Genomic DNA, 69,524 nt, shown 5'->3' with positions numbered 1-69,524 from the left:
AAATGGGAGAAGATGGAGAACAGACCCCGATGAGAGAAACTTCAATCCAAACCAGACTGCATATTCTGGAAAAGAGAAAAAAGTGGAGAAAAAAAACTCCCCTGCTGTCTACGAAATTTGTCTTGAGTACATCAAGAAGAATGCAGGAAGGATTTATGTGTAAAAAACAGATAAATAGTGAGGCTTTTAACAAATATTTCAATTCTGTAAGAAGATCATTGAACATTGATGAAGATAAAAAGGAACCGTAACTCAAAAATGTGTAAAATGTAATGATAATACGCCAAGAAGTTCACTAAATATCGACTTTGTGAAAGTTTTATCGCACAAAGCTCAGTTTTCGCAGTGTTGATGCATGCCTTGATGGCTGTTTCTGCTCTTTCCTCCCTAAGCTGTGCTCAGCTGCTTTTAGACGGGGGTGCAGAGGTCAACATGAGGACCGGGGAGTCCAGGCTGATGCCCCTGCACGTGGCCGCCCGGCGGGGCCTGGAGGAGCACGTGGCGCTCTTCCTCCGCCGCGGGGCGGACGTCCTGGCCACCAACCGGGAGGGCGAGACCCCCCTGAACGCCGCGTGCTCCGGGGCGGAGAGGCCGTCCGAGGCCGGACGATACCTGCGCGTGGTCCAGATGCTGCTGGAGGCCGGGGCCGACCCCCGGACGGCCGGGAGGAAGCAGCACACCCCGCTGCACAACGCCTGCTCCAACTGCTGCCACCGCATCGTGGACATCCTCCTGCAGCACGGAGCCCAGGCCCGGGCTGAGAACTGTGCAGGATACACACCCATGGACTGCCTGCTGCAGGTCGGAGACAGAGTCATTTAACCTTTATTCAATCCCGATGTATTTTATTCTTGGGTACAGACATAGAAATAAATCTTTTTCTGTTTGGAATCAAAAGGTGGTGGAGGAGTACCTGGATCAGCAGCCTGAAGAGATAGCCCGATCGCTTCTGAACCACGGAGCCGCCAACGTTTCACCCGAGGTTTGTGAAGAGAGACTTATTGGAAGGACACTGAGGTTAAACAACAGTCTGGATATGACGCCTAATAAGGAAGAGTAATGGGGAAAAACATCGGAAGCCCACTGAGCTTCAACACGAAGCATTTAGAACCAAAGTTGTAAAGCCGCTATAGCTGTAGCTGGACAATAACAACAATGGTTCCTCCAGAGTGTCATGACTCCCGGTCCATATTCTCCTGGGACTGGGTAGTTTAATTGTTGAGTCTCCCATAATAACAATCAAACTTTGCATACAAATGTGCAATAATCCTGCTGTCCAATCAGCACGTTGATATGCCGCCTGTCATGTGGACGGATTATCTCAAGTGCTCACTAACACACATTTAGGCCAATATGTCAACAATATTTGAGAGAAATAGGCATTTTGCTTACATAGAATTTTGTTGCATTTTGTGGCGAACATCTAAATTCTGAGTTGAGGCAGTTTTGTGAAGAAGTATTTTTTTCTATGTACGTATATCAAAGTTACGTCATTTAATATACAGTATCTTCTTTATTTTAGGAATCAGGTGATTGTGATTGTTTGTATTTCTTCTTCTTTTTGGGTTATTCTTCACAACATTAGTGTTTCTATGCAGGTTTGTGAAATTAAATCAAGCTCCTATTAAATACACATAATGTGCCCAATTCACCAAGAGTACCTGCGGTGATTAAATACAATAACATAATGTTTTGTTTTTAAGGGACGTTGGAACAGTCAGGGAGTCTGATGTTATCTTTTCTAGCCAGAATTCAGATTCATGTGAAGTAAAAACATGTTTTTAAATTCATGTCTTGCCTGAATCCAGCGTGAGGCGGATACATTAGTGTCAGACTGTGTTCTCTGCAGATGCTGAAGCAGTGTGTCCTCTCTCCTGCCACTCTGGAGGTGATGCTGAACTCGTACACTTCCGTCCCTCCCTGTGAGTGGCTGGACTCTCTGCCTGCTGAGCCAAACGAGGTGAGTCCCCCCGTCCCCCCGTCCCCCCCGTGGTGCTGAAAGCCGCCTCTCCTTCGCCTGTGACGTCGGTGTTGTCCCTTCTCCTCCACCTCCCTCTGCTGCAGGAGCACCGGGCCTTTTTCCACTTGGTGCGTCGGCGGAGGGCTCAGCTCCGCTCCCTGCAGCATCTGTGCCGCTGTGCCTTACGTCAGCACCTAGGAGGCCGCTGTCACGCCGCCGTCAGCAAACTGGACATTCCCGGCTCGGTGAGGGACTACCTGCTGCTGTGCAATGACGGATCACTGCACTGACGCCGCATCCAGCACGGAGCCTCCTCACAATCGCCGTCGAGGATTTATCTCAGAATCCTTTAAACCAACACTTGTTTTGTCAACTTGAAATACTTGAACCGTGATCCAGTCGATCTAAGGACGATGAATTAAACATGTCACGCACTTTCACTGACTGATCGTTCATATTTATAGGTGAGTTTAGTTTAGTTCAGACGTGAAGTGGGAGTTTGAAAAAAGGCTGTTGAGTTTATTCTAACCCATAAAAAGTGAGGGGCGGATAGAAAGCTCTGCCTCCAACAGCAGAAAACAAAGTACTAATGATGTGAAAATCCAGTAAAATCAATTAAATTCAACAGGGGAATCTCAACTACATGTTAAGCTATTTTAAAAGGGTTAATTGATTGCTGATGACTGAACAAATGGCATGAGTATTGATCTTATTGGGGCTTCAATTCTCAAAAGTTCAAATCCATGGTCTGATCAGGCTGATTTGTTTCGACTTTGACCTCTCGTCAGCAGGTTCTGGGCTCAGTAGTCTAGTAACAAATCACAAGTTTGTGATTTGAGGAGGTTCAGCTTCTTTTGGCCGGTAAAAGCTGCAAAAAATGTAAATGTGCAGACCCTGTAAGTCTCCTACAACACAGTAGAGTCTGCAGTGATGATTTTCTACTCTCTGAACCACCTCTCACGCTCATGTTCACACAACAGCCACATTGCTCGTTACACACCTTATCTGTAAAACAACTCATGTTGAACTTGTCAAACTCAAAATCCCTGATGAAAGAGAACAATGTAAGGGAAGGACAAATTATTTCTATCACACCATTCAGACACAATGCAAAGCACAGTGCTTTTCAAAGAAATAAAGTGATTAAGTAAGACATGAAAAGAAAAATAAAGTTTTTTTTAAGACAAAAGGAATAAAATAAGTCAAATCTATCTTTAATGGAAACCTTCAGCAAATAATAGTGTTTTGAATTTGACAGAAGTGAATGTGTCAGCAGGAAGTTTGTTCCACAGGTGAGGAGTGCTTCACTTTGTTTTCTTCTGACTCTGGGAACATTTAGTAAACCTCTTCCTGAAGACCTCGGGGATCTGGATGCTTCATATTCTACTAATATATCTGAGATATATTTAGGACCGAGACAATTCAAAGCTTTTTAGGCTAGAAGTCAGATTTTGAAGTCAATCCTTTGACACTCAGGCAGCCAGTGCAGAGACTACAGCTCAGGTGGAAAGTGCTCCAACCTTTCTGTGTTGGTGAGGACTCTGGATGAGCTGCAGCGGTCGAACAGGTTTTTACTGAGAACTTTAAACACACCATTACAATAATCCAGACTAATGAAAATAAATGCAGGTTTCCCTGAATCAGAAATCGTTTAACGCTTGCAATGATATTTCGATGTTGGTCGGATTATTTTGTTATTGTCTTAATGTGGTTGTTGTATTTCAGGTCTGGGTCCTTTTGTCTGTGGGGCGAAATTAAATATTTAATGGTATGTCAACTGTAATTCAGCTGTACATAAGTGTAAAAGAATTAAATTTGATTGTGAAGGTAGAAATGTTGCAAAAGTAAAAGATATATGCAAAATAAATAAAGATCCCAAACTGTGTAAGTTATTCTTGTTGCGATTACATGAATTATCAGTGTGTTCTCATGTCTGACAGTAAAGCCGGCGTGAGCCGTCCCGGGAAACAAGCGCGCCTTACGTGATGACGTCACGCCCCCCTGTGTTTATTATGTCTGAGTGTTGTTTTTTTTTTTTTTTTCTATCTGACTGACTAGCATCGAGCCTCCTCTTCAAAGATGGTCTGACTTCACACCCGGCAGGTACGTTCACTCGTAATAAACACACTTCTGGACATTCACAAGATGTCTGTGTTCAACCCCGAGACGTTTTTGAGGCAAAAACAAGCCGAAGATGATCCGTAAACAGCCCGAAGGTCAGCTAGCTGCGGAGCTAAGTTAGCATCGTCAACATTAACCTTGATTTAAGAAGTGAAACGTACAACAGGTTGTTTTTCCCCCCCTAACTGATAAAGTAAAGAAGAAGACTCTAATATCGAGGTTAAGAAACATGACAGCAGCAAGCAGGGCTGACACGGCTCTGAAAAGCCGGATGTTTGAAGTTAGCTTCACAGCTGTTAGCTGCTGCAGACTTTTATGTTAATTATCCTGAATGACACTAAAAGCGGTCATGTCATGTGTAACTATTATATGTGATATATCTTTTACTAACTATATTTGTCATCTCAACGTTTCACCCCATGTTGCCACTGCTGTCATGGAGATAATCGGGTTAAATCCTGCTGATAATCATGTGTAAAAGGATATATATGATGTGCAAGTACTTTTAACATTCAGTTATTATCGTATAGTTACTGCTTCGTGGGCTGTGACACACTAGACTCTTTGACACGTTGTTAAATAGATTGATAAGTTGTGGCCATCATTTTCAGAATTTTCTTGAAAATGAATTGATATTATATGACACGACTAATAAAAGGACTATCTTGTCTTCCCTGAGACCCGAGACAAGACTTTGAATGGCCGAGGCCGAGTCGAGATTAAAGCCAGAACATCCCAAGACCAAGACCAATGCCCGCTGCACACTGGGAGATGTTTGTTGGCCCAAATGAAAGATAACAACTGTGAGACAATCATTGGTCTTGGCTCTAAATCGGTGGTCCTACGTCGCACTGTGAGACCGGTTCAAGGATTTCTCTCCAAACACATGAATGCCACAAGGGCGAGGGCTCCGTTCATGTTCTGTTAGTGCCTTTGTTGTGAATGTGTGACTGTTCATCTTGCGGATTAATCGTTTAATCTGCCCTCAGCAGACTTCATGTCGTGGCCCAAAGTTAATTAGCTTCATGTCGCACAGTGTAGGCAGCTGTAAACTTATAAGATTGTTGAAAATCAACTGGACGTTGATACGAACATGTGATATGCGTCATCAAGGTGTAAATGGTGTCAGACTCTGCCACAGTGTGGGAGTTTGTACAGTTCTTTCCCGACCCACGACAGTATGAAGAATATGATTTGAAAGATGATTGCAGATTATGATAAAATACCTCCTGTTAGACCACATCTTAGTTTTTAGGAAAGGTTCTGCCAAAGCTGTTGATTATTTGTCATGAATTCATTTTGAAAATACTTTCTAGTTGCTCATATTTAAAGATCTTTTGACAATTTGTGTCTGTTATTCACAGCATGATAACTTATATGATGCCTGGTGTCAGGTGAACATGTGATATGCAACAGCATTATCGTGATGACTGGATTTGTGATCAATACATACAGTAAAGTAGGTGAAGGTAATGTCCGAGTGGGCGTCGGCTCCAGAGTGTGATGAGTATCCAGAGCATGACTTTGTCACCGTTCAATCCGTCTGTCACGACATGCATACTGTGTGTTTTGATAACAATCACTTTGCGACATATCTCCAGGTTTGGAGGACAGAGATGGCGGTGTGTGCACTGACCATGCTGGACGGGATGGAGGACGAGGTGACGGCGGCGGGCGGCGTCCTGCTCCTGGTCCTGGCGCTCGTCCTGGCCTGGCTCTCCACCCACGTGGCCGAGCGCGGCGACCACATCCTGGGCACCATCCTCACTGTGGGCGCTCACGCCTCCCTGATCGGACTGGGGGGCCACGACAGCTACGGCGGCGCGTCCGCCGGCGCTGACGCCCCCGAGCAGCAGGCCACTCCGCCGTCGCAGGAGAACAAGCCGGATGACGGAGGTGGCGGCGGAGGAGAGACCACGGCGGAGAGAGGGGAGAGTGAGGGGACGGGGGAGGGTGCCGAGGGGGTTTGGACAGATCTGCTGCTGGACATTCAGAGCAAACAGCCCCCGACTCGGAGGCCGCAGGCATCTGACGGAGAGGAGGAAGACCTCGACGACGACGAGGAAGACGAGGAGGAGTTGGAGAAAGTAAAAGAGGCTATAAAGCCCAGCGCCGGCCCCCCCACCATCAGCACCGCCACGCCCATCTCTGTACGCCTCAAGTTTTTAAACGACACTGAGGAGGTGGCCGTCGTGGAGCAACAAGACACAGTGGCAGCGCTGAAAAGGTTTGGTAACAGCCAACAAACTACTGACACAATATAAGTTAAATATAGAGCAGCTAACAATAGAGGGGGGAACATCAAAAAGTGTCAGTGTATGTAGATGATGTCCTCTTGTATCTGTTGAGCCCAAAACAATAGAAATACATTGTACACAGCTACACCAGGGGTGTCACGTTTTAGTTCATATACCACAAATGGCTCAATTGAATCTAGAATTATTGCTATGAACCCACTACCTTGACATTGCGAGTCTCATGCTCTACCAACTGAGCTAGCCGGGGGCTATTGCTATCACATTTGACTTTAAACTTGGTTTTGTTGTGGCAAAGAGTATACGAGATGAAAATGTCTATGTTCTCACAAGACCAAACAATTATGAGCAAAAATGACTAAAATCTCGACTTAAAGCCGATTTTAATTCAACCTTCTGTCGCAAAATACAGTGAAATGTTAAAAAAAAACGTCTCCTGGAGCTGTTGCATTATGGGTCTTTTTATAAACTGTCCCTGACAGCCTGGCTTTGAGGCTAATTCTAGTTGGCTATCTTCCTTCATGGCAGCATCGGCGATATCTCGGCTCGGTTGTCAGTGTTGTGTCTGCTAGACTTTTAGATTTGTTAAAAAAAAAAATCCATGTTCTATTTGCTCGGTGGTTTTGGGCCTTATGTCTGAAACCACTAAATCCAGTGCAGTGGTGTCAAGGATGAGTTGAATGTCAGGATACATAACTAGTATTGTGTACCTTCGTTTTACTTATAGATGTCTTCTTCATTCTTCAAGCATCCTTACCTGGGCTTAATTTCCCGTTCTAATCTCTTCTCTCCAGTAAATGTTTCTCGGGCCGGGAGCAGCAGATTAAGTTAATCTTCCAGGGCCAGCTGCTGCAGGACCCCAAGAGGACGCTGCAGTCGCTGCACATCACGGACAACAGCGTGATCCACTGCCACGTGTCCCAGACCCTGCAGGAGGCCGTCCCCGAGGATGGGGCGCAGCCCGCCGCCGCCGCCACGGCGCCCGGGGGGTTCAGGGCGGCCGGCATGGCCATCAGCACCAGCAGCATGGTGGTGCCCGTGTTCGTGGTGATCCTGGCAGTGGTGTGGTACTTCCGCATCAACTACCGGCAGTTCTTCACGGCGCCTGCGACCATCTCCCTGGTGGGAGTCACTGTGTTCTTCAGCTTCCTGATATTCGGGATGCACAGCCGCTGAAAAAAAGGCGCCGACCGGGCTGCGCCGTAGAGTTAAATAGGCGCTTTCTCTCAATCCGACTCGATGTTGTAATCCGCCGGCTTGATCTCATTGTGGTCTGCCATGCTTTCCTCCGCGTTTCTTCTTTTTCAAAAAGCACAAAAATGAGAATTCCCCCCCCCCCCAAGAAAACCCCCCGTGGAACCACTCGCTGCTGTGCTGCGTCACTTTGACTCATACTTCAACTTCTCTGTAAGCAAAGGCAACTGTTCACCTGCAAGACTGTGGCTGTGTAGGGATAGGCTCATTTAAACAATCAGCCCCGGAAATTTGTTTGTTTTTTTAAAAAGATAAATGTTGTAAATATGTTGTCTATTTTATGTACAGAAATGATAGAAAGAATCAGGTGAACCGTGCTGGACTGCTCCGGGTTCAAAATAAAAGCATTTTAAAGCAAACAGCTTTCAGTGTTGGTCTACTTTCATTTTTTTTGGTGTGAAATTATCACTCCTATTGAAGGCTGGGACAGATGTTGTCTTGAATTTTGCTCAATAAAAATCATGTCTTGATTATTATCTAAAAAGTAGTTTAAACCATTTTTATGAGCCATTGTTGCTCTGTTACCTTTTCTCAGTTTTTCCATTGAGCCACAGAGTAAATAAAAACCAGCCTTTTTTTTTTTTTTTTTTAAAGGTGCTCGATAAAACTGATAATGTCTAATTGGCTAATAATGTGAAATATTTGAACATTTTAAATGTATTAAAGTCAATAAAGAGTAAATATTACTTGATTGTGGATTTCCCTGGGAGCCACTCAAGCAGAGCTAAAGGACCAGAAATGGCCTTATGACGCTGTAAAAGCTCATTTCAGGTGTGAATTTAACAGTTTTCTTAAGCCTGAATCACAAAACAATGTCATTTTAGCAATCAGATACTCCATATTTGTTTTTGGTTTTTTTTGTTAAAACATTTCCACTTTCTCCCCTCCATTAAAACTGATCAACCAATCAACATTTAAAGCAAATGTGAAATAATTGACAAACTCTTGAGTGAAGAAAGGGAGATTTGTGAAGCTCACCAGTGATGTCTTGACAAGCCTTTTTATTCCTTCGTCATGATTGACTGTACAATACCCAACGAATGTGGCGACGCTACGATGAGTTCAAACTCTAAAACACACTAAGAAGTAAATAATGTGACGCTCGAGGTTTAACAGCAGATTTCACTGGATGTGGCTTCACAACTTCTCTGGTAATGTGGGATGATGCCTACAAGCAGAATGGGAGGGAAAATACAGCAGGCGAGCTTTGTACAAAGAAACAACAGTTACTAATGGTACATTATTCTTTTTTTGTTTGTTTTTTAACTCCCGATTTACAAACACACAATATGTGTCCCCCCCCCGCCCCCCAAAAAAAGCCTACTGGCTCATCAAAATATCAAAATCTGCACATTAATGATGTACACATCACCACAAAGGCAGCGACAAATACAAACTTAAATATATTCTGGATGTAAACAAAGTTAAATACGTCAAAATGGCACACACACTTTCACAACAAAAACGACGACAAAAAGTCACATTCTAGGATGCATAGTTCTGTGAAAATGGAAATGAACACGCGTCGATACACACACACACACACACACGCGCGCACGCACACATCCATGAACGAAGCGATATCATCTGCACTGAAAGAAACCCATCACCCATCACACACACACACACACACACACACACACACACACACACACACACACACACACACACACTGTGCAATACGATGCGAGAATTAAAGAGCCACTGATGAGTCTGGTCGACTTCGAGTTTAGAAAGAGAGTCGAGTTACAAAGAGGCCGCGGATGTCGGAGTAGCTGAAGAGCAGCCACGCTTGACTCCAATTTCAGACGTAAACAACAGAAATGCTTCTTTTGTTTTAGACTAGATAGAACATCAACCCTATGGACATTTAGTATAAAGACAAAAAGAAAATGGGGTCATTTTGTAGATTTTGGCTGTAAACGCATTTCATCAGGAGGACAAGTGTTTCCTATTTTTAAGGCGTCTATTAAACATAATGTGCACTCTAACGAGATTCAAACAGCTCCCATATTAATTTCATCTTTACAGAGGGAATAAGCTTACTTTATGAAAATTCAAAAGGTACAGCTCACGTCTTATATATGTTTTTCTTTCGCATCCGGCATCAGGTTGAATATTAAAACAGCAGAAATTGTTTCAAATACAAAAACCGACTAAATTCTACAGACTGCACCTTTAAACACCAAGTCAATAATAAACTGAATGTGAGTTCTGTCTTATTTTCTCCCAGAGCTGCTGTAATGATTTACATCAGACCGTTGAGGGGACATCTGCTCACACAGTGGACGTAATGAATTTTAAAATAGCGCTTCCGTTCCACATCGAGTCCGATGTGTCGCAGCTGCACGCGGGGTGTGAAAAATTGACGTCTTCAAAACGACGGAGACGAGGCGAGATTCTTTGTTGAGCCGTCGACACTTTCGATATTTTATACCCTGTTTGTGAGCTATGAGCTTGGTCATAATACACTACAATACTCGCTTAAACAAACAAACAAACAAACCAAAAAAACAAAAAGCTATCAAAACTTTAATTTCACTCGTTTTCTCGTCTTTGGTCCAGATCAGGAAGGTGGACGTCTTGAAGAACTTGACTGACCATGATTTTTGACGTTTTTTACAATAAGAGCCTTTTTTTTTTGGTCAAAACTAAAACGCACATTTAAAAAAAGAAAAAGGAATGTGAGAGAGGAGAAACTAGTTTAAGTCGTCGTAGATGTTTGAAATGGAAGGTGCTGGGAGTTTGGGCCTCTTCTTTTTGCTCATTAAATTGACATTATTCTGAGAGGTGCTGCTGCCGATCGTCACACTTCCTCCTCCCCCTCCCCCTCCTCCTCCACCTCCTCCTGCTGCTGCCCCTCCTCCTCCTCCTCCTCCAGCAGCTCCAACCGTCAAACCAAGAGAAGGCCTCTTCTTCTTCTTCGGCCTCCTTGAATCTGAGTGATTGGTGCCTGCGAGAGAAACGGATCGGGTCTTGAATCAAACTCTGGTCCTGCGCGGCGCAGGATGTGCGGCGGCCTCTCCTTACTGGCTTTGGACGAGGCCGAGTCGGTGGGCGAGATGTCCGGCGAGTCCTCCCACTGCAGGCGGCTCATCAGGCTCTGCCCGTCCGCCATGTCGAAGCCGTCGTTCTCCACCGCGGTGTCGCCGTCGGGCAGCGCCGGCCTGTTACACCACACCCACAGACACAGGCACACACGCTTTGAGACCGACGGGGACGAGGCAGCTTAAACACACACACACACATGCAAGGTGTCCAGATTCTCCTCTTACAGCACAAAGTCACCACAGCTTTTGACCGGTAGAGGCTTGCTTGGCCTCAGTGAAGTCCGTCATAATAGCATATTATCTTTCCATAATACTCTTTTTTTTTTTTTAATTAATCCAACTCAGAACTATTCTCCAGTTGAACCCGTGGAGGACGCTTTTGTGAGTTCACAATTTTTGGCTCCAGGATTTAAGTATTTTAAAAAGTTCTACAGACACGGGGAGCAGAAATCTAATCTACGTTGTGCATTTTCTCACAACGCCAGAAAGATGTTTAAATGTGTAAATGTGCTGCTACAGTAGCAAGAAAAAAAACATGTGATTTCTGCATTAATCAGTCATATATTGCGATCAGATCGACTCCATCTAAAAGACGATATAAACTGGCTTCACGTCATGCTGTGTTGTAGATTATTATTTTATATATTTTTTTTAAATGGGAAATTAAAGAAATCCAAAGGTTTGTCAAACTTAAAAACACTGTAAATGCTAAAATAATAATAACTACATTTATATGGCACTTTTCAGAACAGTTGTTGCACAAATTGCTTAATCGTCTCTCGCGGTTTAATTCTGAGCCGCTATGTAACGAAATGAAGGATCGAAAATTGGAGTCGGAGCTGGAAAGAAATAGAACATCCCTCCTAAAAGAGTGTGACGAGTTTATCTGCAAAGAAAACTTCAGGTTTTAAAGTGTCACCTCTTGCAGAACACTATAATGAACTCTCTACATTGCAGCAGCTGCTGACTCACTCTGAAGACTGAACAGTAAAAACGTAAGTTATTTTTCTTCTGGCTGCAATCGACTGTTGGTTCTAACTATAAACAGCACCTCCTGGAGGTTGTTGGTTGTTGCAGTCACATTTTTTGCAGACAAAGTAGTTTTCTTCTCCGCGTGGTCGATTTAAGTATATTTTTGCTTCATTTTGGTCTCGATTATTCCTGCTTGAAGTTATTCCTGAGAAATAAATCACTTGTTGATATCTGATGATAAATGTTGATCTGTAAGCTGCAGCAGAAAGAGGAGGTGAACCTTCGTCATTGACGTTGCGGCTCCGGAACCATGGTCACCAAACACACACACACACACACACACACACACACACACTGCACACTGCACCAGCGGGCACCATGAGGGTGACAACACTAACTCCCATATGGCTTGTTAAAACACACTGGAGGGGTGAGGATGGGACGGGGGCACACTCACGCGGACGGCCCCAGGAGGAACACCCTGACGGCCCTCCTCTGTTCGTCCGTGTGCTGGGGACACCGCTGAGACCTGGTGGGACACAAGGTGGCATTACACATCCCCGACTCCCGGCCCGCCCACACCCACCGTGCAGCGTCGTGCACCAGCCCTGCCCTGCCTGCAGGGGGCGGTGGGACGGACTGCCGGGACACGGCCAGTGACCAATCGGATGGGGCGGAGTGCCGGTAGAGGTTATGAAAGGATGGACGTTGGTCATTGACGGTGTCCTCTACGGTCTCATGTATGTTTGCAGGTAGAATTTGGGATCAATCCAATCGCTGGTCCCGAGAGTTTTACTTGAGTTGCCACCTGTGTTCCCCTGAGTTAGTCCCAACACACATGATCGCTTTCATCAACTGAAGAACCGATCATGTTTCCACATTTCACTTGTGAGCGTGACTCTCAGCTCCCATCCAACATTTCTGAGTGTTTCACTATGGACGTCACTATGGGACATTAAAGACACCGAGCTCAGGATAGCATGGGGTTAATTCACACGGCGACGCCGACATCACGACAGAGCGCTACAATACCTGCGTCGCCCCGGCAAACGTGAGCCACACACAAGCAGCTGGACGGTCAGGGGAGGTTTGATCAGAGGAATTACCTGGTGCACATCTTCTTGGTGTGCTCGGAGATCACGCCGCATTGCTGCAGAAACAGGACACCGGTTTAGCGCATCGTTCTGCATCATTGAGAACGGCACCGTCAGGATTCGCATCAGCACGCTCACCGTTGTCAAAAGCGACCGGACTTCGTCCGGTCCCAACGTCTCATAGTTGATGCCAGAGTTGTAGTTGTACTGGAAGGACAAGAGAGAGTTAAAACCATGATCAGAACGTACGTGTGAAGTTCGCGAAAGGCCGTGGAGGATTCGTCACCTTGTAGGGCTCGGAGGGAACGCTGCTCCCGAGCTCACCTGGGGAAGCAGAGGAAAAATAATAAATCCAAAAAAAAAAAAAAAAAAGAAAAAAGAAATTTCTTTTGAAAAGAGTGGGAGGTATATCCAACAAAACAGATTCTGATAAATAAAATCCAGTTTTTGCATCTTTATGTTACCTTATTACTCACTGGACCTGTAAATCTCCAGGTCAGATTTGCAAAAAGATTCCGTATGAATAACTTAAAAGGAAATGAGATCTTTATGAAACTAAAGTTCAGGACAAAATTAAAGGAGCGTTGCATTTCTCTGCAAGGGGTCACATTAAGGGAACAATCTGAGCACGGATTGAAAAGAATGTAAAGCAAAAATATGATTTAAACATCTAATTAAAACAAGTATATTATTAAAATACAGTGAACTTTTCTAAAGTACCATAATGTCTTGGGGTTTTTTTTGTTTGTTTTTCTTTAGTGTTGTTTTCTGGTTTGTTTAATTTTATGCCTTATGAAAGACCAATTTGATATGAATGAGTGGCGGCGCTCGCGTCTCAATCCTCACAGACAGTTTGTTGTTATTGTTGTTTTCTCATGCTGTAATGAACTGATTATTGGTACAAAGTGGCAGATTATATATAAGATTATTCTTCCTTCTGCTCCTTTTCATTCAGAAGTTTGTAAACGTTTGTGTTAATATCAGATTTTTATTATCTTTTTTTAATGAATGGAATAAATAGAATAAAATACAATAAAATACTGACCAACTATATTTACAGAAGCAACCAATTGTAAGCCAAACATATCAAGTTCACCTTCTTCAAAACCGAATCAAAACACTCCAATGGCAGTTTAGTGAAGTGAAAACACATCATTTCTGCAGGTTTTTTCACCTCCTAAATGGTTTTGTATTTCTATGGCACAGCAGAAAATGATGTCGTTTTCATGTTCGGCCACTAGTGGGTACTGTCGGTTGATTTTGTAAGGAAGCCACACACACACACACAGGCGAACATTTGTGTGGACAGAACATGAAGTTTGATTACTATTCGGGGTGATGGTCAACTTTAAAATGACCAAGTCTCTACTTCCTGTCAATCAATAACCGGTATCCAGTCAACTTCATTAATTGGTTTTTTGACTCACCATTTTTGTGTTTCAGGGTTTTGGATCTTCTCGGGGAGTTCTGATTCTGCAGAACAAAGAAGTTTGGGTTCCTTCTATAACCGAAACGAGCTAAAAGATTCAGACGTAGAAATGGAGAAACATACCTTATCCGACTTTCTCTTCTTGGCTGCAAAACGGTTGCAAACACATTAGAATCAAGTCTTCTGCGTTAAATTGACAAAGAATGCAAACACACCCTCACCCTTTTTTTCTGCCCCGTACGACCAGTCATTGTCGTTAAGGTCGTCGTTGTCTTCCTGATCGCTCTCCGACTTGCTCATGTTGTTGTTGCTGGCCAGCCTGTTATAATGCGGAAGCAAAGTCACATCAGACACTGTGGCTGGACGTTTGTGCAACAGTTCCGATAGAGAGCCGAGTCTCTCCTCGGTGAACGACCTGCGGTTGGCGATGCGGCTGCTGTTGCGTCCCATCCCGAGACATTTCTCCAGGTGTGGAGCGAAGCGCGACGCCGCTATTAACCTTTTGCAGTTGGGACACTCGCACTCTTTGTTCTTCCACTGGTTGTACACCTGCCCAAAGATATCCACGCCTGGTTGGTCCACAATTTCTGGAAAAAGTTCAACAAATGGGACATTAACAGCTTAAAAACATGCAGAAAGGTACTTTTTTTTTTTTTTTTTTTTAAATAAACATAAGTATCAGAGGAAGTTGTGGCACCTACCAAACTCCTTCATGCTCTCTTGGTCGGTTTCATCTAAGAAGAAGTAGCCCTGCTTCACGGCGCGATGCACCTCGAAACACAGGCCCAAACAGGCATCTTCCACCAGCTCCGAGTAGATGTCATGGACCAAGGCCTGCAACAGCATACAACAGAAAACTAATCATTGGCGAAGAAGTGCAGATGTTCCTTTCGCTCCTTGATCTGACAAACAAACTTCATCGCCAACATCAGATGAATATCAAAAACTTTAGACGTCATTGGCTCACCTCCAGCTTGGTGTTGTCTGGGCCTGAGAGGAGCATATCCTCCATTTTCATTTGAAAATCTGTGTTGGAAATCTGGACGGCGCTGCTATAAGATGCTGGCCTGAGGATTTACAATATGCAGGACAAAATTAGAACACAGCCAGAGGTTCGCGGGACGGATTTAAGGCTGGGGAAATCATTCAAAGTCGAGAATACTCACTTTTACAGTGAATGTTTGCTGTAGATCTGCCTGTACGCTGGTGCAGAAGAGAAAAGATTCAATAAACCGACATGCTGATTGGAAGCCATCAAATTATAGATTGTGTATTACTGACAGCTATGTTTTAAGTAGTTAATCCTTTTAAGACAAGCAATTGTTGTTGTATTGTAAAAACTGTTGTTGGCTTTCGTTTCAATATATTGTTCAAGATGAGGATATCTACTTAAATGCCCTAGATTCATGGTATAATATCACTGTAGCATAATTAAAAAAAAAAAAAAATTTGATTTTCCATAAATTTCAGCCGAAAGCCATATATGCCTTTCTGCTTGTGGATGATTTTCAGAATTTGTTAAATGAAGCTTCAGGTCATATATTCACATGACCACTGTTTTGGAAATAGTCCCTTAATTCCAAGTTGGTGTGCCATATTAATGTGTTTTATGTGCTAATCTTTGAAAATGAAATGAAGATTATGACCAAATGTTTAATCACATTACTAAAAACGAGTGACAACAGGCGCATTTGGTGGATGTTCAGCAACTCAAAATAACACTTTATATCACAGGACAGTATTTCTTTAGAGAAATCCTGTAAGAAATAATCCAGTTTAGACACATTTAGAAGCTATAAACCATTTAAATGAGTCAGTTTTAAGCTACATAATGGTGCTAACCTGTTGGTAAAAATTTTACCTTTAAATACCTTCAAAATGTATCTCGGGATAATTTTAAGTGAGGGAAGTGTCTGTGTTTTCTTATTTGAGGTGCTATTACCTGAAATATTATGTTATTTTGTGGTTAAATGTGTTAAAATGACTATATTATAACCAAGCTAGCATAGCTTCACTTCCATCATAAACAACATCACCGGGTCGCACCGAAACCTTAGCCGGAGCCCGGCGGCAGTCTCTCCGAGGCGGGCGACATCTCCCAGCGGGACCTGGTGGAGGAAAGGTTCATGGAGAGAGCCGGTGTTCCGCAGCAGGCATGGTTTTTGGACGCGGGTAGAAAAGGAACGGAGCTCGATGAAGGTGTGGGTTAGCGCGAATGACGTTCACGACCCGCCCGGCCCGGAACAGCCGCTGAACAAAACAAATAGACCCACTTCCGCTTCTCACCTGCAGAATAAAATGAATGAAAGTGTTGCTTCATTTTTTTTAAATTGTTTTTCGTCATAATTTTTTGTCTGACTTCACATTGTTTGTTTGTTAATGAAAACAAAGAATTTGAACATTGACTCATTTGGATTAATAGTGGAGTGGAGAAATATTTCCTTTTTTTTCTAAACGGGTTTGCTTTTACTCTGTTGTGTTTCTTTATCTTTCTCTTGTTACGTACCCACATGTCCAAAAAAAAATCTTGTTTTATTCATCAAATATCCACTCATAACTTCTAGTTGCATATATATATATATATATATATATAAATAAATAAAAGAGCTGTATGCAGCAAGCATTAGGATTTTAGCTTGAAAGATCATGTACGTCCGGTTTTGGTGGAAACGTGACTTTTGTTTTTCCCGTTTCAGACGTGATTAATGGGCAGCAGATGGTTGGACGTTTTCTGGCATCTATTAGTTGAGTCTGCGGTGATCATTCCTTGTAGACGAACTGGACTTCAGTATTTCTTTATATGGTGATCACAACTTAAAGACAACCTTCAAATGTCCCACTGAAACTTAGTAATTAGAAGGTGAGTTTTTCACCTCCATCAGAGTTCTGATCCAGCAAATACTCACCGTTCGGACACAAGGCAATTCACAGGCACATATCCATGCTGACGCCAAACCTTAAATATTTGGAAGTCTGGGGTCACTTTTGGAGGCCTTTTCTGTTCTATTTTATTCATTATTTATGTTTCAGCGTCTCCCGGCCTCGAGTACAAAATGTCATGTACGTATACTGGTATGACAATAAAGAATCCTTGAATCCTAAAGCTGAAACTAAACAAAAAGGCAGGATACGCCCTTCTTTTGTATTCTTCTTGAAAATGAACACGCGCACAAAGAACTGTTAAAGATCATTGTTTATTTGCCCAAATACCTTAACTACAAGGACATAGGAACACCCTCAGCTATAGAAAACATCAAATTCTGTCAAATGATCAGCCGTACAAACCTGTAAAGCTTTGCTTGTCTTGGATATCTCCAGAAACCGAGAGAAAGAGATAGAAGAGAGAGAAAGAAAGAAAAAAAGAGAGAGAGCCAACAACAACTGAAACAGGTGAATTGAACCAAAACATCACCGGCTTCAGAAATCACAGATGAGGGTTTTGCCGGAATAAAGAACTAACAAAAACAATAAAGCACTCATACAAAAAAAACTGTATTTACAGGAATATTACAGTTGTCCCCCCCCCACCCCACCCCACCCCACCCCCCCTCAAATCCCTTTAATAACCTCCCATCCTTCACCCTCTCCCAGTTCCTTTAAATAGTCCACGCTGGTTTTGTTTCAGTCTGAGATGAGACTCATCAGATCAGTCCATAACGGAAAGATTAACAGTTGACATGAATGCAAAAAAAAAAAATTTAAAAATAGAGCCAAAATTGAAAGTATCCATCATCAATCCATCTTCATGTGATCAATGACATGACAGTACAGACCCTTTGGAGGAGGAGGAAAAAAAAAAAAAAAAAGAAAAGATTGAACAATATCTACATTCATGGTGTTGGTATGACGTCTCCACAGTCACGTGGTGGTTTGTAACAGAACCAACAGCACACGTTTAAAGCAAAGAAGCACGCACACACGCCCTCGTATATACACAGTCCTGTGCAGGCGCGCACACTTAGATAAATTGTTTGTTTTTTTGGGGGGGGGACGCATTAGACTGAAACTCTTAATTACAGCCGAATACTATTAAAAAAAAATAAAAAATAAAAATGAGGGGAAAACAGATGAAATCCAATCAGACTTCCACTCGGAACACCGCTAATAAAAACAAAACCTTCGAACAGTAAATGAAATGTTTTAAAATAAATGTGCTCGTTCCAAGTCGAGCCGTGCCGAGGAAAGTGTTCCAGCTCCTGCAGGTTTTTCCTTTTTCTTTTTTCAGACTGGAAGCACAGCTGATGTGATCTGGGAACGCTTTTAACATCCATCTCATATCTCGGCTTCAAATGTCACTTTTCAGGTGAACAGAAACTGTGTGCCGAACTTAAAAACCAATCAAAGTATTGATGGGGGGGGTCCTATAAAAGGCACGGAACAGCCAGTATACTGCAGTGACGACGGGATTGGAGGTTTAAAATAAGCACTTAAAGCAAGCAGCACTTCTCCAAGAGTTTAGGCCAATAGGGAAGATTTAACAGTGCACACTTTTAACAGGAGTTTTATGTTCAAGAATCGGAGGCATTTTTTACCCATAATTCCCTGCAACTTGCCCCTCACAGAGCCGCGTTGTGGCCCGATCACATCCCCTCTACTTCTGTCAGTAAAACAATAAAACCTACGGTGTGGGAACACTTCATAGGCACTGGATTTTTTTTTTTCTTTTTCTTTTTTTAAAAATGAGAACATGGAGGAGTAACAGTTTCTGAACTTTTCCAGCAACATAAAGAGACATTCATAATGGCTTCAGTTTTTTGTTTTTTTTCCTGACTCACAAAGAATTAATACCACCTCTTTAAGAACCAAATTATAAAATCTGCATCCAGAGTTTGTATTTGAGAACAATTTGACAACTTTCTGGAAAAAAAAAAAAAAAATTATATATATATATATATATATATAAGGAAACATTCTGAAGAGTGCAATTTTTCCTGCCCCTCCCCTCCCCGTCCTGCATTGAAGTGATCTGCCTGACTCTTTAGCTCGATGAAGCCGCACGCCTTGTTTCACAGGATGGTGAATGGAAACACAAACCTTAACCACATTAAACATGTCGAGACGGAACTGTCCACACCATCACCAAACCAGTGGGACGTGTGTGTGTTTTTTCTTTTTTTGGCATAATGAATACAGCCGATTGCACCCTGGAGGTGATTTGACTGGTTTTTGGATAGAATCAGAAGTGTGTGTGTGTGTGTGTGTGTGTGTGTGTGTGTGTGTGTGTGTGTGTGTGTGTGTGTGTGTGTGTGTGTGTGTGTAGGGGGCAGGGTTCCTCTCTGAGCACAGTTCACCAGGCATCAACATGAAGTGGGGAGGGTGTGAGGTGGGTGAGGCGGTGCAGGGGCTCCCCCTGGTGGTGGGAGGAGAGCAGTGTTGGCACGGCTCCCTGGACTCTTGGCTCAGCTCAGCGCTGCTCAGTTCGTCTCGGGACGGCGTCGCGAGTTCAGTCCGAGTCAGAGTCCGACGACCCCGAGTTCGACTCGCTGCTGCTGTCCTCCGACTTGTTCTCCTTGTCCTCTGCCTCGTCATCGTCTTCTTCTTCTTCGTCTTCCTCCTTCTTAAAACACAAGGACATAGAGATGCACATTGAGCACAATCCTCGTCCGATACGTCACGTTACCTTCCTCGCGCTGCCCAAATACACACGACACTCACGTCGTCCTCATCATCGTCGTCCTCGTCGCTGGAAGAGTCTGCCTCGGACGAAGCCTTCTCCTGATCGTCGTCGTCATCATCATCGTCATCATCGTCGTCGTCCTCCTCCTCCTCTGTGTCCTGTAAAGACAAACTTTTGAGTTGATACATCCCAACTATGAAACATAAACTAACTAAATTAACTCAAAAACACAAATCTATTGGAAATGCAGCTATGACTGAAAGAAAATTGCTTTCGTTTAAATAATAATTGTTGGAATGTATATATAAATACCTTGGAGGTAAAAAAAAAAAAAGTATATAAAGGCAGTAATCCTCATCTAATATTTCTGAAGAAAGATCTTTTTTTTGAAAGTTTTTTTCCTTTTTCGCACTTTATTTGTAGTCGTTCACCAGGTGTGCGGGACGATTTGACTCCACTTCCAAAATGGAAGCAGGTTTATCTCTTTTGGATAAAAAACAACTGCCTTGCTCACAGTACTGCAGTACATCATGATGTGGAACTTTACCTGCTAAACTGTGATACTCATCGGTAGCCGTGTCTTAATCTTTTTCATGATTTGTGCATCCGACAGATGAATGAGTTATGACCAGTAAATGATTAGATCATAACTTACAGATTTCTTGGACTTTGCTTTGGGGCCGCCTGGCTTCGCTGTAGTTCTTCTTTTCTAGAAAAGAAAAGAAAGAAAAATCATGAAGGATCATTATGAGTGTGTTTTCCTTTACGGATACGCGGGGATTACTTACTTGGGAATTATACTCTTTGTAGGTGTTTCTTTCTTGCGAGGACAGGCTCTGTGGACAGACCATAGTGTTTGTTAGATACTGTTGTAAAAACATTTCTCCCATTAAGAGCCCAACAACCCTGTCTTACCGCGAGCCACTGCTCCAGCTGGATTTTGTACTGCCTCTGCTTCTCCTCGGCTATCTTCTTGTAGCGGTCTTTGTCCTTGAGCGGTAGCCGCTGCCAGCGGCTCCCGATTTCAGTCATCCGCTCCTTCATGGGGAGGTGATTGAGCTCGCCGTTGGACAGCATCTCCTGAGAGAACTTCTGATATCCGTTTCTACCGGATCAGAATCACAAAGGGGGGGTTACGCTTCTGGCTAGTTTGGAGTCGAGAGCAAAGGAGAGGCGACAAACTTACGATGGTGGCTTCTTGGGTTCCCCCTCAAACTTCATCTTCTTCCCTGAGGCGATGGCGGCGGCAGGCGAGCGCATCTCAGCCAAGTCCCTCTGTGGAAGAGAGACCGCTCAGGCTTCGTGCTTCCCTCAATCCATACAGACGCTGCGGGCGTCACGGCGATCAACCTCTCACCTCGTATCGTTTCTGGTCCTCCGCCGCCTTTTTGATCCACATGATCTTCTCTTTCTTCTCCATGCTGCTCCACGTCAGCTCCATGGCTTTCTGCGCCTTCGGCCGGTCGCTCTGCGGAGGGATCACGCCACCGACTTTCAGCACTTTACCATTTACAGGTGATTAAAAAAAAAGTATTCTTTTTTTGCACCGGTTAATGCGCACCTTAAATCTGGCCAGGTAGTCTCCGATGACGCTCTGCTGCCAGATGTCCTTTGCGGTCTTGGGCGGGTCGGGCAGGCGACTGCGATCCTCCTTCTCCTTCTTCTCCGACTCGGCTTTCAAGACTGTTTCCAAACGCTTGTACTTCTCCTGAACGGCGACGGGTGGAAAAAAACACGTCAGAAACCGGATTGAGAATAAAATAATATCTATGTGGGCGTGAATGTATAACTCTGAAATTGATCATAAATGACAAGTCAGGGGGGATTTGAATGGATTCAGGATGTTGGACCTGCAGGTTACCTTCTTCTTATCCGGCAGCTCGTTCCACATGCGAGCCAGAAGTCTCGTCAGCTCGCTGTCGGAGAGGTCGGAGCGCTCCTGCTGAAGTTTGGAACGTTTCTCTTCGGAGAATATGAACATAGCGGAGATCGGCCTTTTGGGCTTTTCTGGATTGACCTAGAGAAATTCCACAGGACGACATTGTGATTCGAGGAGACAAACAATAAAAGGAACCAGACTTGAAAATCACACGTTTGCTTCCTTTGGGCCGTACCTTTGCTTTAGAGTTCTTCTTCTTGGCAGCGGGACTGCTGGCCCCGCTGCCCTTCTTAAAACCGACCTTCTCTTCCCCCAAAACCCGCTGCTGCTCCTCCTCCGATAGACTCTGCACAAGTTCACACACCAGACTACGTCAACAGGAGGAACTAGGTATCCAACATCGACGTGTCGAAATCAAAACGGGGGAAACTTACGCTGATAAATCTGCTCATTTCTATTTCGTACTCCTTCTTCCTCTGGAGAAACAAAGAGAACCATCAGTAAACCAGCGCCAACGGCTTTGATTCTGCGAGCGCGTGTCCGGATGGTGTGGCGCTCTCACCTGCTCACAGCGTTTCTGGTAGGCGTCCTTCTCGTTCTGTTTCAGCAGCCTCCACCTCTGGCTGCACATCACCATGCGCTCTGTGCTGGGGACGTCCTTCATGCTCGACATCAGCTCCGCGCAGAACATCGAGTAACCGTTCCTGAAAGGGAACATCAAGTCTAAGGTCATGTTTACACAACGTTAAAAAACAAACAAAAACTAAACCGCTCCGACTTTGTCTCCCGTGGAGATGAGGGAAAACAAAACTATTACTGCGGTCCCCTTTTTCTCCATTATCAAAAGCATTTCCCTTAAAATATGCCGTCGTAGGCAGCGTGTGGATCGCTGTGACTCACGGAGGAGGTTTGTCCGGCCGGCCGTCCGACTTGTCCTTCAGGTGCCTCTCTGCCTTGGTCAGTGTGGACTTGATGATGGCCCCCTGGTTCATGTTCAGCTCGGGGTGCTGCTGGATGTATTCACGCATCGTCTCCTGGAACGTCATCACAGCGGTCAGATTGTGAACCACGAACCTCTCGTGACGCCGTCATCAGCGCGGTCATCGCCTCACCTCGTACTGTTTCTGCTGTTCCAGAGACTTGCTGATCCACTTGAGCCTCTTCTTGTCGGACAGCTGTGTCCACTGCTTGCCCAAACTGTCCTTAATGTCTTTGGTGGTCGCCTGGCGGGACATAGAGACAGTTACCACCACTGTACGAGCACGACTGCACCTTATGAAGCCTCGGTCTGTCATGCTTACATCGGGATGTGTTTTTAGCACGGCCTTCTTTTCGTGGTTGTACCACAGCTGCTGGGGCGTCTTGGGCTTCTCTGGAACGTTGGAGCCTTTTTTGGCCATGCTCTCCACAAGGTCTGGGTGCTCTTCCCTGTTTGGGCAACAGAAACCAACATCAGCAACCTTATCGAATCTCACTGGGATACCAAATGCACTTTTATGAAGTCACTTCACCTGAATTTCATCATGCTGTGTACGAAGGTTTCCTTGTCCCGCAAGAAGTCCTCCACATATTTTTTCTGGAGACACGGAAACAGAAACTTTGTTGGAAATCGCATGAAACAACGACAAGCCAATGTAATACTCGTTTTCTTGACGTACCTTCTTTTTATCTGGAAGCTCTCTGTATTTTTTGGAGAGGATCTTGGTGAGATCCAAGTTGCTCATCTCGGGGTGCAGCTTGGCGTACTTGGCTCGTTTCTCCATGAAGAAGCGGAAGTACGGAGTCAAAGGCTTCTTGGGGAAATCCGGGTGTTTCTGTGTGAGGGCAGAAACTTTTGAGTCACGAGCTCCACCGACACGGTTCACCAAAGACTGAGTCCGGATTTCTGACTCACCTTTATCTTCTTGCCTTTGTAAGGGTTCTTGATGTAGTCTTGGGCGTCGAATATGAGCTCGGTTAAAGTCCTGAATTTACGAATCTGTGGAGCACGGACAAACTCAGCAGTGCTCTTGATTTGAGAAGTGTCCAGAACGAAGCGTCCCTCACCTCTTTGGAGACCTCCTGCCACTTCTGCTTGCACATCTCGGCGGTGTACGAGTTGAAGGCCACCTTCTGCCAGTCCAGGTGGGACTCGGAGGTTTTGTATTTAGTCAGGTCTTTCTGGGGTAGGGCAACTTTCATGGCCTCCAGGAGCTTCAGGAGGTCGTCCTGGGCCCACACTGTGACCAAATGCAACCGGACGAAAATCAAAAACGAGCACACGCTAGTAACGGGCTTGGAAACGAGAAATAAACACAGCAGTGCTCATAAATGAACAAAACCTGGCGGGAATCTGGGAACTATAGGCTCATTTTTAATTTATTTTATTATGGGATAACTTACATTTCTCATCACACAACTGAAATTAACCAAATGAATATACCTGTGTGTATATTTGCATAACTATCACAGTATCATTCAGCAAAATGGGTGTCAAACATGAGACCTGTAGATCAAAACTGGCCCACTAGAGGCGCCAATTCACCAAGCAAATAGTAAAAGCTTCATAGAAAACTTGAAGAAATTGTATTTATTTTTTTTAAGAGTAGCAGACACAACACAGACGTTTTTTTTGTACATTTCACTGTATTTTGCATCCGGTTTCATTATAATTGGCTTTATGCTGAGATTGTAGTTATTGCTTAGTTAGAAAAATATAGAAAGTTTCATCACGTATATTCTGTGTCGCAATATAGGAAAACTTTATATTTAAAGGTTATTATGGTACTATTTTACTACTCTATTTGGCTGAATGAACTAAAATGTCTTCGACACTGTTGTTTAGCAACTGTAGAGAAGATTTCAAATGTTCAACTCAGGAAAAAAGATGAAACTTACAGGCTCTGGAGAGGTTTTGCCAAGAAGAATGGGCAGCTTTACCACCTGAGAGAGTTAAGGAAGTTAATATCAGCTAAAAGTCAGATGTCAAAGGTATGCAAAGTCTTTAACAACGATAATGTCAGTATTTTTTTTATTGCTATAATCTGGACTGAATTGATGAGTTAATAGGAATCCCATTATAAATACAAGAAAGGTTGTCTGTTCATCGCCGCTATATTAAAAAACAAAATAAGGTCAAAATCTTCTAAATCCTGCCAGGAAATGTGAACTTATGAGCAGAACTGTGTGTATCCAAGTGTATTTCATGTGTTAAGACTATTTTCTAGTGAAGCTGCTATAGGTTTAGACTGCTGGAAGACCTAAACTGAGCTTGTTTCCTTTCTCACTCACCATGCTTCACTCTTATTTTTCTCTCTCTCGTAGTCTGTGCCATCTTGCTCGATATCTACCTGAGTGGATTTATGACATGCTCCGTCTGTCCTATCCTTCTGTCTATCCCCTAACCCCAACTGGAAGATCCAGAAAATCTCCCGAGCCTGGTTCTGTAGGTTTCTTCCTCTTAAAAAGGGAGTTCTTCCTTTCCACTCTCTCCTATAATTGCTCACGTGGGATTGTTGGGTTTTCACTGGAAAAGTGCCTTGAAATATTTTGTATTTGGCGCCATACAAATAATGGTGAATCACAATGACACCATGTTCCAGTTGGATAATAAGAAATTATGTAATGTAATGTTAAATACATAATACCTAATGTTTAAATATATATAATGTATAAAAATCCCACCTTGGTCTTGAGTCGTTGCCTCCATTTCTCCATTCATCTGTGAATATACTGTTTAGAATCTACAAAAAAAGGAAAAAGTGCATTAGTGCTTTAATTAAAATCCGGATTAAATGAAAAAAAAACAAAAAAAACAACCACTCACAAACATGTCAAAAAAACAATCATTTTTATTTACTTAATAATGTTGTGTTGGTTTAATACATATGATCTGATAAGACTCGGGGGGGAAGGTGTTCTGCTGCAGTGTTGGAATTTGAATTTGCCTCGACATAATGGTTCATGTTCATTACACCGCCCCTTAAACGTTTACGCTCATGGTGAGACGGAGGCTATTGCTTGTGACGGCTTCAAATCTCAAATAACATCGCAGAGGCTCCGACTCGATCCCGAGAGGAGACTCTCCGTCCAGCAAACAGAGAGGAGAGAAGAGAAGGAGAAAAGAAAAAAAAAAGGAGAGAGGGAAAAAAAATCGACGAGCCCGGAATTTGGCGTGTTCGTGCTGTCCCTTATTCCACTAACAAGTACCAAGGACGCACGGGAGCGACCATTTTCTCCCCAGGTCCGCTCGCTAATGGAGGACTTTCCGTCGGTGGCGGAGGTTGGGGAGGATCCACGGAAGGAGGAAGCGAATGGACGGACAGGCAGCCTGTAGGCGACCAGCTGACCACGGACTGGGGGGATCTGCTTTCGGTCTCCGAGAAGACGAGGAGAGAGAGAAAGGGGGGAATGGCGGCTCGGCGGCGGCGCTGCAGCCAAACGCGCCTCATCACCGCCCGGGACGCGGGTCTCGCTCCGCCGCGCAATCCCATTATCTTTCTCCGGTGTTTACCGAGAGAACCGCGAGAGGTGCAAGGAGGGGGAGGGGGAGGGAAAATCGCATTAATAAGTCTATTTTAGAGAATTTACAGATTTGTTTTGAGATTTGAAGCGAAGAAAGGCAGAGCGTTCTTCACCGAGGCGTAGCCGAGCGGCGCTCCATGATGGCGGCTGCTTGTCCTTGATGGATCCGGCTCGGTGCGGGTCCGCCGTGTGACCCAGCCCCAATCAAACCGAAACTTCGAATTTTACACATAAACCTCTACAATAACCGGGAGAAAGCTTAAAATTTTAACCTTCAAACGCAAAAACATGTCGAGAATTTCACCATATGGATGAAAGAAACAAGCCCGACCAATGTCATCAAATGTGGCCGATATTCGACTGCTTTCTGTTTAAAAACCACTTTTTGGATAAAAATCTTTTTTTTCAGCTTTGTGGACGATATAAGAAGACCCGATCACATAACCGCCTGCTGTTTACAACATTAAAAACTACATTTTGGGGATATTTTAGGGATAAATGTTGCCTATGTAGAAGCTAAAATGCAATAATTCGCAAATTTAGTAAAAAAAAACCGCGACGGTGGAGGTTACCTGGAAAGACTAGGACAAAGACGAAAATTGAAAATATGTTAATAAAAAAAAACGAAATTGAAGTTTCTTTGGTTTTTTTTAAAGTAAACCGGGGAGAAACGCGGTCCCGGGCGCGTGAAAAGCCGCGCGGAGGACTCGGTAAAAGAACGTCCGTGGCTCGCGAGGCTTCTCGAGCGGCTCCGGCCGCCATGCTTCAAGGAAACCTACCGTGACAAGGTCCAATGGCGCACTGCAAACTGGAGGAAAAACCGAGCTGAGACCTTAAAGCCGGGGCGGTGCAGACTGCCGTTTCCCCCTCGATCCAAAAAGGCGCATGAGGCGAGCAGGAGAAGGCGGGTTCTCCCGGAGCTCGGTCGCTCGCTGGTTCTGGGCTCGTCGGTGGTGTGAGAGAGAGAGGGGGAGAGAGAGGGCGAGTCTCTCTTCTCGCACGGTGAGATATTAAACCGAGAATCCCTGATGGCTAACCGGAGAGAGGCGGCGGGCTGTTCCGCCAGCAGCCGCATGGAGGTCTCGGCGCGGAAACACCAACCGTGCTTGCCTTCTTCGTCTCTCTCTCCCCCAACCCCCACCCCCCCTCACCGCACTCGAACGACGTTTAAAGCACCACTTTCCACCCGGGGGGTTCGCTTAAAACGGCTCACCGGGTGTAGTTTTGACAGAATACCGCCGTTTCCTGCGGGTCTCGCCTGCGGTTTCTTCCCCGCTGTTCGCGACGTGAAAATCGGCTATGGCCGCCCTCGTCTGTCCCGCTGCCTGCCTGCCTGTCTGCTTTCCTCCACCGCGGCGCGGAGGCTTCCCCTGACAAAGAGGCGGTTAGAAACCGACACAAACTAACGGGAAAAGTGTATTTTTTTTTTTTCCCCTCCACATTCTGGTGTGTTTTCGTTCCCCCCCCCCCCCCCTCGGTGTGTTTGTGGCGGTGGCGGTGCGGGCTCACCTGTCTCTCCGCGTCGCTGTGGAAGGAAGAAGGGGAGGGTTGAACGATAGCCAGCACTGCGCCGTCGGTCTCGGGCTCCAGTCCCCGCAGAGATGGTCCTTCCCCCCCGCCTCCATCTCTCTCAGTCTCCCTCCAAACTCTTCCTCCCTCCATCCAACCGAGGCGGACGCACATTTCCTTCCCAACGCAACTCCCGGAGGCCGAGCGCAACTTTTGGCAGTTTGATCACAAGTGTCACATCCAACAAGCCGAGTTTCTCCCATTTTATATCAGACATTTTTTTTTTTTTTTTTAAATAAGAAAAGAAAAAAAAGAACATTTCCTTCAACTTGACAGCAAATTTAACTTTAACATTCCCAATTTTAGATCGGATTGGAAATCAGATTATATCTCCACAGCAGCATCCATGGCTGTTTCACATGCCGGAAAGCTCTTTTAGTAAATAGTAAAGCGGCTGTTTGACAGCTTAATTTTGGCCCCAGCATGTTTTTTTCTTTCTTTTTCAACTCCACCTTGTGTGTTTGTGGGCGGAACCCGCGTCCGTCCAATCCGGGCGGTCCGACGCACACAAACTAATCACTCTGCAGCTGCCTTCAGGGGCTGTTGGAAAACTGTACATTCTCACGGACCGAGGTTCACAAAACTCTTTTATTTAGTCTTTTTTTTTAATTATTAATTTGCTCCAGAAAAAAGACAAAAAGCCTGTCTACATCAAAATGAATATCAATATTGGATTTTCCTCAAGTTTAATAAAAATCTGTCTCTGTTTGTCTGTGCCTTCACATTCATACATAATTAAGTCTATAGTTTAGAAATATATATACATACAAAATAAACTTTTTCCTACCCCTTTTCAGACAAGTCGAATTATATATGTGTCGTATGTGTGTGTGTTTGTCTATCTATCGATCCAGATAGAGTCACAATATGAATAGATTTGACTTCTTTTGACATGTCAGATTAGATTACTTATAAAATAATCTCTATTGTCCAGCCCAATTTCATGTTGTGTGGGCCGGCCCGGTGAAACTGTGCCATGACAACCTTTGAATTTAAACTTTAAAGTTTTTCTTTGTTGTGGTGCAGAGTATACATTATGAAAAAGTCAAAAAACAATAACCACAGAGAATTATTACAGTCTCAAGATAAAGCTGACTTTAATTAAAACTTCTAGTGCAAAATACAGTGAAATGCCCCCCCCCCCCCCCCCAAAGAAAATGACTTATGTAGCTGTTGCATTATGCATGTTTTTACAATCTCCGCATGGCTTTGATGTTTAGCTATTTATCATGGCAGCATCACCAGTATCACAGCTCAGGCACAGTATTGTGTTGTGTCCGCTACACTTAAGAAACTTGTTAAGAAATTGTTTTATTTCTTATTTTTGTTCTATATCTTATGATATGAATGGTACTCCTCGTGTTTCAACCGTGGTTTGAAAATTAAAAACATTGTTTTTCAGTGAGTTTCAGTTTGCTTTTGTTTTCACCCAACACAGAATTTTCCCTGCTATACCCCGATTGAAAGAGCATTACAAAAGATATCTGATCATGATTGAATTAATTTGTATTTATAATTAAAACAAACGTCATTTAGAAAAATGCATCCCTGTGCATTGTATTTTTAAAGCAGTTGTTGAACTTTCTGTTGATTTAAGAGCTTCTAAATCTAATTATTATTTACTTTAATTCAACTATGAAGCTATTTTCCACCACATCATTATGTTGACATTGAGAGATGAAATGTACGTGCCGCCCCTGAATGCAGCACGAAGCTGAGTGGCAGATATGGTAGCATTGAACATCACCTCATGTTTCTTCATGAAGGATTAAAAAAAAGAAGGGCTGTGAGTGATACTATTTCCTGATGTATTCATGGACTGGAGCCCTGTAGAGGCTGTTTTGTTTTTTTAATAAAGTAAAAACCAAAGCATGTACAGTGTCTCAAGCACACGATGCATTTACATCGAAGGAACTCAAATATAATTCATAGTTATCGATCTAAATCTGCTCATTTATTTTATTATCATGATCGCGATACACACTTTAAAGTCAAATATTCTGTTCACCACACATCCATCTTTACACGAGCATGAAAATGATTATAAAAAGCCTAAAAATTTAAATATACATCAAATTGAAAGAGGCAACACAATTTAAATTATCTCCTAGAATGATCACAAGGCACATGTGAGAGTACCACATTTTCGTCCTATATAGTGCATGTGTAAATAACTGACAAATTTGCTCAACTCAAAGTTATACGATAACAACATAGGTTTGTCAGAATACCAATGCATGATTGTCACTTTAAAGCCAGGAAAAACAAAATAAATAAAACAAAGTGATAACTGGGATTACCCCATCTCTTAAAAGAAAACAACCTCTCATTTTCAATATTCACCTAATTTTCCTGAATCAGAACACCACTTCATGCACAAGTCAATACTATAGATAAAACAACAGGCATTTCTTTTGAGACTGCAGATTAATTCCACATTAAAGGAAATGAAACTAAAACCTGAGCAACATCAGACATTAGAACAGATTGTAAAAAAAAAATAAAAAATTGCAGGAATAATGTATGAATTTCAAAAATGAAAGGAAATTTTCCTAAAAGAACCAATACTGACTCTGGTTTAAAATAGCAGATAACTGACTTCACTTAAAAGTTCCTGCCTGAGCGTTGATTGTTTCTGGAGTTAGACGTCTTCTTCCTCGTCGAACTTCACTTTGGCGTCATCTGCGTCCAGCTGCAACACAAGGGCGGGTCATTACAAGCACATCAAATACCCCGAGAAGGCATGCGTGTATGTCGATCTACTTACACATTTCATCTCCATGGCAGAGAAGAGCGTGCCAGTCATGAACATGCGCAGGGGGATGGTGAGGATGAGCACGAATGGTAGAGCCAGGGAGAGGGGGCTCATCTTCACTATCCACAGTACGCCGAGGCACACGAGCTGGATGAGGGTGAACAGATGCATCCGCATTGTGCTTACCTGCAGAAAAAGCCGAACAGGGTTAACAGGTGGACTGAAAACAAAAATGAAAACGCACACGACATGATAGATGTGAAGATACTAAGATACACAATGAAAAAAAACAACAACAACACAGAGACAAGAAAAAAAAATTGTCTCTGTGTGGAAATACTTTAACTGGAGCAAACAAAGCTCTTAAAGTTGCATATATAGTTTTGATGCATGCCCAAAAATTGTATCCTATGTTGTGTTCATGAAGTTTCAATTACAATTTTGGATGGCGAACATTTCATTATTTCATGACATCTTAAACTATTTTTCTATCTTATTTTAGAGGTATTTTTTTGAAGACAATTTAGACATATTAGCTGTTTTAACCATTTTGGCTCGCAGTATTTGTCCCCATTTCCTGAGGTTTTAGATATTGTGCTGGGTTACCCAGCTAAAACTTTGTCAGAGAAGACATGTACACTTCACACAGAGATCTCAGTGCAGTAAGCATCGCACATAAATCGCTCACAGAATGACTTAAACACAATATTCCTGTTTTTTAAGTGAGCATTAGGTTCTTGTAGCTGTCTCTATGTAAACATAAAGAGCATAACACCTCTAAAAGTTGACACTGGGATTACATGCTGTGATGTGTGAACATTAATCTCCAACAGACATTTGATTATGTTATTGATAATTGAATGAAAAGTGTATTGGAGGAAGAACAATACCCTGGTTGCATAGGCGTCAGACGGATGGTATTTCTTGGGGGTGATGAGCAGAAGCATCCTGTCCCACATCTGGATTCCACTCAGGGAGGTGATACCCATATAGAGGAAGATGCCAAACAACGCCGTCATTGGAATCATCTTGAGTATAGGCTCCATGTAGATAGAAACTCCTGCGAGTTACAGAAGAGGATGGTTATCAGAGGCCCAGCTGTTGTGACTGCATCACTGCTATAGATGGCAGCACCTACCAACCATGATGGCCACGAGGAACCCACTGATTCTCTGCTCAATAACCTTCTCTATTTCGGGCTTGGGGCCCTTGGACATGACGGTGAGAGCGTTGGCATGTGTGACAGATCGAACGGTAGCGGCACTCAGCCAGGGCACCCCGAAGATGGAGGAGATGCCCCCCATGACCACCAGAATGAGAAGATCAAAGTGGAAACCAGATCCTTTCACCATTTTCCTTTCTGGCTTGCTCACAATCAGCCTGCGATCCAGGAAGAACAATAGAGCAAAGTCATCTAAAGCGTGTTTACATAGCTGGTAGTCATGTGACTGCATGTCGCAGTTTCACTCACGTGGTAATCTGGGACTCGAGGAAGATGAGGATGAAGACGAGTACGGCAGGGACACAGCAGGCGCCCATCATCCAGATGGGGAAAGGCTTCTTTTCCCCCATAGGATTGATGAACCAACCTCTGACCTTGGGGTTGGTCACTTCAACACCTTTTGGCACAACAAGTTTCTAAAAGAAGAGAGATTAAAATTATTCGACAAGAAAATGAGTATGGACAAATTCTGAGGGGTTTTTGTGTTGTTTTTTCAAACTTCCTAATAGTCTATAAAGTAATTTTCCAAGGTTTAGCTCACAAGGGGGGGAATTGAAAAAACAGACATGACTGTAATTTTAGACATATTTTGAACAAAAATAAAGGATTTATATTCTTTTTTTTGTTCACTGGATGAAAAGGACAACCACAAAGTGATGATAAAGGGTTGCGTGTGTGCGCCCGCGGGCGCCCATGTACAGTAAGCTTCCGCTAGGGGGCGCCAGAGATGTCATGCCCTCCACAAGAACAGAAACAATGAGCCAGGTGGTAGTTAGCCATCCATCCTTAACCATGCTTGGAGCAAAACGTATCTATTTCTAACAACCACAGTCAGAGAAGAGAAAGAAATGATTTGTATTGGCATAAAAACCTATGAAAGCATAATCTTTAAAAAAAATACAGCCTTTCATATTTTTTTACCTGTGTGTATGCATCTGCAATGCTGATATCCACAGCAATCATGAAGAAAATTGCAATGGGTACTCCGAAGTCACCAATCAAACGGCGAATCTAATGAGGAAGAACAGCGGAGAATACACCCAGGTGAAAATTGCAATGGTTATTAAAAAAGTTATCTCCAGTTGGAATACCACAGCTACATTAAAAACTCAATCGTACCGGGCCAGGGAAATAATGACCGCCCTTAAACTGCCGGAGGAAGTACGCAATGAAGAAGCAGCCAAACATCAGGCACATGGACAGCAGGGCAGTGTTGGGGTATGGCCTCTCGATCTCCAGCTCATGGACGGTAACGTTGCCATCGGAATGGATCTCCGTGTGCTCCTTGACCACTGGGTGGAAGGGATTGTCCGCTGTGTCATTCAGATGGTCGTAGTTCAGGATCAGTGGGTGAGCTTTGAAGATCTGAGGAAGAGGAGGTGAGTTATTAGAGTGAGTAACATAAGATAATATAAGTCAAGGACAATATTGGCAAGAAGTAAATGATGTCTGGTGATGTGGAATGGATGGATGTAGAACCACAGGGAAACCTTGATGAGCTTATTGAAGGTCTCGTAGATGAAGATGAGAGAGATGAGGATGGAGAAGATCTCTTGGGTGAATCGTGAAATGAATCGAACCAGGAAGCTGCCCTCCACGGCCACAATGATGACCACGATCACAATCAGCCACATGCCCACCCAGATACGGCCCACAATGTACTCAATGCCCTGGGCTTTGCAGAACTACAGCACAAAACAAACCAATGGAAATGTTGATTTCATGAAGAAATACAGACCAAAGACTCATTTCAAGAATTTTAAAATTGCACCCACTGCGTAGAAAGCTTCCTCAAACACCAACAGGGGTCCAGAGAAGCCGATGACGAGGACGGGTTGAGCGGCAATGAGACAGAAGATGACACCTTGGATGGCGGTGGATACCATAAGCTCTGACACACCCATCATTTTTTCTGTTTTGTCAGCTAGGGGAAAAAAGAAATTTGACAAAATGAGCCTCAGAAATCAGACACATCATCTTGGCCTAGAACACTTCTTTACCTAGAAGTCCTCCAAAGGTGATGGCTGGGGACAGGGCTGCAAAGTAGATGAAGATGACGGCAGCGAGGACTTGAGGGTTGAGAGCATCGGTGTAGTCGCTGATGTAGTGGCGGTAACGGCGCTTCATGTCCTTCACCATCCCGCCGAAAGGATAGCCGGTACGGGCCAGAGGATCCTCCCTGGGTTCCTCTGGACCTTTCTCAACTACACAAGGACAAAGTGAAGTCAACAACAATTACACATTCAATTTATCCTTTAGATACTACAGAGAGGCATATTTGCTTGCCTGTTTGTTCATTCATTCATTCATTCATTCATTCATTCATTCATTCATTCATTCATTCATTCATTCATTCATTCATTCATTCATTCATTCATTCACTCAGAGCCAGTACTTGAGACACTGTATCAAGTGTACTGTAAGCTGACCTTTCACCCTGTCTCCAAAGGCAAGGCGAGTGTCTGAAGGACGGAGTCTGTCCTGCAGCATCTTTTTCTGGAAATCAATGATGGGGTCCAGCATGGCTTTGTCTTGGATCTCAGTGGGAGGAATCACAATGCTGCAGTCCATGAAGTCAGCGATGGCATTGGTCAGATCTTTGTCGGTCTGAGCCAAGTAGGCCTCCAGGCAGAAGACCTAACAGAGCAAGTGAACATACCCTTTTACTTCAATAGATCAGCTGATTCACTCATCTAGAGACTGGATGTTGTCATCTAATTGCGCTAACTACTGTATATGTTGCTTCGCCTTCTTTGCTTGTCATCCTCACCCAATCGGCCATCAGAGCGCCCATGGCGCGGCCGCTCTCACTGTAGTCAACGGGTGCCTCGCTGGGTCCCACCATCACAAAGACGAAGCGAACAGGGACGGAAGACTCCAGAGCGGACTCCATGACCACGGAGTCCCTCAGTCGGACAAAAGCCACCACTGGTTTCTGAAGGAAGTCGAGGGCACCTTTGGAAAACAGTATCTCTTAGCCTCATCGTCATCTTGACACATGCCGGGGGGAAAAAAACAAAGCACCACATAACCTAAACATACCTGCAAGGACAATTGAGGCCTCCATGTTGTCAGAGCTCTCTCTCTGCAAAAGTGAGACAGCAGCAGAACAATTAATGTCATTTCTGTTGTGTTAATGCAAGAAGGAAATACTGAGATAAAAAAAGGATAAATGATATACCTTCTTTGTCACAGAAAAGGTCTGCATCTGAATTTCTCCAGTGGCGGAAACCTCCGGAGTCCCAGTCTGACTGAAAGGACAGAAAAATAAACAGAAAGTGTAAATAACTCTTGACTTAATTTTTGTATTGCAGAGAAAACTTAGTATACACATAGTTTATAAATAGTGTTTGTGCTCATTGGATTACCTGCGTCTCATCAGGAGAGCTCTCAGCAGGCCATCTCGGTCACTGGAGCGAATCTCATCCTTGTTCACAAGCTCATCGGCCACTTTTTCGGCAATGGAAGACAGGCTGGTGGCATTTACGTCAAAGATGACTGCGCCTGATGACACAGTCGTACTGGTTGGTATTCAACTGTTTAAATCCAGCACATTACAACAAGATCTCCTCAAATGTTGGCTTCATTTTCAAAATTACCTGTACTCAACGTTTTGCGCAGCTGGATCAGGCTCTTGAAGGTGAGATAGGAGACATGGGATGCTCCCCACATTCCTGTTCCCGGGTTCAAGTTCTCCTCGTAGCCTACCCAGCGGCTCGTCTCCTGCCAGAGGCCGCCCTGGAGCTCGTTCAGCTCCACATAGGCCTGTAGTCACACAATGCAGTCAGTAAAAGCATCCTGAGAGACAGAGTATATCATGTGTGAAAAGTTAAAGAAAGTAGACTAACTTGAGCGTCTCCTCTTGTGGTGGCATTGGTGTTCAGGTTCAGAAAAGCTGAAATACAAAGGTAGTCAATTTGATTTGTTGCACTCATATTTGAAGGTAGGTCGACAGCAGCTGAATGGACCGTCACAAAAAGTTACCATCTGAATCAGTGGGAATGACGATGGCTGCCGAGAGTGGCTCACTCCTCTCTGCTTCCTCCTCCTCCGTTTCCACTTCACCCTCAAACTTAGACATGCCACTCTGGCCTGGTGGAGGCCTTGATGGTGCGGAGGAAAGGAAGATTTCAGTAAGAGCGTGACCAGGTCCAACAGACAACCAGTCACATGTGTCTCTGGCTTTTTAAGTTTGAGTCAATTTGTAACAATATGATACAGTATAAGTAAGAATGTATTTTATTTCTGTTAGAATTACTTACTTCAATGTATTTTGAGCTAACTCTAGAAATATTGGACCTACAGTTGGCAAGTGTTGTGTCTTAGCGTAAGATAACTAAATTCATGCAGTTCTACAAGTGACCACAAGATGGCAGGATTTGCATTACCTACTACAATGATACTTTTTTTTCTCTTCTTTTGAATTAAAGCTGCTTTAAGACTTTGGTACTTTTACGTCCAGGGTGGTGTACTTTCTGTTCAGGAAATGTCTAAAGCAAAGCAGCCCAACCGTGACCCTGATGTAACATTTATAATGCAGGAAGACTTTTATTTTTTGTTTAATTTTTTTTCAATGGCTCCCTCACAGGGTTGGTATGGTATGGTAAGACCTACATGTTAGAATTATCTCAAGGATGCCAAGCTGACTGAAACTTCAGCGGGATTTGTGGGGAGTTGGATTCAATACCCCGAGCTCCAGTCACAAGCTGCTACAGCTCCATGCCACCACTGACCCTGTCATTATTTCTTCTAATACTTGGAGTACAAACATTATTTCACCAGCATCAAGTCCAACATATTGTTTTGCCACAAGTCTAACGTTCATCTCATTTGCATGACTTAGCCATTTGAATAGAGGCATGAAATTCTTGAAGAACTCACGGTCTCACTGGAGAGAGGAAGGCTGAGTCATTGTCTTCATATGACATCTCACTCCCCTAGGTAAGAGAAACATAGAAAAACATAGTCTTCATATACGTTTGTTTTGTGTCAATGTCAATGGAAACTGGTAAAAAAGAAGAAGACCAACCTCCTCAAAACCGAAATTATTTTCCATGGGTGTTGATTTGTCTGTCCTCCAATTTTCAGCTATTTTCCCTAAGACACAAAATGACCCCATCAGTAGTCACACCCCATAAAAACAGAATGTAACCAAACAAAATGTATGTAACATTCCTTTAACAGATTAAAAACGAATGGATGACTCACCAAATACAGCAAGTAGAAGTGAATAAAAGTAAGGTCGTAAATTTGAAGTTTGACATGTTTTTCCAGACATGTTCGACATGCTGCATTTGGGTCGACCAAAAATGTGCACTGTGCTAAGGGAGAGCTCACAATGTTCTCCTATGGACAACTCTGCTTGGTGTTTTTACATGACAGCCTCCTCTGTCATATGCACGTTTACAATAGGACCGGTTTTGCACCTTTTTGAGGATTTTTACATGAACAATCACATGGATCCCCTGACTTCCAGACTGTCTGCGGGGCGGTGCCTCACAGCAGATAATCCATCAGCCGTTGAGAAAGCGAGCCACATTATAATTCCAAATAGAAGACATACACCGCCTTATCTTTGGGGCACACCCTTCAACCACACTCTTTGGCACTCTCCATCAACAGTACTGTGAAATGTCTCTCGACGTTTTAGCAAGTCAAGTTCATACTAACAAAACAAACTACTTAGAAAGAAGTGCTTAAATTCCCAACAATATATTTGATGAAATGTTTCACTGTGGTGTGTTTTTGTGGATTACATCTCAGATTTTCCCTTAAATATCAAACAGCTGAACAAATTTCTGCTTGTTTTGGTCTTAAACTATTGATTCCAGGCAGACTAAACAGATTCATCGACTCAGGGTGAGAAAAAGTCATCTTTAAACAAACAAATATATAACAGTAACAGTAATATTAAAAACTGAAGCTCAAGCACAAAAATATATTTGATTCTTAAAATATGGTTATAATATACAATACAGACATTTTGTTTGCTCTCCAAGTAAATAACTTGTATCTCAATACTGTGAATGACCCCCTAGAAGAAGGAATATGATCCTAGGCCATAGTGATACATCGAGATACCTGCAGTATCTTACTTGACCTTTGCCCTCAACTCCATTCGTATCCCATCCTATATCTAATGCCCGCCAAGAAGAGACCACACCCTTACCTGTACGCAGGTACTCCCACCTGGAATCAGGACTGGAAACAGGACGACCGCTGCACTGTCAGCCTCGACAGACCCCGGTGACAAACTGAGCCGGGACGAGGCAAAAGGACGAGTACGGAGACAGAAGAGCGGGAACACCCACATGAAACTACGTCGGAGCCGGAGAAGCACCCCGCGATTCCTCTGGTTGCCAGGCAACCTGGCCAGGGGGTGGGGTGTGTGACACACAAACACCCCTATCAGCCAGAAACACCTTGACGCAGGGATATCCCAGCCCTAATTTGGCTGCTCCGCCCTCGCAGCATGAACCCAGTCCATCAACCAGACGGCTAAACTCTGTCCTGTCTGAGGGGCACCTACGGGGCGAAGAGGGTAGAAAAGGGGCAACGTATAATATCAAGATGAAAACATCTTTCTACGTCATCTTGTTTATGAATTTGGGATTCCCTCTCGATGGAGATGATGTGAGGTGTACCCAGCCATTTTAAATCAGCTGTCGAGCCACTAAACACAACGGACATATTTATTGATTGTTTGTGCAAGAAGATACTTCTTGGCAGCTCTCTGTGGCTATTTGGAGAATCTGTCTCTTCTTCTTTGAGGTCTGCAGAAGGAACAGGCGAAGCACAGATGGCCTTCTTGGTCAATCCAAATGACTGCGAGGGGAGATCATTGTCTGTTCGTCATGTGCCCTGCCACCCTCACCACCCGCTGCAGGTCCTTCCTGCCACAAGCAGGAGCGGATCCAGGATGACCAGCCCCTACAGCCGATGGATTATTATAAAGTCATTATAAAGTGCTTACAACACCCATCCACACATCAAACCTGAATACAGATGCAGTCTGGCCTGTAACACTTTGGTTCAGTTTTTCTCACACTGGTACTATAGCTGTGGTAGACAGCGTTCTTTTGTCTTTACTTATGCAATATTTCTTCTCGCAATTATTTGTTTCCTTTCTATCATTGAGAAAGAAAAACCTTCCTCGAGTGATCTGCCCACTTTTAGGCCTCATACACTAGATTCTAGGAAAGCTTCCACCTCACTATGATTTGATGGAGAGCGAGAGAGAGAGATTATTCAGATTACCAATCTACTTGCTTCTACTTCCCTTCAGTTTTTAACTGCATGATAGACTTTAAGCTAAAACCACTCACCATTACTTGCAATGCACTGAAATCTAATAGTAGGAGGTCCAACATGTAGTTTGCCAGTCCATCATAGGAAAAAGCAACAGAAATACGCAAACCGACTCTCACCTGTGGTCATACATATGGTTCAAATCTCAATTCTGACAGGTTATTAGGGCCGAGCAAGGCTTTTGACCCTTGAGTGCGCCATTGTGCCCTAAAATGTGTAGTTATGGGAAACTATGAATAAGATGGTTTGATGAACTTAAAACCGATTTGGAGCAATGAAGTATGCTTCTTTCTTTTTAATTAAACAAGCATGTCTTTGGATTGTAGGCGCGCTGATAGGAAACCCACATAGGCGCAGGGTGAACAAGCAAACTACACAGAGGAAGATGCCATCACCAGACAGGTTGGAATCAGAAACCTTCTTTCTCTATCAAATTCAAGTTTTTTATCTAGTTTGAGATTAACTACATTTCTCTATATCAGCCCCACAATGCTAGCATACTACATATTCTCTGTTGTCCAAACATTTCAAGACTATATTTGGGGTTCTGTGTAGGAAACAGGGTCACCAGAAAAATGTAATCCTTGGATTTAGTCACTATATGAAGATAAACAATGAATAGAAGACCACGAATTATACTTAATTTCATATTCACATTTATTATCCTGCCAGTATTAATGTCTAAAGCGCACATCAAGAACTTGCCTTACACTTTTGAACATTGCAAACCTATTGAGGCGCTGATCTTTGACACTGTAGTTATAAATACCAGTTTTAATTCATGGCAAACATGTGGATTTGGTTTTTATTGGATCTCATTGAGAACTGAATTTATGTTAGTGCTGTATAAAAGGTCAGCAGAGTGAAGTGATTCTCCGTCTTTGCTGAGATATTAAGATAGAGAAAGTGAGACTCTTAGTCTGCCCTAAACAGAGGAAATACACATATTAGAGTCCACCATGAGGCACAGTGGGCCCCAGCGACTGACTGCGACTGTCGCTCAGGCCTGTTATCACCAATTGTAGCGGCTATCTACCGTGTCCATGTGTCTTAACACACAACATACAGACACTCCCAGTTTTCAGATGCAGTGGCTTGCAAAAGTATTCATACACCTTGAACTTTTACACATTTGATCACATTTCAGCTACAAACGTAAAATGTATTTGATTGGGATTTCATGTGATGGACCGACACAACGTGCTGCATAATGGTGAAGTGGAAGGAAAATTCCACATGTTTTTCGATTTAAGTTAGTTTTTTTTACAAATAAAAAAGAATTATTAAAAGTGTAGTGTACAAAAGTTTTCCTCCCCCTTGAGTAAATACTTTGTAGAGTCACTTTTATCTAAAATCACAGCCGCAAGTCTTTGGGGGCATGTCTCTATTAGCTTTGCACGTCTGCAGACTGAAATTGTAGAAACACAGACAATCTGCAATGTTAAAAAAGAATGAACATTTGATTTGAATATAAATAATATGAGATGTTAGATATTTGATATTTTATTTTATAGTTGTATCTTGTAAATATTGCATATAAAATGCCAAAAGAAACATCTGTAAATCTGTAAATATTTAGAATGTTGAACATTAACCGACTGATGTAAAGTGATTGAAAGGCAACTAAGGGGCAGATATTATAAGAGTGATCTTCTCCTCTGCTCATTTTCATTCAAAATGTGATGAATTTGAAGTTTTGTCGCTAAGACTGTTTATTTCTATAATTTTGTTTTTTTTTACTTTTGAGTGAAATAAAGAATTAAAAATCATAAACAAAATAATTTGTAAAATAGCTCAAACTCAGTCAGATTGGATGGAAAGTGTCTATGAGCAGCAATTTTTAAGTCATGCCACCCCAGTCTTAAGTATTTTGTAGATTCAAACAGGTGTTCCTGCTCTGTATTTGTCTCCATCCATCTTCCCGTCAACTCTGAGCAGCCTTCCTCTCCCTCCTGAAGAAAAGCATCCCCACAGCATCATGCTGCCTCTTTAACAGTGGGGGTGTTCATGGTGTTGTGCACTGCAAGTTTTCCACCACACATAGCATGTATTTAGTCCAAAAGGTTCCGTCTTGGTCTCCTCTTACCAGAGCTCCTTCCTCCACATGTTTCCTGTGTCTCCAACGTGGCAAACTAGGAGTTCTCTTGTCTTTGTTTTAAACAATGGCTTTCTTCTTACCAGCCTCCCATAAAGGCCTCTGATTTGTTTACTGCAGACTGATAGTTGTCTTGTGGACAGGTTCCCCCCCCCCCCACACTGAGCTGTGGATCTCTGCAGCTCCTTCATGATGCTGTTTATTCACAAATGGTCTCTTATAAAGGTCTGAGGCCTTGACAGAGCAGCTGGATTCATACTAATATTAGATTGCATACAGGTGGACTGTATTTACGAATAATTGACTTCTGAAGGCTGGAGGTTGACCTGGATTTCATTTAAGGGTAATACAATAAAGAAAATGGAGGCACATAATGACAGGTATATGGTTATATGATGCTGCATGGACACATGTCATGGTTAAATCACACATTCATAGTTACAGTTGTAGTTTTTACTCATTTTCTTTAGTATGATGCATTAGTTCAGGGGTGTCAAGCACGAGGACCATAACAGACCTGCAAGAGGCTCCATACCAGCCTACCAAACCACCTAGAAAATTGTGAAAATTACAAAAAAAAAAACCAACATTTATATATGTTTTAAACAAACTTCTTAAAAGTAAATTTTTTTTTTTAACATTTCAATGTATTTTGCACCAGAAGGTCTCAGTACAATTCGCTTCATGTTGAGATTGGAGCCATTTTTGCCAGTAATTGTTTGGTTTTGTGAAAATATTTACACTCTCATCACATATAAAGTTTCACTTTAAAGCTTATTATGCCACTATTCACTGGTCCGGCCCACTCAAGATGATACTGGGCTGTATGTGGCCCCTGAACTAAAATGTGTTTGACGTCCCCGCACAATCTGATTTGGAGCTGTTATTTGACACCAGCATCGAGAAAGGATATGTCAACCTTACAGCACATGGGCTGTAAGTTAGTCTGAACAGAAACACTTCGGCAGGTATAATTTTAAGATACAAATTCAAAGTCATTCATGATGACCTTTGGGACGTTTATACTGTTTTTTGCACGAGAAAGCGGCACTAAACATGGCCCAGTGTCAAATTTGCACTTATATATCTAAAAAAATTAAAATACACAGGTTATGTAAGTAGATATATATTTAAATAATCTATTTGTCACTTTGATACTAAAAATCAACATTACTGCTCTCATCGCACTGATCCAGACCGCTAAGGATAAATCCGGACTGAATTTGAGGATTAAGAAGCTCAACATGAAACACACATCTAATGGGCTCTGTGCATGTAACTTGTGAGCTCTATCAGCATTGCAACAAGCAGGCGGCTAAGGGTTATCACCGAGGGCCAGATCCGAGCACCAAAGACCCACCTAGTCCCTGTGTGGTCGCAGGAGTACATAACAAACCCTCTTTGAACAAGCGATGCCTGCAGGAACAGTGCAGAGAAATCCTTGTACGGGCTTTTGGGCCTTTTTGTGTGCGGTTTGAATGTTCTTCCTATGCACGCTGTGTACTCTCGCTTCCTCCCGCAGTCCCAAAGACCTGCGTTTTAGATTTATCAGCGATTCTAAATTGGCCGTACATGTGAGCGTGTGCATAGCGTTGATTAAACTCAGCTGGGTTAAGCTCTGGTGCCCCCACACAGCCATAAATGGGATAAAATAGAAAACTGCTGACTTGTACGCTCACTCAGCATTCTCAGTTGCATGTTCAGCCTTTAGGAAATAGTTACATGCTGCTCAGAGCAACATCCATTTTCTACAAAGTGAAAACATCATCAGAAGTTATCATTTTTTTCCTCAGAGACAAACATTGTGTAATTCCTAAATTGTGTTGTCTCTGCATTTGACCTCAGTGTGTCTGTAGAAAAAGAAAAGCCAGGAGCGAAACAATTAAGACAGCGGGCTTTGACTTTGGCGCCCCTTAGTGTAAACAAAGAGGAAAGACACTGCGTGACTGAACTTCACTATTCACTATATCAAGTCTGATTTAAAAAAGCTGTCTTTTGGTAAAGACCAGTTCAGGTAGGTCCATTTAATACAATTTTAATTCCATGGCATCAAATAGAGCACAGGCACTTATACAGTGAAACACCCAACAATGAGATGAGCAGGTGGATGAGATGTTGGAACGGAACAACTCCCCTTAAACAGGAAGAAACCTGCAGAACCAGGCTCAGAGGAGGAGACCTTCTGTTGTTCTGGTTGGGGTGAGGGGATAGAGAGAGGGAAAAGGAGAGGGCAGAGAAAGAGAGCAACAAGCGGACAGACATAAACCCACTTGTTGCATACAGACGTGAACAAGAGGCTCAGACCACAAACTCTCAGCTCCTCTGTCAGACATCCTGCTGGGAGAGAGAGGGAGAGAGAGAGAGAGAGAGAGAGAGAGAGAGAGAGAGACTGTATGGAGGGCAGGAAAGGAAATAGTCTCCCAGCAGTCTAAACCTACAGCAGTTTCACGAGAAAATGGTCCAGGAGGGCCTGAACCAGGACAAACTGGAAGCTTCATTAAATAGAAATGTCTTCATCCTGACCTTAAAAGTAGAGACTGTGTCAGCCTCCTTAACTGAAACTGGGATCCGGTTCCACATGAGAGGAGCTTGATAACTGAAACCTCTGCCTCTCATTCGACTTTTAGAAAATCTAGAAACATCCAGTAAGCAGCACTCTTAGAACGGAGTGTTCTTCTGGGGTGATATGGTACGTACAGCTCTTGAAGATATAATAAGAGCCGGACAATTAAGAGCTTTACAGGTTAAAAGAAGGATTTTAAATTCTATACTCGATTTAACATGAAGCCAACGAGGAGAAGAAAATACGGGCGTGATGTCATCTCTCTTTCTGGTTCTACTGGAAGTAGCAAAAGCATGGATTTATTTCTCAGCGTGTCTGAATCAACCTGTTTCTGAATTTAGAAACGTTCCAAAAGTGAAAAGCAGTTCAATACAAATATTTATCATTTTATTTTATAACCAGATTTTAAAAGCTTGTCTGAAATAATATGTATGGATAGCAGAATTTTATAAAGATGTCAACAAGTGGAACAAATGGATTTGGAACAATTTTTTCTAATTCTGTCCAGTGCCAGGATTTGTTGAATCTGTAAGTCATATGAAATATACACGTGTCTTGTGTGGGCTGGTAAATAAAGAATGTCATCAGTCGTTTCCAGGCAACATTCTTTCAATGTACCAACAACAAACGATCCTCCGGGGAGGGAATCAGTGTTCCACGTGAAGAGACACACCTAAAAGCATTGCTATGTTATAGATGTGGGCGTGTTAAGAGAAGAGTCACAGTCATGAGACGTTAAGAGCTCATTGTCTTTATTCCACATTTGCAGTTGAGTCGACACGTGATCTGTGCGAGTCTGACAGGTCAGTGAGTGATGATCTTCAGAATCGCAGCCGATCACTGCTCCAGCAGCAGAACTGAATGACAAGTTCAAGGCAGTTTGTTTCTTTTAAACCAAATCCTTTAAAGTACAAAACAAATCGATATGCGTGAAGAGAGAGAAACCGTTGCATTCTTTATCTGCATTGAAACATTTGTTGACAAACCCGTAAAAATCAGTAAACCGAGCGTTGCAATTGATCAAAATGAAAGAAAGCAACCAATTATTGCAGCATAGGGTTGCGCGGAGACACCAACAGCCTCCAAATGTACTTCATATTGTGTGTGTTACTTTAAACTAGGAGTTACATGTGAAATTATAGAACAGAAAAGAAACCTTTCGGCAGTTTGAGACCACCAGGCAGCAAAGTTCAGGGAAAAAAAAGGGAGGTCAGCTCCTTCTCAAGCATCTGCAAAACACCCCCCCCCCTTATCTTGACTCCAATCAGGAGGAAACGCCAGGATTGGATACATCATACTGTAGCCTTAAAGACTTTAAACCACAGTAATCATTAACATCCAGGAGCACCATGATGAGAGAAGAGAGAGAGAGAGAGAGGGCAGGAATGCAGAGTGGGGTTCAGGGTATAGTGGTTTGCATCAAGGGCAGCGCTTCATCCAACCCAGTTCTTCATCCAACAGGTTCCGGTGGTAAACCAGAGGTGGGACTTGGCATTTCCACACTGGACGCTTCTGGATGGAGGCTTACATGATGACACAAGGCGCACGGCTTCTGGTGATCTTCTGTACAGGCTTTCCATCATGAGCATTCTGGATTGCCTCTAAGACCTGTGGCACACACACACAAACAAACAAACAAACAAACAAACACACTAAATCTCCATATTTTACGCAGTTAACTACACTTTAAGTACGATTCAATGTCACTTACATCATCCTCCTGAGGGAAGCCACCCAGCTCCAGCTTGGAGAAAATCAGCTGTCCATTGATCTCAATTTCAAAGCTGCCTGAAACAAAAGGCGCCAGGAAGAAATCCGTGTCACGAAGTGTTGAATTTAAGGTTTTAAAATGTGACCGGTGTGCGCTCACTTTGTCTCCCCACGAAGCCGGACACATCCGCCTCTGGAAACTCGTTCCGCACCACCTGGGCGAGCTCCCGGTAGCGGGGCTCGTACCCTCACCTACCGCTATACGGTTAGGAAATAAACGGACAAAATCAAAACACACATTTCACACTTTGCCGGGAACATTTCAACAACACACAGCGTTCTGATGCGTAACCCGGGCTGCTAAAGTTAGCTCAGGGACGCTATTCTTAACACTACGACCGCACTGAAACTAAGATTTCAAAGGAAGGAAGCGGATAAATGACTGAGAGTGAGCGTCAAAAGTGTGGGATAGATCATTTACCAGTATTCGACGTTAATTTTCAACCCCATCGTGGCTGTTGCTCCGGGTTTAGGGCGCTTCTTCTCTTCTGTTTAAAGCTCCGTGCGCTCTGGTGTAGCCGCTGCTAACAGCTTGTGTAACGCTGAGCGGGGCGGGGTTTATATAACTCCGCAGCGGGCAAGAGTGCCCGGCTGTCACCCGGCTGTCCGGGCGTGGAAAACCCATCACACCCCCAGAGAAAGGGCTCGCTACAGTGCCGAGTCACGCCACATAAATGTTAATTCTTATTATATGTCACAAAGTATACACCCGTATTATATTCAATATTTATAGCACATTCATCCAGCTGGAAACTCGGAAATGTGTCAGTTGGAAAAGCCATACTTCCGAGTTAGGTGTGTTCACATGACAATGAGAAAGTCACACACCTCATGATTATAAGACAATGGCATCACGAGTATTTTTAGCATGCGCATAAGCTGAGAGAAAAAAGTAAAACATTTTAGATAAGCCATGACATATACATTCGTGCTGTTTTGATGAGTGATACAAAATTTAGCAGATTTTTGCAATGTGACTTAATTCTACTTTACCAGATGGACTGAAATATATTAATCTTTCCCACTCGTTGGACTGAGATATGAGAATTTTTCCCAGTTGAACTGAGAAATCCCACTTCTTTGCTACTCATGCTGGCAGCAGGAGTTAATACCCTTTACATATTCCATCTGATAAAACCTTTTTCTTTTCAGTCATATGATTTCGTTACGGTCTTCACAATGCTGCTGGATTGTCTCTGGGCATGTTAATTTTATCCCAAAGTCCACAAATGTGCATTTGAGTTTGAATAGTAATTCTACTTTCCCCATTCCTAGGAGGGATCGACCCTTTATGACTCTGGATTCAGGTTTATTAAGGCTAAATAAATCTCTGAATCGCTCATGCATGGATACAATCAAAGACACCCATCAAGATGTCACACACTCACAAGACTTTCAACTTTTTCCTGCTTTAATTTCATCACCCGCTGCTGAACTGTGATTATTTTGTATTTCCCCCCTACTCTTCTGGGACAGTAATGTCTGTGGAAGACAGTGGTTACAGCATGTGAGGTGGAATGAAACCTTTTCCTGAAAAACAGCTCTGTGATTTCATAGAAGTGTAACACATTCAACAATATTCATGAGGATCTGTGGATTTTGTGTTTGGACTATAATGTTTCAGGCACCTAAAGTGGAGTGGAGTAGATTCTCCCATCTGATCTTTTGTCCGTCAACAGGCCGAACAACCTGATCTCTCTGGTTCTTCCAGTGGCGGCGTGACTGTGGCAACACCCACAACAACAGCAGGTGCAGTCTGACTAACAGTGACACTGCATTTTATGTCCCCACATATCATGCACAGTGCAAACAACTGCCTGCCTCTTTGTCAGACTGGTGTTTAATTATTGACAGGTTACTCAAATTTCAGTGGATTTTGACTGAACATAACCTCCAATCCAATATAGTTTATAATTAAAAGATGCCTTTAGAAAAATTTAAGCTTCTTGACTTTGAGCGACAAGAATAAATCAGATTTATCGTGATATCCAACTTTTCGGTGAATATGAAATTCTAGTTTTCTAATTACTTTGAACTTAATCCAAACTTTTATACATTTCAGATATTCTGCAAATTTCAAATTGATTGAGATTCATTCACAGTGCATGAACCTGTGATTATCGACTCTTCGAGAACATTTGCATTTTGATTTTGTGCGACTTACATTAAGAAAACAAGGATACTCAGGATACACCAGGAGGTCCGTATATAATGCAGGAGCACAAAGAGATGATGTAAAACTCACAGCCCAGGTTCAAAACGAGGCTGGTAACGTACAAAAGATGGCTGGCATCTATTGTAGGGCTCAACAAAGGCAAGGTAAGGCAAATTAATTTCGATAAAGCCAGACACAAAGGAATCCACGGGGCTTTACAAGGAAAGAAAGAAAATATATTCAGACAAAGTGATTAAAAAAGGTATAAAAATGATGATAAAGGGAAAGTTTCATTCTGACAAAGAGAATAAAATAAGTCAAATACATTTTTTAATGGAAAGCCTGAAGGGACGATAGTGTTTTAAGTCCTGATTTAAAGGAAGTGAGTGTTTTCAGGCAGGATGTTTGTTCCTCAGGCGAGGAGCTATAAGCTGCTTCACCTTGTTTGCTTCTGACTCTGGGAACATTTTGTAAACCTCATTCAGACATTCAGCTTTATAGACAATAAGTAGGATTTTTAAGTCAATCCTTAATAATATATACAAAAAAAAAGAAGGATAATTAGATGCCCACGTACAGCCATGGAACATAGGTCCAGACTTCAATGAGACTTGGAACACTGGATTAGTGCTCGGATTTGTGAGCACCTCGCACACCTTGTCTAAAGCAGGCTGGAAGTGCTCAAGCTGTAAATAATCTATAATATAATATATAACTAATACCTGTTTACCACTGACATCTCACAGCTTTGTGCAAAACTACACAACAAGGACGTTTCTGTGAAGATATTAATTTGTATTTTGAGAACCACAATTATCACTTAAATTCATATTAATGTTGCAAAAGCTGTGTAAAAAGGCTTGGATAAAATCAAAGTGTCAAGATGATCTGAAAGAAACAATTCACTGGAGTTTAATTACTTTTACAAGGGCTTGTTTAAACAGGTCTGACCCCTTTGGCTTGTCCAGCCTGTAAACAATATTTGATGCACAAAGACGTCCTCAAGACTCTGGAGGTTTCAATATGTGATTGGTAACTTTATTAACTGTCAGTGACTCAGGAGACTGGAAGAACTGGGAAACTGGGAAAAGGTAAAAAGTGAAGTGAAAAATGCTATAAAGTAGTTTATTAGTACGCCGCACTCCTGTAATGTAACAATATTTTAGCGTTTTAAATGAAGTTTCAATCAGGGATACATGTATTCCATCCATCCATCCATCCATCCATCCATCCATGGATGTTTCGAAATTTAACATGCACATGAACAAACCTCTAATCAGCCATTAATCAGTTCATGAAGCACAAATTGTAGGTGGAGGCCAGGGATAATCAATGGAGGCACAATTACAACAGAGTTTACAGTGGGAGTTTCCTTGATGTGAGTCAACAGCAGCAACCGCTGCCCCACTATGCCACCTGCACATAGATCAGGATATTTCATTTAGGAATGATATTTATCTATTTCTAGTTTGTATCATTAAAGTCATATAAAATGGAAGACAGATTTGCACTATTTATTGCCCCTTGATTGTAAAGCTGCCCTCCAAAGCTGATAAAGGTGAATCAGTATCGCAAAGAAATGTGTGTGGTAAATGTTTCTCCACAGAGTGGGCCGTCATCATGTCTCACAGAGGTGTGGTCCCCGCCGCCCGGTGCATGTGCAGCCTGATCACTTATTACAGACGACCTTCAGACTCATAACCTCATGAGAATACAAACTCCAAGCTTGTCATATCAGCAGCCTCGAGACAAAAAACACAGTAAACGTGAAGGAATGAGCACGGTTTGGGACCCATAGATTTGAGATGGCAGCCGCTGATCCATCTGCATGTAAGTCTTGTGACTACGTCTGACTACTACAATACGTATTGATTGTCTGGATTTAGCTGTTTTAAAGACGCTGTCGGGGAAATTACAAATGAGGTTGTACTTTGTGAAAGATTGAACTTCCCGGTTTGTGTGGGGTTAAATGGTTTTGTCAACAACGTCTATTCATTTCTATATCATTCGAGTCTATTTTTTAATCCACATATGTTATAGATAGTGATAGTAAGTAAGTGTATAAGTACTTGTAAGTAAATATTGTGAAAGTAGTACACATTTTGACATCCACTTTGGTACGATTACTATCACTTTCATTTGACAGCAGTAATACACATAGAGGCGACAATTGCTCCAAGTACAGTTACTTTTGGCTTCTTGTACATATTGTGATCATAATACATCTGTAATTGTACATTTTCCAAGTGGTACTGCTACAAATATCATGGCAGAAGTATTGTTTCTTACTTTTAACGGTACAAAATGTTCTATTTTCAATCAAAAGTGTTGAATCAGTGATTTTGTGTTTGATTTTTGTTCAGAAAGGAGCTTAAATTCTAGCATTTCAACACAGTTAACGGTTTACTACTCAGTCCTTTATCAAGTGGTTGCAATACAATATGCCTTTTGCAACCAAAGTCGCAACAGTTATCTTTTCAGAACTTTGCATTTCTTCTCTTGTCTCCTTTCAGGGAATGGCTGGTGCCCGTCTCAGTTACAGATCGTACTCCTGGGAGGCAGGAACTCTGGGAAGAGCCGCGTCGGGAACCTGATCCTGGGGAAAGAGGAGTTTGTCACCAGGGAGAGGACGACGTGCTCCCGCCGGCTGGGCGTGGTGGACGGACGCTGGCTCACGGTGGTGGACACTCCCGGCTGGTGGTGCGACTTCAGCGTCCACGACACCCCCGAGCTGGTGAAGCGGGAGATTGTTTGCGGCGTCGCGCTGTGCTCGCCGGGCCCCCACGTGTTTCTGATCACGGTCAAGGCCAGCTCGGCCTTCTCGGAGAGGCGGCGGCGGGCCGTGGAGGAGCACGTGGCCCTGCTGGGCGAGAAGGTGTGGAGCCACTGCGTGCTGGTCCTCACCTCCGCCGACGAGCTTCAGCACAGCGTCGCAGACGAGTGCGTGGAGAGAGGGGGGAAAGCCCTCGGCTGGCTCGCCGACAAGTGCGGCCAGAGGTGTCACCGCGTCATCCTGGGCGACGCCGCCGACGCTGCAGAGCTGCTGGTGAAGATACAGAAGCTGGTGGCAGAAAATGCAAACAGAGTGTATGAAGTGAAGGAAGAGGTGTTACGGGCCAACGCGGAGGAGAAGAAGGCGGTGGAGCGAAGGGCTGAGCTGAGGCTGATGAGAATGAAACAACACAGATCTCTGCAGCGAAGTAAGACCTGCTCTTTCTTCTGACATGCGACTGACTTCCTGGACTGGATGGATCATTGTGACCTTCATTTCTTGGTTAATTAAAAAAAAAGTTTGTTTCTCACTCAACACGGCCACAGTAAATAGTTCTTCTGCACATGCAGGAGACAATAACAACAATTTTCATTGATTTATGATGAATTCAGTTGATTATAGGGTTATTGTATTGCATGTGTGTGTGGTTTGACTATAAAAACAAGCAACAGTGCCAACTTATGGCCCGGCATGCTCATTACATCGTTTTCAGTGTTTCTGCCTTTTCCGCGTTAAAGGAAACACAAAACTTTTCTGAAACAAAAATGCAAAAATGATGCATTTTCACTGTGATTCAAGTTGAATTGAAATATTATGAGTATCTATGATGACAAATACAGCAAGTATCACAACAACAGCAACAGTCATAAAGGGTGTGTGTGTGCATGTGTGTATAAAATGCTTTTAAAAGGGTTTTTCAATTAATCAAGTTAGAAATTCTGTCTTATATTTGTACTCGAACACATTTCATAACCTTTTGACTTAAGTAAAGAAGTTGAATAAGTTGCATTTCTTTTTTAAGCAAGTAATATCTCTATTAATGCTTCAGTAATGGGAGCACACTTTTGTAACTGTCTTTATTTCTTCAACCGTTACTCTTCAACTATGTCAGACCTTCATCAATGTGACGTTTGGTTTAAAAAAAAACAACTACCAAGTGGGAAAATCGTCAGAGAATAAGTTTCATGCTCTGAAAATAAAATTATCTGTGTTTGTGTCTGCAAACAAAGCTGCGAGTGAAAGTCAAACTGACGACCTCCCCACAGACATGTTCAATATGTAAAGCATTTTTTAAATAATTCACAATATTTACACTCCAGTAAGCAATTACATATAAAGCAGGAACATTCTCTATTAATAACAAAACCCGTTTGCTACAAAAAATGAAAATGAAAATGTTTAAACACTAATTTGAAATTTGGCTGTGCACTTTACTGACTTACGATTTTAAAATTGTAAATCGTTGTAAATTGTGCATAGGTATGACAAATACGAATACCCTACAATACTGCCTATTTACAGTAATGTGAGTTAAATGTAATGTAATCAAAAATGAAAGTGAATTTGTTTTTTCTGACCCAGACGTCCAGGGATAATGGGATTAGATATCAAGCCTTACTAAAGACTAGAAATCCATGGATGCTAATGCCAACTGCATTTAATCATGGGTCATACCAGAGTTAAAAAAACAAACAAACTAAAAACTAGGTTGAGTGACATGTTATCTTTCAAGAGCTTCTGTCTGAAACCAGGTTACATACTACAAACATACATATTTGTCTTGCCATCTTCTTGGACTATACATCACGTAAACAAATACTACCATAACAATGTATTTGCTACAAGTCTGAATGCACATATCAGCTGCTAAATATTTCCGTTCATCCTTCCAGAGAGGCTGAGGCCGGTCACTGACATCCGGTTGGTGCTGCTCGGGGCGAAGGGTTCCGGGAAGACGTCGGCATTGAGCACCATCCTGTGTAGAGACAGTGCCGGGCCGCCCAGGAGGACGGCTCGATGCCGGGCTGGACGAGGGGTGGTTTTCGGCCGGCAGCTGACCGTGGTGGACACACCGGGCTGGTGGATGAACTACTTCTCCGACGAGAGTCCCGTCTTCGATCGGAGGGAGATGGTGCTGAGTCTGTCCCTCTGCCCTCCGGGCCCTCACGTCTTCCTGCTGGTGGTCCGCGTGGACAGAGCCTTCACGGAGACCTACAGGAGGGCGGCGCAGGAGCACCTGGAGCTGATCGGAGAGCGCATCTGGAGCCGGGTGCTCCTGCTCTTCACGTTCGGGGACTGGCTGGGGGGAACCACCACCGAGCAGCACGTCGAGAGCGAGGGCCCGCCTCTGCGCTGGCTGGCCGAGAGGTGCGGCAACCGGTACCACGTCCTGAACGGCAAAACCAAAGGAGACGGATTCCAGGTGCGGGAGCTGATCCGGAAGGTGGAGGAAATGATGGGTGGCGGCGACGGCGACGGCGGCTGGCATTATGAGATCGAGAGAAACGTGTTGGAGCAGCTGGAGACCAGGATGAGACGAGAGAAGCAGAGAGCTGAAGAGAGGCTCCTGAGGAAGCAGGAACAAAGGCGGACGGCAAAGTCTCACATTGGTGAGTTGTGTGGAATATCCATAACAACATTTCATGTATGAGATTTCATCACAATCTCACACAACTTCTTCCTCACAGAGAAGCTCAACCCTCTGCCAGAGATGAGAATCGTGCTCGTCGGCGGCGGGAAAACGGGAAAAAGCTCCTGCGGGAACACAATCGTCAGCGGTGGGAGCTTCGACATGGACACCCAGACGTCCTCCTGCACTGAGAAGCAAGGCTCAATCAGGGGCAAGACGGTGACGGTGCTGGATACACCGGGGGGTTTCTCCGTGACCTCTGACCTCCTGACGCCCTCCTGCGTTCTCCTCCTGGTCGTCAATGTGAGCAGCTCATTCAGAGACGGCCACAGAATTGCGTTGGAGGAGCAGCTGGAGGCCGGTGGGGTCCCGCCGTGGAGCAGAGCCGCCGTCCTGTTCAGCCACGGCGACTGGCTGGGAGACACGACCATCGAGCAGCGCATCGAGAGCGAAGGGACGCCGCTGCAGACCCTCGTCGACAAGTGCGGGAACAGATATCACGTGTTGGACAATAAGCACGACGGGGACGGGACTCAGGTCCTGGAGCTTCTGGAGCTGATGGAGGAGATTCTGGCAGGGGAGAGGATGGCCTCTCCGCGAAGCGGAGATCACATCTGGAGGGACGTTTCTTCTGCAGGAGGGCCGCCATCAGACGCAGGGGCGAGCCACGGGAAGGAGTTAAGGGAGGTCGACAGGCATCAACTGCATTGTGACCGTGAGTAAATACTTCAGCCGTGTTCCTTCAGACTGAAGTCGGTTAGAAACGTAGGAATCAGTCAACTGTCCTTAAGATGTTATCCTTCAAAGAGCTGCAAAACATCCAGAAATTACACCCAATTTCATCTTATGTGAGGGTTATTTTTTCTGTCTGATTATTCTGATAATAGAGCATGTTCCTCCCACTAACTGATGTAACCTCAAATTTGATGCATTTTGACATTTAACAGCATCAAAAATAGATGGATTGTAGGTCAAATCAAGTAAACTCAAAGTTCAGCAGTGCACAAAAGTGACGACTGAAAGTTATACTTCCTTTCTTGTGTGAAAAACAGGGTGTGATAGTTTTAGAGCGTGTTAAGAAATGATAACAATCCCTGCTCCTTAAAACATTTGTACCAAGTCGGTTCAGGCTGCGAGCCCCGCTCTGAATTGATGACTCAGAACCAAACTCCATCACACTATGAAAGCAAAAGCTGAATGTCATGGGTTAAATAATCAGCTTGATCCTCAAAAAACTGTTTAATCTGCCCCTTCAGAGAAGTCACAAGAAAGTCACAAGACATGATGAGCGGAGCATCTGTTCCCACACTTTGTCCGATTGTTATCCTTCATGAAGCATGAAGGGAAATGTGATATTTGAAAATGTCCCTGTTACAGTTTCTGATACGGCATGAATGCAAGGATTATCTATTCTTTGGCTGATTATGTGAAAAGGCTCGTATTTCCTATAAGCTTAACACATGTTAAACACGAGTTCCATTGTGTCCTCTAAGTTAAAACAAGGACACAAACCGAGGATGGAGATGTTACAACAATGGCTTCTACAATTCTCAGAAAATGTTCATATCACGCTACCAAATAGAATGGTTATAATAAAACCCTTTTTACTAATGATAACAAGCAAAAAAGTATTGGATCAATGTCACTACTATATCAACCTCATTAAACCGAGTTCCTTTTTATTCACGTCTACAGTGTGTTAAAGCGCCACCAGGGGGAGCCAAATCTTCAGTTTGAGTAGAAATACACACGCCAGCAAGCAAAAATGAGCCTTAAATAGATGTAAAATTCTACCATACAGGCCATTTTCTTTTTCTATTTTTGATTTCTGATTACTGGAATTAGTCATTTCATCACAGCTAATGGAGTTTCAGAGGGGTTGTTCAGTTTAAGAACTGCAGTGCTTTAAGTATTAGACTGAGCTGTAGCTGTTTTCTCCAGCAGCTCAGATATTAATTCACTAAACTCCTGTTTACTGGTAGAGGAGGATCTCATTAAACTTAAATGTCTCACCGAAAGCTAATTTAACATTAGTCCGTATCCACAGCAGGTGTGATACTTTAACAACCAGATAATAAATGTCAGCTTCCTTTTCCAAGAGTTGTCTGCATGTTGCCTAAGAGAGCATCTCCCTCTCAATAACTGATGTAACTTCAGCTGACAACCAGATTATAGAGCATCTTTCTCCCACTACTGATGTAAATTCAATACGATTTAATAAATGGATCCAATATTACACGTAGATTGGGTGAGTCATTATGCTGGTCTATCCTGCACTGATATGAACAGAAAATAAGTAAAGAGCAGATTAATCTGGATTGTAGCATTGCCTGAGCTGAAATGGTGAAATGATGATGTGGGAGTTGTCTGTAACAGAGAGACAAGCAGAACTTTGTCATCTGATGGGTGGAGACTTGCTGCTGGGCTTTGGATTGCTGTGATGAACAGACATTAAAGTGTTATTACTCCCTTCACAGTGCCCGAGCCAACCACTTCCTATCCATCCCTGGACTCCTCGGAGGTCTCAGATGCTGCTCAGATCGTGGCGTTACGAGCCAGAGGAGGCGGAGGCGGAGGCGGAGGCGGGGTCATATTCCCCACCGTCGACAGCTTCTTGTCTTACGCGGCCGCCGTGCTCTCTGGGAGACGGGGAGCGGCGGCGTGGCCCACGGTGAACTTACCCTTCCAGCTCTGTGACCCTCTGAGAGCAACGAGTGGAAGCAACATGTTCTCAGCGACACTTGTGGTTTCACCTCACACGCAGCGCAGGATGCTCGATGGAGGCGAGGCCATCAGCGTGCACACTCTGTGCCACCCGGCGCTGAGAGAGAGGACCCTCAGGAAGCTCTACCAGAGCGGAGGCCTGCAGGCTCTCATCGACCAGTGGGGGGACAGCAGCCTGGAGGAGCTGGAGGCCTTCATCGACTCCTACTTTGAGATGGTGTGGGAACAGACCGTCGGCTCAGTTCAGTCCACTGAACCCGATTCTCCCGCCACAGAGGAGGAGGAGGAGGAGGAGCAGGAGCAGGAGGAGGAGGAGGTGCTCTCGTCCATTGACAGGAAACTTACAAAGCTGGAGCTGCTGGAGGAGATAAAGAGTGACCTGGCAGAGCTGAGACAAACTCTGGAGCGCAGCTGGAATGCCATCGAAGAGCTCGGATACAAAAACAAACAGGGTCCCAATAATACACAACACTGACTCACTGTAGAAGTAAAAGTACTTGTTTGAATATATAAAATAGAAAGACAGTGAATATTGTCGGACTAAGAAAAGTCAAAGACACGGCAGTCTTCCATTTCTGCTTTTCCACCAAATCTGCTCCGTTGTCCATGCAAACGGGTTCAGTTTTATGAACATCAAAGAACACCACGTTACATTTTAATGAGATTTTGTATTTTTATGTCTGCTTAACATTGGATGCAATGGTGACTATATACATATATGTATATGTGTATATATATATATATATATATATATATATATATCTTTTCCTTCTTGCACGGCCCCATCCTCTCAAGCGGAAGAGAGTCTCTATATGGAGAAAGCACAACATGCAAAGTATGTACAAAGACATGCAAAGGAATCCAAAGGTTTCACTCTGGATGGTGTTTGCATATTTTCTATGTGTGTGACTTCTCTCTTGATCCTCCAGTTTCTCATGGTTCTTAAGATAATTACGGTCTCCAAGCAGTTAAATCAAGAAGCATGGACGCATGTCCAGATGATGAGGAAAAAATGCAAATGGAGCCGTACTGACCTAAAAGAAATAAATGCAGAAATGAAATTACTATTTCATCCACTCAGCGTGACTATTCATGCATCTTGGGCACTTTCATGTTGTAAAGTGAATATAAAATTCAACACCTTTGACACCTTGCATTCTCCTCATCTACATTTTATTTCATTCCTAAACTATCTTTGCATGTATAATGTGCAACTTCGCTCGAAGCGTACGACCACAAGGTACGAATACCGTTCAAAACATTGATTTGAATATTTTTAAATGTCGTGTTTGGTAAACATTACCTCATTATGTAATAGTTCATTCAACCTTTGAAACCCGGACATCTGTGAACTTCTTGACCTGTAAATCCTACATGCTAAATGTATATCGGTGTATATCAGTTTAATGACACCCATTCAGGATCAACATTCTATTATCATCATCATCATCATCATCATCATCATCATCATCATCATCATCATCAACAGTAATTTATTATATATATATGGAAAAAACACAAACATTAATACATACAAACAATAGAAAACAAGTAAATAATCTATTTAAATGAATAAATAAATTTGTATCAAAGTATACTCATGTTTATTCAGACACACATACACACACACATATAACACATATATCTCGTTCAGCATGTGTGAAAAGGGGAAGAAAGAAGTACAATCAATATCAATGATCAAAATGTATAATTATCCCGCTTCCTAACAAGTCTGCAACCAGAAGAGAATCGTTTCCGTGACGTTTCTCCGCTAGAGGGCGATGTTGTACAGGAAAAGGTTACCAATGTCTCTTGCCTTAATGAAAATATCACAAAATCCTGCAGTGGATTCATTAAGTGTGGTTTTGGTGAGTCATCACATTATACTTTGAGGAGGGCAAACACTTTTTTATTTTTGCCTATTTTGACAAAATACATGCAACAGACAGTGCCACGTGCCTGTGTATGTAAATTATCTGGACATGTCACATACTCACACGTCTTCTGTATACACACACATTTGTGTCCAAACACTCCGGCTTCCAAGAGTCTGGCTGTGGTTAGAAACAGGAAGCCCATCTTTTTCTTTGTGCAGGAGACAGAATGTGCACTGCTTTCACCCTCAAAGAGGTTTTCGAATGAGTCACACACAGACGCAACTGCAGAGACTAATAGAGCTCTGCAGAAGTAAACACTGTGAAAGTCCACTGCTTTCAAGGCTGATTTTACATCGTCTCCGATGTGACACAAGGAAGCAGGTGGTGTTTTTTTTTTTTTTTCTTAAATTATTATTATTTCTTATTTTTAAGTAGGGGAACTTTCATTGGTGTGGATCCCTCTTCCGGCTTCAATGGTGAATGATCATCAGACGTGCGAAGGCTTCAAAAGGCCTGATGTGTTCAGTCCAGCAGCAGCGACATCCATCTGTTTCCGTCCCTTTTATTTAAACTGCATCAAGCGACTTTGTGAGTCACTGGCTCCACATGGAGGTGGGAGATAAGAGGTCGAAAAATGTAAACCTCTATAAGCACGTATCATGCAAAGGAAGACAGAGGTAGAACCTTGATACTCTGAATTCATTGCGGTTCACATGCATTTCACTGTAGGTGTGTGGGAAAAGACATAAGGGAGCGAGCCAAAGTTTGACATTTTGAGCAATTATGAAGGCAGACTTAATGAAATACCAAGTTACAATTGTGGTCTGTATCGCAATGTTGACGTATGAAGCAATATAATAAAGTGACAGTCAGCAGCCAAGGTGTGGACTATAAATCTATGATTGGTGGTTGGAGCTCATTGTCACAGCTGTATTCAACTTCATTAATTTTCAACTCATAATGAGGCCATTTTTCTTTGGGAAAAACCATGATGTTGTTTTTTTCCTGTCCTTGCGTCGCCTCTTTTTGAGTGTAAATTACCTCGTAAATGCATACCTTCAGACAAAACGTCTCTCATGTAAAAGCTAGCAAAACAACATTAAAACACTTTTTTTATGGGGAAATGTAGCAAATACCAGTGTAGTCATGTTGTAAGTTCTAGATACACTTTTTAAAAAGGCATTTTAATACATTGAATATTGTTAGAAACACAATGTAGCCACCGAGATTATTTTCTTGAAATATTATGCCCCAATTGAACCTTTTTTTATTATTACTCTCATAAGTAAGAATAGAATATTATATAAGTCTATAATCATTATATACATGGTATATCTATGTGGTAAATAGTGACCAAATATATACACAGAGAAGGGCTTGACAGCAAAAACTGTTTACATAGAAAGATTTGCTTGAATCTAATAAACATTTCTAAAATTCATTTCAACTACTAATACACCCTAAAAATCAATATGGAGATTCACACCCCGGAGAAACTCATATTTTCATTCATTTCCTTGTTAAAATTGTTATAAATGATCACTTTTGAGGTTTTGAGAAGAAATTCTGGCAGAACGTTTCTTTGGGGGGAGTGGGAAATTTTAAGTGAACGCGCTCATCTTAAAATCTTCAGAATTCCCAGCTTCATGAACTAAATTATTTTGAACTTTATGGCACTTCCATACCAGCACTGTTTGGTCCGGAACCAGAGTTAGTTTCATGGAAAGTCCACTTCGCTTGGGCAGGTGTGAAAGCGCACCGGGACTCTGATCCGGATCACAGAAGTGAACTCTGGTCCACTTGAAAACGTGGGTCTTGGGTCACTTGCAAGTGAACTAAGGAAGAAATAGTGAGGAAGAAGTAGTGAGGAAGGTGCTCATTGATATGTGGACTGATGACTATGTATTGCAGTTTCTTGTGGCTAACCATTAGCCACTAGCCGCTAAAGGGTTTCTGCTTTCAATCTGGACCTATCGATGAGCCGGGTTTCTCAGTTGACATGCTTTTCTTCCTCCCTGGTCTGTGTTCGTTTTGGGCGATAGCGCCCCCAAATGAGCAGCTGTAATAACTGCGTGACATTGTGCAGGTGGGTTGTCCACTCAGTGTGAAAGTAAACCAGACCAAAAGGACGTCCTGTATGTGGCCGCTGAACTAAAATGTGTTTGACACCCCTGTGATAAACGAATGTGTTTGTGTACAAGTGATTTATTTCCTTCTTATTATTATGGCGGTGTAAAAATGTAATTTCCCCTTTAATTCATGCAGCTTCTCTCCTTTTGTGACTGCTGTGGTTAAAACAGGCATGAGGGATGTGAAGAATGTCCTTTGTAATGCTGAGTGAGATACTGACTTGTCTCATGCTCATAAAAGTGACATTAGTTTCTCACTGCTGCTCCGTTGCTGTGCCCGCTGGCTGTTTCCAGCCCTGCCTCTCTCTCTGGCCGGGCTGCTACTGAGCTGATATCGTGTCGCCTGAGCCTGGCATTACTTATTTTCTTATCACCCGTAGCCTGCGCCATAACAGCCAGTCTGAGCTCAGCCTCAAATCGCCCAAAAATGTAGCGATAACTGTTATTACAGACAAGAGGATCCTCAACTGTGTGGAAGCCGGAAAAGTACAGGGATTTTTGAAGGATGCACTTACAGGAGGCATAATAGCGAAAAGGGGCGATTTGTCTGCAATCATGGTCTATTTATCTCTGCCAGTCTTCATCGTGGCGTGCTCTCTCTTTGCATTATACCTCTCTGAATATCATTACCCCCCCCCAATCTTCTCTCCTGGTTGTCTTATCATCTATCGTCGCCCTGTTGTCAACATGCCATCCCCGTACTCCATTCTCCCGCTGCTCATTTTCTCCCAGTCCATTCTCCCTCCTCTTCTATCTCCCCACGTCTTTTCTCTCTGCCGTCCCGCTCCCTTCTCAGGTCTCCATCTCGTGGGCTCCCATCGAATCAAGTCGTGAGCACTCGGCCCTCCCCTCTCATTAAAGGAGCTCTGCGGCCCGGGAGGAGATGGCTCTCCCCTCCGTCTCGTCAATGCGGAGGCTGTTGGGGGAGACAATTCTCAACTCGCATCCATCTCCATTAGCGGGACAGCACGGCGACCGGCACGACCCCCGCCCCCACTACCCGCAGCCCCACCGTGTCATGTTTCACCGCCTGCTATTTTTCCAGGTGGAAAAAAGAAAGCCGAGCAGGGAGAGATAGGTGGGAGCTGGGAACATGGATGGAGAATGAGGAAAGAGCGGGATGATTTAGGACTGCTGCAAAGAAACGGTCCAGACCTCGCTTCCCTTCATGCTCTGTTGTGCTGACGCCCCCCTTGGGGTTGATTATCCGGGACACGGTACAGTGTTGACCAGTGCACCTCAGCAGGAGTTCTCTACCTTATCCGGGCCATAAAGAAAGTCTGCGTCATGACCCCACGATGAGGTTGAGTTTAGTTTTATTCACAGAGGCTGAGAGGGAGGGAGTTGCTCTGAAAACGGGGAAAAGAAAGGATTTGCTGATGCCTCAGGGAGTTTGAACATGAAGGGTATTTAAAGGATTATTTTTCTTATTGGTTGGGATAATCCCCCTTTTTAGGCTTCAATTGTGTCAATTTCACATATATACCAATAAGAACTGGGCTATTTTCCACAGATTTAATTGAAGCACGTTCCAGTCAATCAAGACTAATCAGCCCTCAAGCAATCCCTATCTTTTTTTTTCTTTTAAATTGAATAGAGTAAACTTCTTCACTTGAAAGTTGCGTTTAGGTCTTTCTTCATCATTCGGCTTGAGTAATAAACCGTGTGAACAGTGCTTAAAATACCCCCAATATGAGATTGTTTGAAGGCATGGCTGTTGTTTTGACCAACCCATTGCTTCTTCAGCTTTATGAGAGTGTGGGTGTCAGGAATCAGGAACCAGACCTACATTCATGACTGAACTGAAGCGTATGTACCATATTTGATGTGGTGTGCAGAGAAGGAAAAAACTAAATAAAAAATCCAAAGACTCAACAAAAATTCACTAAAATGAAAAGATCCAAATAAATATTAGAAACAATGGGAAGACACAGAAATCAGGTCAATATTCAAACAAACAAAGAGACGGAAGAACAGAGGACGCGACAACAAAGCATGGACTGGAAGAAAGATGGAAATGATGTCTCTCGTCTACATTGCAGCAAGAAATGGCCAGCAAGTCAACCCCAGAGATAATCCAGAGGAAGTGATGAAAATCTTTAATCCAGCACAAGTACTGTTAAATTTCCTAAAATCATATCTGACCTTTGTTTTATCAGGTACATTGAGAACTGGTTCTCATTTTCAATAATGACTTGGTCAAGAGACGGTATTCAACAAGATGGACAACAATATACCAGTGACAACAGTCACAACTTCTGATTCTAAAAGTGGCAAAGCATACTCCATGGGTTCTAGAATGTGTTCAGGTTCTAGATGTGTCAAAGTTGTCCAACGTGCAGAGATTTGAAATGGTTCGGGGTTTTAGACTATGCGGAGTTCTACGATCTGTGAGGACCCTAGAACATATACGCATGGTAGAATGTCTCCATTTATCAGGAGAAACACAGCCAGGAATGGAAAAGTTATGTTTCCAACAATCTTCTTTAAAAGCCTGAGAAGTTGTGCAAGTTGTGCAAATGCCATCATCTCAATGTAACTTATCCGAGATGCCCAGATGTCACAGGAGATTTAAAGTTCGACAGCACTGAAGTATATCTTTCCTGCTCAAAAGTTCTTTCTCAATGTTTCCATCGTTACAGACAAGAAGGGAACGAGATACAGTCAAGAGCTGGGGGCGGGGCTAATCGAGCTGAGAAAGACCCTCAACACAGAGAATGAGACACAGGTGTGACACAAAGTGATCTGACAGAGACTGAATGGAAAAAGTACATATCCACGGGGAGGTAATGTCTGACGAGACGCCACTGTACTATTCAAAACAGGGAACACAGAGAAATGACAACCCATGAGACAATAACACAACAACATTAGAAGCAAAGAAACACTGGATGATGTGGGAAGAAGACGACCAGGGAACGTAAACAAGGAAAACATAGAGAAACAAAGAAAATCGCCAAACTAAACAGTGGGGCATGACAGTGTGCCTTCTTAATTTCTTTAATTCAAAACAGTTATAAACATGTTGGCCTATAGACATGTCTACATCAAAGTGTTTGAAAGCATGAAAGTTCAATTAGGTCTGCATATGTACTCCTTAATTCACTTTCAGTATGAATTCACCTCTTATCGTTTAATGTAAGTTATTAGACTGCAATAGAGTGAATCATTGCTCAAGGGAAATTCCATCTGCAGGAAATAGTAGTCGGTTCCTGTGCATCATAATTTCCAGGGTTATGAATATGAATATGGTGTTTCAGCAAAAACTAATGCAAAGATGTCCTACAAGAAGTGTACAATTCAAATATGGTTCTCTTAATAAGGCTTGGTAGAGTAGGAAAAGAAAACTGTGTAGCTGATCAGAATGTGTGATGGGGCCCTGGCAGCACTGTAGAGTTGTGGTTAGCACTGTTGCTCTCAACGAGAAGGTTTCACATTCAGAACTTTCTTTGTCGAGTTTTCTCTGTGCCTGTGTAGGTTTGCTCTGCATTTGATAACAGCTTAGGTCATCAAACCTAAAGCCTGTTCCATTGCAGTAAATCCACCAGTCCATTGTTTTACCCTTTTGTACCACTGGTCTTTGTTGAGGTGATTTGGTGGTTCTATTTTGAGTTTTCTCAAGCTGTCCAACTGTTTACACTTCACAATAAGAGTCTGATAAAATCTGTCACTCATAAATAAGAATATACGTACGCTTGAACCTGATTGTTTCGGTCATCCGTTTCCATGACAGCTGATTGACGGGACTCACATGAATTTCCAGGTCATGATGACAGCACCTGTGTTGCTAAAAGCGGAGCCATCCACAAAAAAACCTGACCTTGTTTGTGTCTTGAGAGCAAAACATTAACATGGAGTGGAGATGGAGCAGAAGCTGTAAATTCTGAAACCATAAAAAGAAACTCAGCACGTTTTATTTGAAGCCAAAATAAATAAAGACTGCATAAAGCCGTGTTCTTCTTCTTGCCCATTATTGATATAGTGTTTTACTGGCTCAGAGGAGACTTCAGATCTCACCGTGGGGGATTTTAACTAGCGACAGGGAAAAAGACTTCTGATTCACCTTGTGTTGGAAAATACGTAGAGAAATGAATGGAAAGACAATCCAAGCCTTGTTTTTGTGAGGAAAGGTGGACAAAAGGGTAAAGTCTTTGATTTCAAATGACCATCAATCCGAGAAACAAGGGCACGTGAATGTGGGAATTTGCGGCCTCATCGAGAAGCCATTACATCGCCATATTTAGCCTGTGGGAACAATTTCACCAGAATTGGTTCAAGAGCAGATGGAATAAATCCAGTCTTCAAGTGTGGAGGTGACGGAGGAGTTTGAGGTAAATGAGGTATGTACGGCTTTGCTGCCACCTGGCCATGACCAGATCAGGCACACACACAACAGTCCTCAAGCCTCCCCTCTTCCATCTTCCCAAATCCACGTCTGTCATTCTGCCCCATCAGGATACGCCGGGTCAGGAAAAACCTCAAGGGCAAAGTTCAGGAAACAATTAGGGCAAATAATGGCTCACCAGTGGACCGGATTCCACTTCCATTTTGAATATGCGTCTGTTTCTCAGACGATCTCACTCGTTAAATCATTAACCCCACGACTGGAGACCACGAGAGGGGAAAAGTAACAGAGTTGTATGTTAAAAATTTAGACTCCATCTGCTTCACAAGTGGCTATTACATGAGCTATTACAGACAAAAGGGATGAGAGGAGAGCTCCCTCCCACGCCTCCTCCCGTAAATCAATGAAGGCTCACTGGGCTTGTGGTTTGACCCCGAAGTCGATTTCTCCTTCAGACATTTAGTTCCCAATGAGGGCCAACCAAACGAACTGCTTTCACAGCATTTCATCTCTTCCACATGTCAGTCACACTTAAAAAAGATACACGTCGTGGAGTATCTGAGCATATCTTGCAACCTAATGACTGTGTGGGACAACCATGAAAATATGGTCTGGACCCTAAACACACATCAAAACACATTATTAATTTAATGGATTTGTGAGTTCAGCGCAGGGACTGTCTTCCTCTGTCTGTCAGTTATTGTGACTGAAAGATCTCAACAACTGTCTGGAGGATTAGTGTGAAACATTGTACAGATGCAGGACGGTCTTAGCTGCCATGTCATTTCAAATCCTTGTTTCACCACAGATACTACATAATAATTGTGAGAAGAACATTTCACAGCTGTTTCTTATGTTGCCATAAAAACTGGGATGTATCATTTGTTATATGGTGAATTGCTGACGCTTCCTCATCTTCCGTAGGATAAACATTAACTTACAGCACCTCACTTTTATCAGTTAAATTACTTGTTATGAATGTCAATGAATGTCATGATTTCTACAATAGAACCTGCACACTGCAGTTCTGAAACTACTCTGATCCAGTCCTCGACCTATCACAGTTCGGTCCTTGTCTAAACAATTCAAATCTTCACGCTTGTCAATTTGTCCTGCTTCTACCAACACATCAACTTTGACAATGAAATTTCACTCACTGCCAAAAATATCTGGTACATAACCTCACTCCAAACTTCACCACATGTATTTGTTTATGACCACTGTAGTTGACACATTGCTTCTATCTGCACCCCTAAACTGAGCACCTGTAGACTCTGAACTCTGAAATAGTTTCTATTATCCTCTTATTAGTTTTAATTGAATATTAGATGCTTATTTGTTATCTCCAAGCCACCTATAGTTCAGTTCCAAGACCTCAGTGTGTCACAGCCACACATAAATTTGTGATGGAGCAAGCATGATTGTCAATTCCTATCACAGCAAAGAATATTTTATTCTTCAATGAAAAGCATGAATGATGTGCAGTTATCCAAACATGTGTCAACAGTTTGGAAATGAAAAATTTGATAGATCATGGGTCTAAAGATTTAGTCTCACCGGTGTAGATTCTGCAGATATACTGTAATTACTCAGCATCTTGGAAAGAAAATTAATCCAAATTCCTCCGCTCTGCCCCGGCATTTGAACGCATCAGGACGAGTCACAGAATTTTGAACCACTCAGAGGCCACCTTTTATAATGTACATACCACGTGATATCAATTGGCCAGTCGCGTTGCTCGTTACTGGACGTAATACAAAACCGGAAGTCAGTTGCAAGTTGTGTATTCGAAGTGATAATTCGCTATTTTTAGGTGAAAAACGATGTTTTTATACAAAATTAGACAGTGACGAGTCGTGATGGACATTATACACATATTTTAGACGACTTTGCGCGACCTGTCTGCAATTTTTTGGCCTTCTTTTCCGAAAATTGACCATCCAATGAGGGCTGGACAGCTCGCTGCCTAAATCCATGTCATATTGACTTTTGGTTGCCTAGCAGATTTCAGAGCAGAGCGGTTAGAAGAGTTTCACGACTACAAACAGTAGCTATAGCTATCAAAACACAGTCAAAAGAAGTTTGAAGGTTCCACCTCAACTTTTTAAACATCCCAAGAGAAGAAAGAGAGGAGAAATGTCCTCGTGTCTTCACCCAGAAGCCCCTGCTGCTTCAGGTGAGTAACGTCCTCAAACCAAAGGAAGATGCTGTGAAAACAGCCTTGATTATTCAGTGTAAAGCAGGACACAGCAGCTCAGAATCTCATTCTGGTCAATGACAAAAAACTGCTAATTCATGGAAAATACTGCTGGACTCATTTCATGTCAAATCAAAGAGCTTCAGAAAATCATGCTCACTCAGCAACTTTAGTTTGCTTCATTCGATATTCAAAGTTTCCCTGTTTTTATGTTGTTTTATGTTTGTACAACACATTAAGAATTGACTTTCAGAATATTTTTACAGTTTTAGTTGTGATTTTTGCTCAAATATACCTGATATGTATTGTTTTCTGTTACACTGTGGGACAGTTAAGATATTTTTTTTTTTTAATTGCTGCTGTGTATTTCAGCTCCTGTTGCTTTTCACCACACTTTGAAAAATAAACTTCTCATTATTATAAACTTAGCAGGTTACAACTTAGGCCCTGTCCACATGAGCCACAACTTTCCCTGGCATTGTTAAAAAAAAAACAAATTGCATCCAAAAGTCACTGTGAACACAGCTCAACAAGGTGTAGTACATACGTCAAGACCTTTAGTGGGGGCTGCGACTCCCGAAATACACCCAAACACAGAAGAAGACACGGAAAACATAGATATGGAGAAGAAGACTGAAGAAGAGAGAGTACTGCTGATACTCAACTGAGCCGGTGTTTTAGAATTTTCTCTGTCTGACTGCTAAAACGTCGCGCCATGTGGATGATCTGCCAGAAACGATGCTTTTACATGATACGGTGTTCTCATGTGGACAGGCCCTTAAAGATTTGTCACAGTTTAGATAATTAAACACACTTGTGGCCAGGATCCATGGTTTCTCACACACATACTCAACAAACTCTCGTCTCCACAGCAACGGGACTAAACCTTGAGGAGGGACTGCGCCTCCACAGCGCCTCCTCCGTTTACTCCGTCATGGAGTTAATCGGCGAAGGTTGTTTTGGGAAAGTGGTCCGGTGCAGGAACGTTGAGACCCGTGAGACAGTGGCGGTTAAGGTTCTCAAAAAAGACAAGGAGGAGGATGCCAAGTACGAGGTAAATGTTTGAACCTTTCATTACATTTCGATTTTTTTTTATGTTCCGATTTACTCTTTAACGTCAGAATTTGTTCCAGGATCCTGACACACATCTTTCTCTTTGTTCTCTCCAGCTGTCAATGTTGGAGGCCATAAGTGTCCTCAATCCTGACCAGACGAACCTGGTTAAATACTATGGGTCCTTTGTACACATGGAGCACAGATGTCTAGCATTTGAACTGCTGGACTTCAATCTGTACGACTTGCTTGAACTGGAGGAGTACGAGCCGTTATGCCCCAGTGACATTCGCCCCATTGCAGAGCAGGTTTGTCTTATTGACTCCAATAATCTCTTGTTGTCTGATCACTCGAGGAAACTGTGAGTGTGTCCTCACTAACTTGTCCTCTCATGCTTTGTGCAGCTCCTGGTGGCCCTGGACGCTCTCAAAGGTCTGGGCATCCTGCACGCAGACATTAAGCCTGACAAAGTCATGCTGGTCAGTGCAGTGAGGAGGCCCCTCAGAGTTAAGCTGGTTGACTTTGGTGAAGCAGTTCGAGCCTCTGAAGTCTATCCTGGGTTGGTTCTCCAGCCTATTGGGTACCGGTATGTCCACGTCCTGGTTTCATCCACACTACCTGACTCCATGTTGATCAGTTCTTCAGCTCTCCTGTGTTTCCTCCTCAGAGCCCCAGAGGTTTATCTTGGCCTCCCTTTCACAGAGGCCATCGATGTGTGGGGGGTGGGCTGCGTCCTGGCCTACCTCTCCCTCGCCGACAACCTTTTCCCAATCAACTGCGAATATCAGATGGTAGGTCTGCTTATTCCAACATGTATCCCAAAGAAGTTGGCTACTTTGTAAGAAGATCTGCTGACGTGTCTGTGATTCTGTCTGCAGATGAGGAGCGTTGTTTCAGTACTCGGCCAGCCACAGGACCTCCAGCTCTCAATGGGGGGCTACACCAAATACTTTTTCACCCAGGAGGAGGTCGATGACAGCTCAAGATGGTGGCTGATGGAAAAGTAACTTTTCTGGTTGAACTTGGTTTAATAATCTAATAATTCTACTTGAACATTTCTATAACAGTTGTGATATTTCTGTTCCTGCAGACACCTGAGGAATACACGCCGGCAAACGCCACGCCGGCAAACGCCACGCCGGCAAACGCCACGCCGGCAAAAGAGAGGGAATCGTATTTTGAGCTGCCCAGTAGCCTGGATGAGCTGGTTGAGGTCGGTACTCTCTGCCGGTTGATTGAATCTCTCACTGCTTCCATCTTCTTCACTTTATCACATATATTTTAACAAGGCGCACCAGTCTTCAGAAAAAACACTCAATCATCTTCAGCAGAGTTTCACATTTTGACATGTCTTTACTGTTTGTCACTGATTGTAATTTGTAAATTTCATACACTTTTTTTTAATGATTTAAAGCTCATTGAATGTCACACATACAACCTTCATGTAACTTGATGTTTGGAAGAAATATTTTGGGGAATTACAGTACATTTCTAGTAAATCGTTTCAACTATTAGACTACAGAAAAAAGCAACATTGATTCATGAATACACCAAATATTAAGGTGGTTCATTCACTCAGGTTATGTAATTTTAGGGATTAAACTTTTCAGGTTATTTTTGCAGCAAGTTTAACAGTTGAGATACTTATTATCATAAATATCTATAAGACAAAGTGAGAAGTAAACATTGAGCTCTCGTTTCAAAGCTGCTGGAAGCTGAAATAGTTTGTTGTTTGCTGCTTGGTTTTCGCCCGTCAACACGTCAATGGAGTCAGAGCCTTCTCAAAAAGTTCCACGTTGAGGGCTGTTTTCAAAACGTATCATTTTCAGTGGCTCCAAGCACCGTTATGGTGTAAACGGGCTCTCAGTTTGTGATCCGTCTCTGAAGCGATCCACTGACGTGACTTTGCTTCTTAATGCAGATCTATCCAGTTGTGGATGACGCTGAGCTGGAGGACAGGAAGGCTCTGATTGACCTGCTGAAGGGGCTCTTGCATCTGGACGGAGAGCAGAGACTGACCCCCCGTGGAGCACTGGACCGCCCCTTCTTCACAATGTCCTACCGGGACAAGGACCCCCACATTTTACCCTTGGAGGACGAGATCAGCGTATATCCACTGGAGGAGCCGGCAGAAACAGGCTCCAGCTCCCATCAGGACCCACAGGACTCAGACTCTGGCATTTCTGAGCTCTCCGACTCCTTTAGTGACCTTGTTTCTGTCTCAGA

General features: G+C 43.1%; 7 protein-coding genes across 15 annotated transcripts in view; 3 read left to right on the top strand and 4 right to left on the bottom strand.

Moving 5' to 3' along the window:
• The window catches only part of asb16 (ankyrin repeat and SOCS box containing 16), a 6,674-nt gene extending 2,829 nt beyond the window's left edge, over nt 1–3,845 (top strand). For both annotated transcript variants that reach the window (XM_080487302.1, XM_080487303.1), the window contains 4 exons: nt 393–801; nt 899–982; nt 1,850–1,960; nt 2,065–3,845. In XM_080487302.1, coding sequence (XP_080343428.1) covers nt 393–801; nt 899–982; nt 1,850–1,960; nt 2,065–2,250 — 790 coding nt within the window. In that variant the 3' untranslated portion in view covers nt 2,251–3,845. The remainder of the gene's footprint in view (nt 1–392; nt 802–898; nt 983–1,849; nt 1,961–2,064) is intronic.
• Nucleotides 3,846–3,953: 108 nt separating this feature from the next.
• On the top strand, nt 3,954–7,953 carry tmub2 (transmembrane and ubiquitin-like domain containing 2). The gene is made up of 3 exons (XM_080487825.1): nt 3,954–4,063; nt 5,683–6,308; nt 7,131–7,953. Exons 2-3 carry the CDS (start codon nt 5,698–5,700, stop codon nt 7,510–7,512), a joined length of 993 nt encoding a protein of 330 aa, XP_080343951.1. The 5' UTR covers nt 3,954–4,063; nt 5,683–5,697; the 3' UTR covers nt 7,513–7,953.
• Nucleotides 7,954–10,164: 2,211 nt separating this feature from the next.
• atxn7l3a (ataxin 7 like 3a) lies at nt 10,165–16,396 on the bottom strand. Of its 4 annotated transcripts, none has more exons than XM_080487499.1 (14): nt 16,182–16,396; nt 15,302–15,338; nt 15,103–15,202; nt 14,837–14,969; nt 14,551–14,722; nt 14,357–14,454; nt 14,259–14,281; nt 14,134–14,179; nt 12,993–13,030; nt 12,845–12,913; nt 12,719–12,762; nt 12,070–12,141; nt 10,621–10,757; nt 10,165–10,543 (listed from the first exon to the last, which is right to left on the bottom strand). In XM_080487499.1, exons 3-14 carry the CDS (start codon nt 15,151–15,153, stop codon nt 10,290–10,292), a joined length of 1,137 nt encoding a protein of 378 aa, XP_080343625.1. In that variant the 5' UTR covers nt 15,154–15,202; nt 15,302–15,338; nt 16,182–16,396; the 3' UTR covers nt 10,165–10,289. The 4 variants fall into 4 exon arrangements, with proteins under 4 accessions (XP_080343625.1, XP_080343627.1, XP_080343626.1 ...); XM_080487501.1 differs by having other exon boundaries at nt 15,302–15,331; nt 16,188–16,314; XM_080487500.1 differs by having other exon boundaries at nt 15,302–15,331; nt 16,182–16,283.
• A 2,856-nt stretch (nt 16,397–19,252) lies between these two features.
• On the bottom strand, nt 19,253–28,189 carry ubtf (upstream binding transcription factor). 5 transcript variants are annotated; one of them, XM_080487466.1, is made up of 22 exons: nt 27,644–28,168; nt 25,295–25,353; nt 24,509–24,553; nt 23,678–23,850; nt 23,526–23,609; nt 23,290–23,445; nt 23,143–23,207; nt 22,933–23,059; nt 22,744–22,854; nt 22,532–22,665; nt 22,194–22,335; nt 22,066–22,107; nt 21,867–21,977; nt 21,614–21,769; nt 21,314–21,460; nt 21,110–21,220; nt 20,939–21,027; nt 20,668–20,857; nt 20,541–20,588; nt 20,408–20,461; nt 19,791–19,910; nt 19,253–19,692 (listed from the first exon to the last, which is right to left on the bottom strand). In XM_080487466.1, exons 2-22 carry the CDS (start codon nt 25,329–25,331, stop codon nt 19,579–19,581), a joined length of 2,256 nt encoding a protein of 751 aa, XP_080343592.1. In that variant the 5' UTR covers nt 25,332–25,353; nt 27,644–28,168; the 3' UTR covers nt 19,253–19,578. The 5 variants fall into 5 exon arrangements, with proteins under 5 accessions (XP_080343592.1, XP_080343591.1, XP_080343593.1 ...); XM_080487465.1 differs by lacking the exon at nt 27,644–28,168 and adding an exon at nt 26,914–27,452; XM_080487467.1 differs by lacking the exon at nt 27,644–28,168 and adding an exon at nt 26,914–27,452 and having other exon boundaries at nt 19,253–19,689.
• A 1,346-nt stretch (nt 28,190–29,535) lies between these two features.
• Nucleotides 29,536–38,196, bottom strand: slc4a1a (solute carrier family 4 member 1a (Diego blood group)). The gene is made up of 21 exons (XM_080488160.1): nt 37,850–38,196; nt 36,710–36,777; nt 36,562–36,617; nt 35,665–35,783; nt 35,529–35,575; nt 35,280–35,445; nt 35,049–35,184; nt 34,862–34,931; nt 34,723–34,765; nt 34,451–34,635; nt 34,110–34,317; nt 33,681–33,884; nt 33,456–33,604; nt 33,171–33,365; nt 32,800–33,045; nt 32,602–32,691; nt 31,930–32,096; nt 31,597–31,838; nt 31,349–31,518; nt 30,471–30,644; nt 29,536–30,395 (listed from the first exon to the last, which is right to left on the bottom strand). The coding sequence occupies exons 2-21, from the start codon at nt 36,734–36,736 to the stop codon at nt 30,345–30,347; spliced, it is 2,745 nt and encodes a 914-aa protein (XP_080344286.1). The 5' UTR covers nt 36,737–36,777; nt 37,850–38,196; the 3' UTR covers nt 29,536–30,344.
• A 6,185-nt stretch (nt 38,197–44,381) lies between these two features.
• LOC308124810 (migration and invasion enhancer 1-like) lies at nt 44,382–46,024 on the bottom strand. The gene is made up of 4 exons (XM_080488130.1): nt 45,838–46,024; nt 45,517–45,614; nt 45,358–45,434; nt 44,382–45,254 (listed from the first exon to the last, which is right to left on the bottom strand). The coding sequence occupies exons 1-4, from the start codon at nt 45,864–45,866 to the stop codon at nt 45,171–45,173; spliced, it is 288 nt and encodes a 95-aa protein (XP_080344256.1). The 5' UTR covers nt 45,867–46,024; the 3' UTR covers nt 44,382–45,170.
• A 3,167-nt stretch (nt 46,025–49,191) lies between these two features.
• LOC308124330 (uncharacterized protein) lies at nt 49,192–56,172 on the top strand (the record flags this gene model as incomplete). Its single annotated transcript, XM_080487249.1, has 5 exons — nt 49,192–49,204; nt 50,085–50,771; nt 52,237–52,953; nt 53,032–53,688; nt 55,451–56,172. 5 exons carry the CDS (start codon nt 49,192–49,194, stop codon nt 56,170–56,172), a joined length of 2,796 nt encoding a protein of 931 aa, XP_080343375.1.
• Nucleotides 56,173–69,524: the final 13,352 nt, after the last annotated feature.

Source organism: Lipophrys pholis (genome assembly GCF_963383615.2).
Source record: "Lipophrys pholis genome assembly, chromosome: 19".
Taxonomy (NCBI): Eukaryota; Metazoa; Chordata; class Actinopteri; order Blenniiformes; family Blenniidae; genus Lipophrys; species Lipophrys pholis.
Note: the sequence above shows the minus strand (reverse complement) of the source record. Positions and strands in the feature narration are given on the sequence as shown.

Excerpts from the sequence above, each read along its gene's own strand:
- ubtf (XM_080487466.1), bottom strand. The coding sequence starts at position 25,331 with ATGAATGGAGAAATGGAGGCAACGACTCAAGACCAAG. Across the intron at positions 23,446-23,525 it reads ACAAAGGCAAGAAGATAAAG|AAACACCCGGATTTCCCCAA; the intron begins GTGAGTCAGAAA and ends GCCCTCACACAG. Across the intron at positions 20,462-20,540 it reads ACAAAGAGTATAATTCCCAA|AAAAGAAGAACTACAGCGAA; the intron begins GTAAGTAATCCC and ends TTTCTTTTCTAG.
- tmub2 (XM_080487825.1), top strand. The coding sequence starts at position 5,698 with ATGGCGGTGTGTGCACTGACCATGCTGGACGGGATGGAGGACGAGGTG. Across the intron at positions 6,309-7,130 it reads ACAGTGGCAGCGCTGAAAAG|TAAATGTTTCTCGGGCCGGG; the intron begins GTTTGGTAACAG and ends TCTTCTCTCCAG.
- slc4a1a (XM_080488160.1), bottom strand. The coding sequence starts at position 36,736 with ATGGAAAATAATTTCGGTTTTGAGGAG. Across the intron at positions 35,784-36,561 it reads TTCCTCTCTCCAGTGAGACC|GCCTCCACCAGGCCAGAGTG; the intron begins GTGAGTTCTTCA and ends CGCACCATCAAG. Across the intron at positions 32,097-32,601 it reads TTGCAGATGCATACACACAG|AAACTTGTTGTGCCAAAAGG; the intron begins GTAAAAAAATAT and ends CTCTTCTTTTAG.
- atxn7l3a (XM_080487499.1), bottom strand. The coding sequence starts at position 15,153 with ATGAAAATGGAGGATATGCTCCTCTCAGGCCCAGACAACACCAAGCTG. Across the intron at positions 14,723-14,836 it reads AGAGAGCATGAAGGAGTTTG|AAATTGTGGACCAACCAGGC; the intron begins GTAGGTGCCACA and ends AACTTTTTCCAG. Across the intron at positions 13,031-14,133 it reads AACCCTGAAACACAAAAATG|GTGAGCTCGGGAGCAGCGTT; the intron begins GTGAGTCAAAAA and ends CTGCTTCCCCAG.